Genomic DNA, 72,089 nt, shown 5'->3' on the forward strand with positions numbered 1-72,089 from the left:
CAGCAACCATATGGTGCCCCTCAGTGCAAATGCTTTCTGAGCCTTATGATGTTCTCTCCCCCTTCCACTCCCCTAGCAGCTCGGCCAGCTGCTATGAATGCCCTACAAAGCCAAGTCTGAAAGGGACTCAGACAGGCATATGAACCCCAGAAGCCGCGAGACCAGGTCCTGGTAAGACGGCACCGTTCACAGACACTAGAGCCTAAGTGGAAAGGACCTTATGTCGTCCTTCTGATCACCTCAACTGCTGTTAATGTGGACGGCATACTTCCTGGGTTCACGCCTCCCATCTAAAACCTGCCCCTGCTGATCTCAACCATGATGAGTGGAAAGTGGAGTGCACTGAGAATCCCCTCAAGATTCAGGTCCGGTGGGCACACTCCAGCCCTGATGCACTCACTGACTCTGGCAATGCTCCCCCTGGCACTTGCTGAGGGAGGACTCGATCAGGCCGTACACCCTGATGAACTGGTAAAAAGACTATATGGAAACCCCTGTGACTGAAAGGGGGGGGCATCAACTCAACAGTAGGCTTCTGTACACTCAATCAGTAGACTGTGGAACTAGAACTGCTTACCTCCGGGACGGGTATGGATATGTGGGGGAAATTTTGGCTTACTCTCTTTCACCCCAAAACTGGACTGGAATTTGTGCCCCAGCATTAGTACTTCCCAACATTGACATCATTCCAGGGACAGAGCCCATCCCTCTGCCTAGCATAGATCTCTTAGGCGGCACTCATAGGTCTCGGTGAGCCATGGTGTTCCTGCCCCTACTGGTAGGGCTTGGGAGTAGCAGGTGGATTGGTGACTGGGGGAGCAGGCCTAGCAATATCGATAGACAGGTATGACAGACTCTCGCAAAAGTTAATTTCAGATGTGCGGAACAGAATCAGACACCATCAAGAGGAGCTGGCCAAAATAAGAGAGGAGCTATTAGACGGTCCCTTATGGTCTTTAAGGGGTGGAATTCTCCCCTATCTAATACCCCTACTGGGGCCCCCTATCACACTGGCTTCTAGGATTAGAAGCCTTTCTACAATAAGTGGGGATTGAAAAGGGAAGTCAACCTTGGCAGATGTCCCGCCCCTAAGGAAGTCATCACTACCTCGGCCCCACCAATACCTCGTATTGCCTTGGCGGATGTCCCGCCTCTAAGGAAGTCATCACTACCCCTTCCCCCCCCCCCCTATAGTATATAAGGAGGGATGTAGAAAGCCAGGAGGTCTTTGCTTCTGTCCTATTCTGGGCACCCATTGACCCTGACCAGTCAGAATTAATAAAGGACTTACTGGAGCATTTGCTGGGGCCTCAGCCTCTTCATTTCTCTGCATCGGGAAGCTAGATTAGGACGTCTGAACCTTTCATCACCATCATCGCTGTTTTCTTGAGTCCAGAAATCAGATCCACGTTCAGGGTGCCAGGATGTTGCATTAAACTCTTAGGATGGACTTGGATGGTGGATGGAGGCCTTTGTTTTTAGGCCCTGGCCACGTGGCTTCATCCCCCGTTAACCGGCAGGTCTGGAGGTTCATCAGAGCAGAGGGTAGAAATCTCACTCTCAGGCAGGCTTCCAGAGAGATAACATCTTTATTCAGCCCTAGCCAACAGATGTGGCTGCTAACCATTTGTGCATGCCATTCTTAGCTTGCCCTGCGTCTTCACTTCTTTCAGCCATCTTCCCTCTGACCTCCATGCTGGCAAAGACCCAAAAGGACCTAATCCCCTGGGTCAAAGCACTTATCTAACCTTTCCAAGACCCCTCCCAGGAAATGGGCGGGGTCTTGCAGGTAAAGTTACAGGTCATATCCTCCAAAGACTCCTCCTATAAATGGGAGGGACTTGCACCCCTGTAAACCGGGGTGGAGTTACAGTCAGTATTAAAATTGTAAGGGTGTCACATATAAGGCTGCATGGTCGAGGACTTTGAGGATCTATGGGACTGGGCTGATGAGCTTCTAAGGGTACAGTAGCAGTTCTTGGGTGTGGCTATCAGGACTTCCTGAAGTACAGAGGTGTAGGGAAGGTGGCTCACCCTGTTCCAAATTGTCTCTGGCGATGTCAACTACAAAACTGACATAACTGAAGTTTTGGACAGCTGAGAATCTCTGCAGATTAGTGGGAAAGCAGTGAAGCTAGGCCATTGGCGTGGAAGCAGTTGTAAAGTGGATCTGTGTATTCAGCTGTCAGGGTTTCAGCAATGGGGGGACTTGCCCTGTCCCCATCCCAGTGTTTGGGGGCCATTGGGATTAGCTTCAAGGTTGATATTGAGTTTTTGCTGCTGGTTGTGCCTTTCTTCTGAGAGTTAGATCTTGTTTTGTTTTCTATATACCACAAATGAGAGAGACTATCTAGTATTTGTCCTCACTCTCTCTTATCTTATTTAACATTATACCCTCTAGTTCCATCCAAGTGATAATAACCTGCATGGTTTATCATAGCTGTATAATATTCCATTGTGTGTATACATCACAATTTCTTTATCCATTTATCTATAATTAGACATTTGGATTGTTTTCATATCCTGGTTTTTCTACGAAGCACTGCAATGAACACAGGTATGTGTATATCTTTTCAAGTTGTGGTTTTAATGTTTGGGGTAGACACTGAGGAATGGAATCTCTGGGTCACATTTTGTTTTTCTTGGAGAGAAACAGTTGAAATTCATACAATTGAAGTACACTACACATTTTTCACATAGTTTTCAAAACCCATCCATGTTATATGCTACTGGCTGCCTAGCAGGTATTGCCTATGAAGAGTAGGATTATTGAGCTCCCAGACTGCAGGCAGGAGCCTGAGAGAGGTGAACATCAAGATGCCTCCTAGAGATCTATTCTTTCTTGAGCTAGCTAGAGGCTAGCTCTAGCCGGCATGGGGTTTGGGGAAACCCCATGTGGAAGGCCTTCTCCCTAACTTGGGTGCGCTGGGAGCCTTGATAGGCCCCCAGCCGTCCCCTCTTCTGCCCCCTGCCTCCAGGCCGTCCTGGAGTGGCAGCCCAGGCAGCCAAATAAGGTGGGTGTCTGGGGGTCCCTCCTGGATGGGGTCCCAAGCTTTCCCCGCCCTTCCCCCAGCACTAGGCTGGGATGGGCACAGGGTGGAGCGTGGGCAGATCCTGGCTTTCCTGTCTCTATTCTTTCTTGAGCTAGAGGCTAGCTCTAGCCGGCATGGGGTTTGGGGAGACCCCATGTGGAAGGCCTTCTCCCTAACTTGGGTGAGCTGGGAGCCTTGATAGGCCCCCAGCCATCCCCTCTTCTGCCCCCTGCCTCCAGGCCTTCCTGGGTTGGCAGCCCAGGCGGCCAGAAATGGTGGGTCCTAACTTGGGGTGTGCTGAGATTTGCCCGGTTTAACTAAGTTTGTCACTGGCAATTTCTGACCAATCTACATGTTGAAAACTGCGCCTAGCCCCCAAGCGCACTGCATATATTAAGAGTATTCCCTATCCTTATGTTATGTTTTGCGTATCCAGAATGTCCATTTTGTATTCTGCCTTTACCCACACCCCTACCAAGCTCATTTTTACTCCTTAACTCTCTCACCCCCCCCCCCACATCACTAACCCACATTACTCTTTTTAACTTTAGTACTGCACAATCCTAATCACAGACCAAAGCCATGCATTGTGTGTAACAACCTCCAACTATTTCAAATGACATAAAATGGACACATATTTCTTTTGAATATTTTATGTGTTTTTTCTCTGACAGCTATAAGTCTTACTAAAGATTCTCTTATACAGTGACGATTCTAACCACTTTATATCTTCTCTTTATGAGCGTTCAATAAGGAATTTTGGTGAAAGAGTCCCCCAGTTTAATGCTTTTGAATGAACCATGTCATGGGGATTGTTGGTCTTGTTCTTATGGCCCCCATATGCGCCAATAACACAACATGGCATTGTTCCTTTTTTGCATAGGCACATTAAAATGGGAAAATGCTATACATACAAATAAGTTTCTATCTAATAGAGATTGGAACACACAAATCTTGTAGTGCAATGGGACCTTACACCCTGAACATTGATATAATGACCTGGCACAGGCCTCAGAAGAATGGGCATCCTCCATTCACCCCTGAACCAGGGAAGCCATCCACGAAACATCTAAGTTTGTCTATAATATCACCTGGAAGCAATCCTCTACCATGGAAGACCCTACCACAGCTCAGACATTGACATGCTGAAAAGAGACTTCCCTTAACACTGAGAAGACTTAACAACAACAATGACCTGCTTACAGGACAGGGCTCTCTGCATTGCCCTTTAATTGTGAAGTGAAACGAGAGGACGCTCCGCACCATTCTGACTGCAATGTAGGATATTCAGATTCAAGGATCTTTAATACAGAAACATGATACCAACAACAGAGATTGTGTGAAAAATAAAAGTGTGTTGGCACTACAGACAATGTCTTGGATTGGACGATCAAGCTTGCCTGGAGCCTAGAGTTGGTCTTATACCATGAAACTTCAGGGGTAGGGTCTCTGTATTTAGGCCAAGATTATTTCTTTCCATGCCCCTCATATTTTGGTGGGCCTATACAAACAACAATTGCCACTCCAACACCATTTTGACTCTAATCCTTAAAAAAACCCACTTAAACTTTTGAGGTTAACTTAAACTAATATGCATGTACATGGAAATGTAAAAAAAGAATACTATGTCTCTAATGTTTAAGGAGTTACATAAGTTTTATGGCTTTAGATTGCCTTGTGTGCTAAGAAATATTATAATGTTTTACAATCTGGGGACTAGAGGGAAAAAGTAATTGTACATGAATTCTGTTTTATTTATCTTAATGTTCTTTGGCTGAAAGTTCAAAGTTAAGTATCAGCAAGGGGACTTCTTCTGAGAATTATGTTATGGGTGATTGTCCTTCCACTGTAACTTTACCTTGTCCTCTTTCTCTGCATCTTTGTTCTCATAATTAAAAATAAAAATTAAAAAAAAAGATGCCTCCTAGAGATAAGTGCTTCACCAGCTGGAAAAACATGATTCCAGGTGAAATAATAATCATGAAGACATGTAGGTTCCCATGGCAACCAAGGGTTCTACAAAAAGGAAAGGTGGATTCTTGAGTGAATGGTCACTTTGTATTCTAGTTCTGGTAGTACTTATAAATCACTAGGAGTCAGGAATATCAGCCTATAGTGGCTACCCACTGACCAGCCCTTTTGCATCTTCACTCCATGTACACTTGTCCTTATAACCATCCCAAGTTCTTACTTATTTATTAAATGTTTACATCACTGAGTTTGTTATTCAATCTATCAACCTTCTAGCTCCCAAGAAAATCTTAATTAACAGTGCAAAAATCCAGAATTAGAATGAAGATATATAAAATCACAATAAAAGTATATGAAATTTTAGTTTTGCTTTATAGGGAATCATAAGAAACAGATTGATGGCCAATTAAGCAACTTGTCTAAAATAAAAACATATTCTAATTAAATTATAATCTTCTAAGGACCGTTGTTGAGAATAACATATAATATGTTCTTGCTTCCCAGCTTTGAAATGAGATTATAAAATTACCATTCTTTAGAAGATTAGCACAGTTTTTTGATTTGTATCCAAATAATCCAATTCAAGTGGTAAGGAAGTGAGAAAGTGAAAAGATTGAAAAATAAATAGAAAGTGTATATGTTGGGAAAGGAGGTATTGGCCACATAGTCTTTACTTGTGATCAATACTCTTTATGTGTGTTTCTCAGATTTTACAAAATAAAGGTACAAATTATGCTTTTTTTTAAATTATGCTTTTTTTAAATGAGCATGGGTCTCCTTTTATTCAATACTATATTTAAATTTTATTCAAGATTTAATTTAAAATTTACTCCTGGATCAGCATTCAGGGATTACTCCTGGTAGGTTAAAGGTACCATATTCAGTGTTGAGAATTGAACCCAGCTGCAGATAAGGTAAGCACCTACCTAGTGCCCTATACTACTCTCTGATCTTCTATATTTGAAATTTTGTTTTGTTTTTGCGTCACACCCAGTGGTGCTCAGGAGTTACTCCTGGCTCTCTGTTCAGAAATAACTCCTGGGAGGCACGGAGGACAATATGGGATATTGGGTTGCAAACCACTGTCTGTCCTGGATCGGCTGCCTGTAAGGCAAATGCCCTACCGCTGCGCTCTCTCTCCAGCCCACTATATTTAAAATTTTAAATTTTTCTCTTTAATAACTATTTTAATAATCATTAACACAGATTTTAATGGTCTAGAAATAATGGTAAAATATAAGGAAACATATCTTAGCACACATTTGATTTCCCAACATTAAAATATCAAATATGCTAATAATATCATTCCATAAATGTAACTTTATCAGTAATCTTAGAAGTCTCACAAGTCCTTAACATTAGTGTCACAATTCTCCAGTATTTATTGAATCTGTTATTACCAAACCTTGAAGGTGAAAGTTGATTTAAAATTTTTTAATTTTAAGGTATTAAATGCAAGTCAACAGTTATGCTCATCGCAAGGTAGTTCCAATGGCATAAATATGGGAAGTATTATTCTGAGCAAAATGAGGCAGAAGAAGAGAAATAGACACAGAAAGATTACACTCACTTGTGGGATATAAGAAAAATATAGTATGGTAATAATATCCGGAGTTCAGAGATGAGGTCCAGGAAGATCAGTCTATACTTGGAAGCTTGCTGCAAATACCTGGGGAGTGCAGTTAAGGAAGAGAAGAGACCTCTGTGACAGTGGTAGTTGGAAATGATCATCGAACAAGAACTGCGTACTGAAAAGAGATAAAGTGATATACAAGATATCCCTTCAGTAATGATGTTGCAAACCACAGTGTCTAAAAGGAAGAAAAAGATGAGAGAGGAGAGAGAGAGTGAGAGAGAGAGAGAGAAAGAGAGAGAAAAGAAAAATATACACAGAGGCAGGCAGTGGAGGGGTTGGGGGGCAGAAGGGAAACTGAGGACATTGTTCCCAGGAAATGTATACTAACAAAGGGTGTTGTACACTGTATAACTTAAACTCAGTCATGAACAAATTTGCAACTTTATCTCATGGTGATTCAGTTAAAGAGTTTATATTAATGGTTCCAATAGTTAACTAATGTGAGTAAACAAATATGTTACAGCTGCATTTCTCCATCGAGGCCATCTGCCTTAGCCCATACATGCCCCCATATATTTCAAGGTGACCACAAGAGAAAATTATGTAAATAGAGTTGGGTTCATGGCATGAGACTAGAGACCAACCAATAGGCAGGAAGGTCAGAAAAAGGTTGATGGACACTGTCTCAGAGTCAAGCAATTTGAATGGTCAGAGAGGCAAGGCATAATCAGGTCAATTATTGTCTGCAGCAGCTTTGTAAAGCCCCTTGAAAAAAGCAATAATGATCATTTAATTGCCACCTGCAGAAACAGCAAGTGCTTTCATTTCTTGAAATGAACAGAAAATCAATATTTCACATTTCAATATTGTGATATATTGTTTTCCATTGCTGACTAACAAAACACAAAATTTAGAAACTTAATTTTTTTCTTATGCCATTTTTAAGGTTCAAAAACTCAGATATGGTTTAGGTAGGTAGTTTTGACTCAGGATCTTTTAAGAAACTGCAATCAAGCTATTGGCTAGAACCCCATTAACTGGATCTGGAGAACAGACTTGCTAGTTCATTTATAAGATTGTTAGCCAGGGAAGCACAACATCCTGGGACCCTGACATAGAACCCCAGCCTGCCTGGCCAAAAAGTGTCTGAATTGAACCCCAGGCCATCTAACAAAATTATCAGTGGGTAAGGCACTTGCCTTGCACAGGGCCAAAACAAAGTAGTCTCCATTTGGTCCCCTGAGCACCACCAAGAGTAGTTCCTGAGTGTAGAGCTAAAAGTAACCCCTGAGCATTGCTGAGTGTGTAGGAAGGAAGGAAGGGAGGGAGGGAGAGAGAGAGAGAGAGAGAGAGGAAAGGAGGGAAGGAGGAAGGAAGGATTCCATAGGCTTCCTGCATATTCTCGTAATAAGGCAGTTTCCCACGGCAAAAATTGCAAGTGAAGAGAGGATTTCTACCTTATCCTGTTGATCTGTTTGACATGTACATCATAGGAAGAAAACCAGGATGTAAATACCTGGAGGGAGGCAGCATTGTGTCATTTTAGAGGCTGGTTACAATATGTAAGATAGAAGAGGAGAAATAGGGGGCCAGAGCAGGCAGGGTGTATTCCTTACATACAACCAGCATCCCATATGTCCCCCGGAGCCCACCAGGAGTAATTTCTGGATGCAGAGCCAGGAGTAACTCCAGAGCACTGCTGGGTATGGGCCAAAAGCGAGAGACAAACAGACAGACAGACAGACAGACAGACAGACAGAGAGAGAGAGAGAGAGAGAGACAGAGACAGAGACAGAGACAGAGAGACAGAGACAGAGACAGAGAGACAGAGAGACAGAGAGAGACAGAGACAGAGAGACAGAGAGAGACAGAGAGACAGAGAGACAGAGAGAGACAGAGAGAGAGACACAGAGAGAGAGACAGAGAGGGGAGAGAAAGAGAGAATCCTTAATATTAGCAATAGTATACACCAAATGGGTTTGTAAGAATTGTTTTTAAGTAAAGAATAGCTGGATCCAAATTATAAAATGGTTTTGTTACTAAAGTAAAAGGAACCAAGTAGGGGCCAGAGCAGTGGCATAAGTGATATGGGCTAGACTGGATTTTATTTATTTGTAATCTTAACCATTTCAGTCAAAGAATTGTGATAATAGAGGGGGAAATACAGCATATAATTTTTTACCTTCAACAGGCTAAAATCTCAACAAAGAAAAATATATAATTTTATACTTGTGCACAAAAAATCTTGAACAAAACCACAAGTCTTTATATATACAGTCCATTACTGCTACCCCAGGCCTCAGTTTATGCATATCAAATTAAAAATTGAATTTCCCTGACAACTTGACCCAAGACCAAGTTGTCTTATCACCTCACCTAACACTGGATGGAAACCAGAAGATGTACTGTCTTTTGAACAGCAAAAAATAAGAGCACCGTGTACAGAAAACTGACTTTGACAGCTGCGACTGGGCAGAACTATCCTTGGGACCGATAAGGAAAACCCTGCCCTAGACTGTAGACCAGAACTCTTATTAAATAAAAAAAAAAGGACTTCTTATTGCAGAGGCCCAACTTGGACAACAGAGACTGAGCAGAACCCTTAGATCCATAATATCCCATACTTCAGCTTGGGGACTGAATCAGGGAGCATCTGATACAAAAGACTGTACACAACAATGGTGGAACAAAACCTTTAGAACTGTAAAGACTCTAACCTAGACCCTGTCCTAGGACCTGTACAAATGCCAAGATCACTGGATACAGTGGCCTCATTGTCTCACCCACAACTGAGAGGAAAGTTTACTGGCACCACATGCAAAGCCCTTGGGATGAGGTAATGAACACCTATGGAGTTAGGGGTTGATTCCATGATGGTATGCTTCAAGGATGGAGAGGCCTTGAATCTCCTAGGCCACGGGAATTCCCATTCTCCACCAATGCTTACTGTGCCTATACAAAAAAAAAAAAAAAAAAAGAAAAGAAAAAAGTGGAGGGAATGCCAAACCCTACCACTGCAGCAACCCCTTCTTTTTCTTGTTTTGTTTTGATTTGTTAGTTTTTGACTTTATTTTCCTTCTTTCCTCCACTTTTTTCTTCCCTTTTCACTCCTTTATTTGGAGACTTTTTTTTTCTTTTCTCATTAGCCGGGTGCATTTTTTTCTTCTTTTTCTCTTTCTTTTTTTGGTAGTTGTGGCCAATTATTTTTCTCTCTTCCTCTTTTTTTCTTTTTTCTTTCTTTTTTCTTTTTTCTTCTTATCCCTTTTATCGCAAAAGACAACAGAATAGACAATCTACAACAAGCTATAAAGTGGAGACCAGATGCACTAGTATTCTGGGGGGAAAGGGAGGGAGATATGAGATGCATGCTGGAAACGGGGGTGGAGGGAGGACAGCACTGGGGTGGGAGTGCCCCTCATTCGTTGTCACTATGTACCATAAACAATGCTGTGAAAAATAAAAATTAAAAAAAATTGAATTTCCCACTCCTGTACACTTGTCTAACTAACCCCTTTGCCACAAAGCCTAACAATAAGGACAGTGTTCTTCATTCTGTTTTGACTTTGTTTTGGTTTGCAGATAAGATACAACCTTTATCAGGAGACCAGCCCACAAGGACCTCACTGTTCCAGAGCCCATCTATCTGCAACACACCCTTTTATTTCCTGTTCACTTCCTATAAAAATACCTTTAATTTTTTGAGGCCCTGTTTTATTGCAAAGTTATTCATAATATAGTTGCAGTCATATACTATTCAACACCAATTCCCCCAGCAATGTCAACTTCCTTCCACCAATATCTCATTTCCCTCCCAGCTTCCAGCCTGCCTCCTTGATAGGCACACTTATGTTTTTTTTTTAGTTCAGTTATTGTCATACAATGTTCCAACACCCATATCTTCATCAGTGTTCATTCCTGCCACCAATTTATTACAGTTATGGCAGACATCATTTTTCTTCTTTCTCTGTTTTTTCAAAAGGCACACTTTTTTTTTTAATAGGCACACTTTTAAGTAGAATTGTTGTAGTTTGGATTTCATGCTTCCAGGCATATAGATATGCCTCACTCTGCCTTTCTGTGCCGATGCAGATAAGATGGTTGCTTTGAGAACATAAGCTGTCATCTTCAAACCTGCTCATGTATTGTAAATAAAGCTCTTTTTTGACCCATGCAAATAAAAACGTTATGCTTCCTTCTTCTTCTCTAGAGTCAAAGTTATGTGTTGATTTTTACCACCAGTAGTTTTTAAAAAAAAAAAAACTTCAAAGTTGAAGGATAGAAGACTTCATTGCAAATAGTTCAACTCAATAACATAATAGTAACTGATATTGGTCTACTATTATTATAATAGATTAATTCCATATTATAAGGGCCAGAGCAATAGTGCGGCAAGTGAGGCATGTTCCTTGTATGTGGCCAACCCATATTCAATCTCCAGCACCCCATTTGGCTCCCCAAACACTGCCAGAAGTATTTACAAAGCATAAAGCAAGGAGTAACCACTGAGCACCTCCAAGTGTGGTCCAAAAAAGCAAAATAATAATAATAATAATTCAACAGTCTACACAGAGAATCTTACATTTTTAAATATTATAATAAAACATATGAGCACATTACTATCAAGTAGTAATATCAAGTAGATATGATAAAAGTAGAGAAAAAAAAGAGAAGCACAAATTAACTTTTTTTGAGGGGGGTTGTTAGATTGTTGTTTGTTGCTTGTTTTTTTTCATGGGTTTTCTTTTATTTGTGCTTTGTTTTGTTTTTATTTCAGGACCATGATTATTGTGTGATTAGTGTCTTTATTGCTGTGGTGCTTTTAGAGTTTTTTATTTGATTTATTTTTTTTGTATTGTTGTTATGTTTTTCTTCCTTTTCCCCTTTCTTCTCTCAAATTGATATTTATAGCCTCTAGAAGGAGTCCTCCCATTTTTGCTTGTTTGACTTTTGCCCATTTTATTTTATGTTTTTTCTTTTCTTCAAACAGAACCACATAATTTGAACCATCTTGTTCCGCCTCACAAACTGAGGGGAAAATAATGGAAGGTACCAAGACCAGACAGTCATATGAATATTAAATAGAAATAAAAAAAAAAAATGATCAGTCTTAAACACCAAATCCAAAGCCAACGACAACAGAATCAACACCCAATATACAACATGCTAGACATAGAGGGGACCACTTATACTAGCAATCTAGGGGGTAAAGGAGGGGGATATGGGATGCATGTTTGGGAACATTTTGGGTGGAGTGAGGACACCATTGGAGGTGGGAATGCCCCTGATTCAATGTCACTCTGTACCTAAGAAAACTACTGTGAAAGATTTGTAATCCACTTTGGTTAAAATAAAAATGAAAAAAAAAAAAAGTAGAGATAAATAGGTACTAGGATTATAGCTCATATAGAAGAGCACATGCCCAGCATGTCTTTAGTTTAATCCCTGGCACTGCATTTCCTCCACCAAGCATTGCTGAGAATAGCTCCCAAATGTATCCACACACTCCCACTGTGTGGATACACTGTTGGGTGTATGTGGTCCCTATAAAAAGTAAACTGATAACATTTTTAAAAGTAGCTCTACAATTGGTAGACTTCAAGCTAAAGAATGATTAGACATAGTAAAATGGAAAAGGAGAGTGGCATCTTCTTATTTTCAGCTATCTTTAAATAGGGATTATAATAATTTTGTTCATTAGTGAAAAAAATACTTTTTTTTTGTTTTTGGGCCACACCCATTTGACGCTCAGGGGTTACTCCTGGCTATGTGCTCAGAAATCGCCCCTGGCTTGGGGGGACCATATGGGACGCCGGGTGATCAAACTGCGGTCCGTCCTATGCTAGCGCTTGCAAGGTAGACATCTTACCTCTAGCGCCACCTTCCTGGCCCCGAAAAAAACCTTTTAGAGCCAGAGAAATAGTACAGTGGTTGGTGCTTGCCAGCACTACATACAGTTCCCCAAGCCCTCCCTGAGTGCAGATGCCAAGAATCAAACCCCAATTACGCATGTCACATATACATGTAGGATACATGCCCTCTTGGCTCTGCACTCAGGGATCACTCCTGGCAGGGTTTGGGGGACCATATCTATGATCAGTCTGGCACCATCTTCTAAGGAAGCTTTTTTTTAATTCTGCTTTAAAGACTATCACCTATACTAGGTCCACAAATAAAGTTCAACTTTATATCTGTAACAGGATATCTTACAATGAACAGATTAGCCTCTCTAATTCTTTATGAATTATTGTATTTTTACAACTAAATATGTGGGGTTTCTGTTTAGGTTCAATTTTATAGGGAAAAGGTGTCGTAGATCATAGCAGTAGGTCTAATTCCTTTCATGTATTTATTTATTTTTGTTTTGTTTTGTTTTTGTTTGGGGCCACACCCAACAGGCATTACTCCTAGCTATGCACTCAGAAATAGCTCCTGGCAGGCTCAGGGGACCATATGGGATGCCAGGAATCGAGCCACTGTCTGTGCTATCTTTCCAGCCCCCACATATTTATGTTTGAGGAACTCCTACAGACTGACTTGATCTTAACCACAGACAGAAATGTATTCTGTATGATTTACATTTGTATGTATGAAATATAGGAGAGAAATAGCAGTGTGAAGAATAAATCTTGCCTATATATAAAATGTAAAAGAATCCTCAAATATTGTGGGTAATTACAAAGAGTAAGTTATTAATATCAGGTTCTTTCCTAGTTATAAGTTTTTTTATGGACTAAGAATAGAGATACAACAACACCAGTCACTTAAAAGGGAGAAAGAGCTTACCTCCAACCAAAGGAATGAAAATGAATGCATGTGAATATTCCTTGATCTTAGGACTTCAAAACTATGGTCATACAGTGGATCTTTAGACAATGACTTTAGTAACACTATTGAGAGATATAATAGCTGACCCTTATGATCCTTAATCAGAGTCAGAGTGATAGCACAGTGGTAGGGCATTTGCCTTGCATGAGGCCAACCTAGGATGGACTTGGGTTTGATCCCCGACATCCCATATGGTCCCCCGAGCCTGCCAAGAGCAATTTCTGAGCACAGAGCCAGGAGTATTTCCTGACCACTCTGAGTGTGGCCCAAAAACAAACAAACAAACAAACAAAAAGCCAACAAATTGACCCTTAGTAGTCTAAGTTTTCTTAATTCCATTTGCTTTATGTTGTAACAATATGAAGTCAATTTGTTTGGGCCATCAAGAGAGCATGCTAGGGTGGTGAGTAATAAATTGGGTGCATGAGTGGAGGAAGGATTGGTATTTTAATATTTTATGCCTAATGGTTATGAACAATTTGGTAAATCATGGTGCTATAAAAATGTAAATCTTGGAGCCAGAGAGATAGCATGGAGGTAAGGCATTTGCCTTTCATGCAGAAGGTCGGTGGTTCTAGTCCCGGCATCCCATATGATCCCCTGAGCCTGCCAGGAGCGATTTCTGTGCATAGAGCCAGGAGTGACCCCTGAGCATCGCTGGGTATGACCCCCCCCCCCAAAAAAAAAAACCAAAAAAAAAAAAAATCAAAAAAATTTAATCTTGGGGCCTGAGCCCCAAGCACAGTGGTAGGGCGTTTGCCTTGCATGTGACTGACCCAGTAAGGACCTCGATTCAATCCCTGGCATCCCATATGGTCCCCCAAGCCAGGAGCGATTTCTGAGTGCAGAGCCAGGAGTAACCCCTGTGCATTACCAGGTGTGGCTCAAAAACAAAAAAAAATTTTTAATCTTATCATATAAGTGCCTTTTCTTTTTTTATATAAAAGAGTTATTTTCATAATTATTCATATATATCTGGGAATTATTCCTGATGCCGAAACAAGACTTCTTGAGGTGGAACTACCTAAGAGTGAGTAATATAATGGATGATCTTCAGCGCATATGGGCATGCTGAGAGAAAAATAAGTAGGAAATGAGATGCAATTGAAAGTGGAAATGAAGGCAACCCAAAAAAGGCATTCTTCAATTATACATATTAATAGGAGTGGGGGAGGATAGCATGCATCCTCCTAAACTGGACATGTGCTCCAGACCTTTGTACAATCTTCCCTAAACAGGTAATACTTTAAACCCATTTCTCCACTTCCTTTGCTTATTTACTTTGTTTATCTTAATCTGTCACAGTTTAGACTTCAATCTTTCCTTATTCACCTGTTAGATATTGCAAGGACCAAAGAAAATAATAAAAAAAAATTATGTTAGGGCATTTGGTTTGCACATTCAATTCACAGCATCCCATATGGCACACTGAGCCCACCAGGAGTGATTCCTGACCACTACTGGGTGTGGCAAGAAAACAAAACAAAAAAGGATGTTGTCATTTGTCAATCTGTCAGACCTTACATAGACATTCTCCATTAAAGGGGAACTCAGTAGGCCAACCAGATGTATCCCTGGATTTTCCTGGAGTGGAGAACTGATAATGCCAGAAATGTTTGTCCAGCAGGCCCATTACAGATGTTTTTGCCCCTACATAGATTACTGGCAATATTTCTGAGATTCATGTCATGGTACTGACATTACATTCCCTTCATTTATTTGGTTATTTCTCCCTTGTAAAATGACAGGCAAAAATATGGCCTCAATCAATTTTTGCCCAGAGGAATCCCAGCACCAAAATCTAGCAAAGACAAGCTTCCTCTATCCTTGTCAATCGTATTTACATCTAAAAGCCAGTCAGCCAAGTTAGCTCTGAGTCCCTGTTCAGGGGTCTCAAACTCAATTTACCTGGGGGCTGCAGGAGGCAAAGTCGGGGTGATCCTTGATTGCAAAGTCATTAACAAGCCTTGAACATTGGGGGGTGTGACCCAAACAACTAAAACAAAACAAAACAAAAAAGATTCCTCTAGGGCAGGGCCACAAAATGTTGTACGGAGGGCCGTTTGCGGCCCGCGGGCTGCGAGTTTGAGACCCCTGCTGTAGATACTAGCCAGCTGCAAAATTTACATTTCTTTAACTTAGCTCTTTGCTAACATAGCAGAAAAGCAGCTTCAATTTTCTCCCTCTAAACCTGCAGACCTGTAAAACTGGTTTAGCTACAAAATATTCTATCTAGCAACCCCCTTCTTTTTGAGAAACTAACTTCCTACTCAGGGCTTCTTATATAGACCCTTTTCAACTGAGCCGAGCTAGTCATAATTGTTATGTAAATATCAACAGGCCTATTGTTATTTCTGTTTTTCTCTACATTCCCACCTTTTGTCAACATGAAAATTCCTTTTATGCCAAAGATTGTGGTTTTGCCCTATATGTACGTCCAACATGAGGATTAAATTTTGTCACACGCTTGCCAGAACGTGTTGTCCCCATACTTTGTGGTCATCATTTGTTTTATATTTATTCTGGATGACCAGTTCGTGTTCACCCACTTCCCTGTCGTAGGGTATTGCCCCACTAGAGTTGTAGGGACACAAACTGTTCCCAGCATCAATCTTCTTTACATCTTAGAAGGTAAACAAAACTGCCTTCACAACAAAAGGCTAAAAAGTAGCTAGAAGAGAAATAACCTAATTTTTTTTTTTTTTTTTTTTTTTTTTTTGGTTTTTGGGCCACACCCGGCGGTGCTCAAGGGTTACTCCTGGCTGTCTGCTCAGAAATAGCTCCTGGCAGGCACGGGGGACCATATGGGACACCGGGATTCGAACCGACCACCTTTGGTCCAGGATTGGCTGCTTGCAAGGCAAACGCCGCTGTGCTATATCTCCGGGCCGAGAAATAACCTAATTTACTTTTTATATACATGAAAATACTAGAGAAAGTACACTAAATAGTATACCAATACTTCACAAAAAGAAACCTGTGAATGCCTCAGCAATTAGTTTGTTTTTGAGGGAGGGTAAAGGGACACAGAAGGTGGGGGAGATTCCCAGTAATTCAGTCAATGAGGTGGTGCATTCAATAGTGCTGCTCAGGCCCTATCGTGCAGGGGATCACCCAGGCCACCCCTCAGAGGCCTCTGGAGCTGCACTCACACTAAGCTCAGGATACTGAATTGAGTCAGTCAAGTGCAAAGCTGATTCTTGTGCTCTATTCTAGTGCTCAAGCATCCTGTCCAAACTGAACCAAAAAAATGAGCATTTTCCACCACACTTTAGAAAATTCTGTACTTTTTCCTTGGGGAAGATATACAAGAAGAATATAGATCACAGGAAGCTGCTACTTTGGAATTCTAGCTAACTCCATTCTCTCAGTGAATATCCTCTAGTTTCTCTAAGGGCAGGATATGTTTCTGCAGTTCTGCTGTCATAAATTAAAAAACAAAACAAAACCTTCCCATTGTAACCCTGACCCTTTAAAAGTAATATTGCCTAACTTAGCATAGTGAAGCTGCTGAAAATCTTTTGTTACTTAACTCATGGAATCTTTTCCCATAATACTTATTTATATTCCTTGGGATATATTGACTTAAATTATAAATTCTTATAAGTGCTCAAGATATGAGTAACCAAGTCCAAAAGTCAAAGACTGGTGGTCATTGATGAATCATTTTGTGAATGGTGGACCAAAGGTGTCAGTTTGAAGTTTAAGTAATTAATAGCCTTGATGATAGCCTTGGAAATATGTCCTTAACTTTTTATTGGTTTTCTGTTTTGTTTTGTTCGGGCTTCACTCAATAGTGCTCAGGACTTACTCTTAACTCTGGACTCAGAGATCATTCCTGGTGTTACTCAGGGGGTCATATGGAGTACCAGAAATCAAACTGAAGTTGGCTGCATGCAAGGCAATTTTCTTAACATGTTAAGATGATACTAAAGCTAAATTTGAATGACAAAATAGTTTTCTTTTCGCTATGATTAGTGCTAAGAGAAATTCAGTTACTTGGCAGAAATGAACATTTTTAACAAGTTTATAAAGATTATTGCATCCATATATTTCAGTGTGTCTTTGAGGGGAGCCATAATTAATATGGGTGATGAAGGTTTGTAACCTTGTTTATTCTCTGGATAAAAGAATAGTGAGACATTAAACAAATCATAAGGTATAAGAATTAGAGTCTAGTATTTCTTGGGAGGGTGAAGATTTAGAACAACATTCTAATAAGGAAAAGAAATAATTATTAACTCAGAAAATGTTGTTCACATGGGTCATTCTCCAAAATAGACCACATGCTAGCCCACAAAACAAACCTAAATAAAATAAAGATTATACACATTGTACATACTACCTTCTCATATCATCATATACTAAAATTAGAAGTGAATAATAAGCAGACACAGAGGAAAAATTTTAACACCTGGAAACTAAACAGCTCACTACTGAACAATCAGGGAGTCAGATGAAATCAAAGAGGAAATCAAAAGATTCCTCAAAACAAATGAGAACAAAGACACTAATTATCAGATCAGAATCTGTAGGATACTGCAAATGAAAGCATCTATCAGGAAGGAAGAAGGGGCCTACATAAATAACTTAATGTCACAGCTTACAAAACTGGAAAACAGTCAATAAAATTAACCAAAAATAGGAAGTCAGAAGGAAATAATAAAGCTTAGAGCAGAAATCAATGAATGGGAAATCCAAAAACAATTCGAAAGATCAATGAAAGCAAGAGTTGATTCTTTGAAAAAAAAATAAACAAGATTGATAAACCACTAGCAAAACTTACTAAGGGAGAGAAACTTTTTTTTTGGGGGGGGGCACACCCAGCATTACTCAGGGATTACTTCCTGGATATCTGCTCAGAAATAGCTCCTAGCAGACACTGGGGACCATATGGGACGCCGGGATTCGAACCAACAACCTTAGGTCCTGGATCGGCTGCTTGCTAGGCAAACTCCACTATGCTATTTCTCCGGCCCCGAGAGAGAGAAACTTAATAAACTAAATCAGAAATGAAAATGGGCAGATTACTACAGATACTACAGATTTTTAAAGTGTAATCAGAGACTACTTTGAGAAACTTTATGCCACAAAACATGAGAACCAGAAATAAATAGACAGATTCTTGGACTCTTATAACCTCCCAAGGTTGAACCAAGATGATCTAACATATCTGACAGACCCATCACTATTGAGGAAATTAAAATGTTAATCAAAAGTCTTTCTAAAAACAAAACCCAAAGGAGGTACTAGTGGTTCACTGATAGAATTCTCCCCTCCCCAAAACAAAAGCAGACAGATTCACTAATGAATTCTTTCAAACCTTCCAAGAGAACCTACTGCCTATATTTTTCAGGCTCTTCCAGGGAATTGAAGAAACAGAAACACTCCCAAAGCTAACATCACCCTGATACCTAAAGCTGACAGAGATGCCATCAAAAAAGAAAACTACGGAGAGATAGTATGAAGGTAGGACATTTGCCTTGCATGTGGAAGGACGGTGGTTCGAATCCCAGCATCCCATATGGTCCCCTGAGCTTGCCAGGAGCGATTTCTGAGTGTAGAGCCAGGAGTAACGCCTGTGCACTGCTGGGTATGACCCAAAAACAAAAACACACACAAAAAAGAAAAGAAAACTACAGGCTATATCCTTGATGAACACAGAATCCTAGATCCTCAACAAAATCCTAGCAAATAGAATCCAAAAACCTCATCAAGAAAGTCATACACCATGATTTATTTATTTTGGAGATGCAAAGATGGTTCAACATATGCAAGCCAATCAATATAATACACCACATCAACAAAAGGAAAATTAAAAACCATATGATTGTATCAACAGATGCAGAGAAAGCATAAGATAAGGTCCAATGCTCATTTATGATAAAAAAAAAATCTCAAGAATGGAAGGAACTTTTCTCAAAATAGTCAAAACCAGTTATCGCAAGTCCATGGCAAATATTATATTCAATATAGAAAAGCTAAAAGCCTTTCCCCTTAGATCTGGCACAAGGCAAGGCTGCCCTCTCTCACTACTCCTGTTCATTATAGTACTGGAAGCACTTGCCATAGAAATTAGGCAATGGGCCCGGAGAGATAGCACAGCGGCATTTGCCTTGCAAACAGCCGATCCAGGACCAAAGGTGGTTGGTTCAAATCCCGGTGTCCCATATGGTCCCCCGTGCCTGCCAGGAGCTATTTCTGAGCAGACAGCCAGGAGTAACCCCTGAGCACTGCCGGGTGTGGCCCAAAAACCAAAAAAAAAAAAAAAAAAGAAAGAAAGAAATTAGGCAATAAAAAGATATCAAGGGCAAAGTTAGGAAAGAAAGAAGTCAAGCTCTCACTGTTTGCAGATAGCATGTTACTGTACTTACAAAATCCTAAATACTTTGCCAAAAAACTCCTAGAAACAATAGATATAGCAAAGTGGCAGGCTAAAAAATTAATGCACAATATTCAATGACCTTATACACAAATAATGATAGAGAAGAAATAGATATTTAAAAATATACCATTCGCAGTAGCACCGCAGAAATTCAAATACTTTGAAGTTAACTAAAGAAGTGAAGGGCCTATACAAAGAAAAATATAAGCATTGCTTGAAGAAATAAAAGAGGACACATAAAATGAAGAAATATACCCTGCTAATGGATTGAGAGGATTAGCATCATTAAAGTGGCTCTACTTCCCAAATCATTGTACAGATTTGGGGGGGGGGGTCACATCCAGCAGCACTCAGAGATTACTCCTGGCTCTATGCTCAGAAATCATTCCTGGCAGGCTCGGGGACCATATGGGATGACAGGATTCAAACCACCATCCTTCTGCATGCAAGGCAAACACCCTACCTCCAAGCTATTTCTCCCATCGTGCAGATTTAATACAATCCCTCTAAGAATACCCATAATGTTCCTCAAAGAATTGGATCAAACACTCCTGAAATTTATTTGGAACAATAAATTCTCAAGAATAGCTAAAGCAATCCTGAGGAAAAAGAAGACGGGAAGCATCATTTTTCCCAACTTTAAATTGTACTACAAAGCAATAATCATTAAAACAGGATGGTACTGGAATAAAGACAGACCTGTAGATCAATGGAATAAACTTTAGTACTCAGAGAATAACCCCCAGACATACAATTAATTGATTTGGGGAGGCAAGAAATGCAAAATGGAGCAAAGAACACCTCTTCAATAAGTAGTGTTGAGACAAATGGTCAGCTACATGCAAAAATGCAAAATTCAGGCTGGAGAGATAGCATGGAGGTAAGGCGTTTGCCTTGCATGCAAAAGGACAGTGGTTCAAATCCCGGCATCCCATATGGTTCCCTGTGCCTGCCAGGAACAATTTATGAACATAGAGCCAGAAGTAACCCCTGAGCGCAGCTGGATGTGACCTAAAAAAAAAAAAATAGTGAAATTAGACCTCTAGATAACACCATGCACAAAGGTCAAATAAAAATGAATTAAAGACCTTGATATCAGACCTGAAACTTTAAGTTATATAAAAGAAAAAGTAGTCAAAACACTCCATGAGGGGCCAGAATGGTGGCACAAGTGGTAAGGTGTCTGCCTTGCCTGCACTAGCCTAGGATGGACTGTGGTTAGATTCCCCCAGCGTCCCATATGGTCCCCCAAGCCAGGAGTGATTTCTGAGCGCATAGCCAGGAATAATCCCTGAGCATCACTGGGTGTGGCCCAAACATCAAACCAAACCAAACCAAAACAAAACAAAACAAAAAACACCACACACTCCATGACATTGAGACTAAAGGCATCTTCAAGGAGGAAACAACACTGTTCAAACAAGGGAAAGCAGAGATAAACAAATGGGATTACATCAAACTGAGAAGCTTCTGCATTTCAAAGGAAACAGTGACTGAGACAAAAAGATCACCTACAGAATGGTAGAAACTATTTATACAACACTCATCAGATAAGTGGCTAATCTAAGATATACAAGGTATTAACACAACCTAACAAGAAAAAAGCAATAGGGCCCAGAGAGATAGCACAGCGGTGCTTGTTTGCAAGCAGTCGATCCAGGACCAAAGGTGGTTGGTTCAAATCCCGGTGTCCCATATGGTCTCCCGTGCCTGCCAGAAGAAAGAAAAAAAGAAAAAAGCAATAGCCCCATCAAAAAATGGGGAGAAGAAATGAAATGACATTTCCACAAAGAAGAAATACAGACAGCCAAAAGGCATATCAAAAAATACTCCAAATAACTAATCATGAGGGAGATGCAAATCAAAACAACAGTGAGATATCATTTCACACCACAGAGACTGGCACACTTCACAAAGAACAATAGCAACCACTGCTGGCATGGATGTTGGGAGAAAGGAACTCTCATTCACTGTTGGTGGTAATGCGTCCAGTCCAATCTTTTGGGAAACAATATGGATATTCCTTAAAAGCGAAACAAAAGGGGCCAGTGAGGTGGCGCTAGAGGTAAGGTGACTGCCTTGCAAGCACTAGCCAAGGAAGGACCGCGGTTCGATCCCCTGGCGTCCCATATGGTCCCCCCAAGCCAGGGGCAATTTCTCAGCACTTAGCCAGGAGTAACCCCTGAGCGTCGAACGGGTGTGGCCCAAAAAACCAAAAAACAAACAAACAAACAAACAAAAAAACCCCAAAAACTGGATATTGAGCTCCCATATGATTCAGCAAATCCACTCCAAGGGAAATACCATAGGACCACAAAAACACAAAACAATAATGCCCCCTGCACTCCTATGTTCATAGCAGTGCTATTTACAATAGCAAGAATCTGTAAACAACCCAGATGCCCTACAACAGATAAGTGGCTAAAGAAACTGTGGTACATCTGTACACTAGAATACTATGCAGCTATTTAAAAAATTGAAGTCATATAATTTGTCTATACATAGATAGCTATGGAGACTATTATGTTGAGTTAAATAAGTTAGAGGTAGAGAGATAAACATAGAATAGTCTCATTTATATGTGGGATTTAGGAAAAATAAAAGGCAATATAATCATAATACCCAGAGACAATATAGATGAGGGTCTAAAGAAACATCCCATGATGTGAAGCTTATCACAAAGAGTGGTAAGTACAGTTAGAGAAATAACTACACTAACAACGACAATGACAATGATATATTGAGATAAATACATTGCCTGTCTCAAAGACAGGCAGAGGATAAGGGAGGAGGGAAATGGGGGACAATAGTGATGGGAAAGTTGCACCTGTGAAGGGGAATGTGCATTTTATGACTGAAACCCAATTATGAACAAGTTTGTCATCATGGTGTTTAAATAAAGAAATCATGTGCTCGCTTTGGCAGCACATATACTAAAATTGGAACGATACAGAGAAGATTATCATGGCCCCTGTGCAAGGATGACATGCAAATTCGTGAAGCATTCCATATTTTTTAACTTCCTGTTTTTATCCAAAAGGCCAATAAAAATGTTGCGTGGAATATAAAAAAAATCATATGAGAAAATGTGTATATTTCTATGCTTCTTATTAAAGAGGATGATTCTTGCTATAATTGGAAAGTTGGATATGATACAAGATGAAATTAGCATTTCTGTGATATTTAACTTCAATTGGCAGCAGCACTCTAAATATAATGGGCCTCAGAAGTGAATGTTTGTATTAAATAACAGATTGTCTCATGCCCTAAATTTATTGAAAAATATCAAGATCAATTTTTACCTTTTTTTAAATCCAGTATAAGAAAAGAATGATCTTTGTGCATTGAATGGGGGGGGAGAGATGATTTTCTAGGTTTGCATTTTCAGTATGTTCTGGCTGGGTGTAAGCATTCTGGGGATGCTCAACAAATGATGATAAAGAAACTCAAAAAGGATTAACATCAAGTCAGATTATTCATATGGTTCAATTCAAGATTTTTATTTTTTATTTTTATTTTATTTTTTTATTTTTTTTTTGGTTTTTGGTTTTTGGGTCACACCCAGGAGCACTCGGGTTATTCCTAGCTCTACGCACAGAAATTGCTCCTGGCAGGCCCAGAGGACCATATGGGATGCCGGAATTCGAACCACCGTCCTTCTCCATGCAAGGCAAACACCCTACCTCCATGCTATCTCTCCGGCCTCTCAATTCAAGATTCTTTTTTTTTTTTGGTTTTTGGGTCTCACCCGGCAGTGCTCAGGAGTTACTCCTGGCTCCATGCTCAGAAGTCGCTCCTGGCGAGCACGGGGGACCATATGGGACGCCGGGATTCGAACCGATGACCTTTTGCATGAGAGGCAAACGCCTTACCTCCATGCTATCTCTCCGGCCCACAATTCAAGATTCTTAAGGCCTGTTTCCAGCAAAGCCAGATCTCACATTCAAACTGTGTGTGGGTGTCTTAAACATAGTGATTTTTCTTTAAAGAAATGTACTCAAGCAGTTCAGTTATGTAGTGAGTTGCAAGCCCTTTAGCATAGTAAATTTATAGTAAATGCAATGATACTACAAGGTACCAGGGCTGAGTTCATTGGCAATGAAATCAAGATGCAAGGAGGAAAAAGACTTGCCTGAAACTATTTCCAGTACATAGACTGGCAGAAGTCACTGATGTAACCCTTAAAGAGATTGATTAAAGCACCTATAAATATTTAAGATTATGTAAAGGGAGATGGCACCTCATGAAACCACAAAAACAAAGTTCACTTCTTTCGCAAGATTCTCTGGGTGTGAATTTGCAGGAGACAATTGTAAAATATTATGGGTTTGGTGACAGGATCAAAATAATTGGGTAATACCCTGATGCACCAATGTTGTTCTAAATGAAATATCTTTCCTATATTAAGTCCTTGAAGTCCATTGGGGTTAAGTGTTTATTTTTTACTAAATGTATTAACCATGTACACATTGAAATCACCTCTTAGATTCTTATTACTATCTAGACACAACCAAAAGATTTCAAAGTCCATATAGTTTTTGAAATTTTTTTGTTTTAATCAGCTTTGTAGGAGCTGGAGAGATAGCACAGCAGTAGGGTGTTTGCCTTGCACGCAGCCAATCCAGGACTGACAGTGGTTCGAATCCTGGCATCCCATATGGTCCCCCATGCCTGCCAGGAGCACAGAGCCAGGAGTAATCCCTGAGCCTTGCCTGTGTGACCCATAAACCAAACAAAAAAATCAGTTTTGTAGGTGATCTGGGGTGCTTAGATTTTATAAAAGCAAAAGGGAAAAAAATAAATCAACTAGCCCAAACTTGGAGTTGGTTTCAGCTGCAGTGCTGGCAATCACTTCAGACAGGAGCCTCTCCTTCCTACTATTAACCTAGGAAATGGAGTGGCACAACTGAGTGTCCTTCTTGCTGGTCCTAAATATGTCAGAATAATTTATATTCTCTCTGTTTAATGGGAACCAACTACTTCTTTCTACTTAAACGAAAGCTGGATTCTTTCAAGCAAAACAAATAGGTGGGTAAGGAAATTTTATATATCCATACACAAATGTATATATTCTTATTATAAAGTAATTCATACAAACAAATAATCAAAATTTTCACTTGTGTTTATTATCTAAAAACTGAAAATACCTCAAAAAAAGATTAAGAAGAAAATAAATAGTTCATAGTTCTTCTATCCAAAAAAGAAGTTCTATTAATATTTGACTGTATTTCTTCCCAACATTTGTTTCTCTTTAATGCTTGACTATCTTTGTTCAGAAGAAAAATGCTGTCATTTGATGCTTTCTGCACTGGTGGACAAGAAATGATTGAAAGACATAATAATAGAGAAACAATCCTTGCAGCCAGTGAAACTGTGGGAAGCGGCACCAGCCTCTGGAATTCAATATTCAAAGAAAGCAAATTGTTGTCAAAATCAGCAGAGGAGAGTGGAATGAACACAGAGGACTCTGTCCTAGAGCTTATACCAGGCCCTACTCAGAGCTTTATTTTCTTCATTTTTAAAACTGGGGCCTGTATGTAGCTCAGCAGTTCTACAAACATAAGGCATTAGTCTGTGCTAATACTAGGGATGAGAGGCAGGAATTCGAAATCAGGAAGACTCTATTCTAGAAATGATTTGTCACAATTTTGTGCTATTTCTGATAATTTTTTAAATGCAAGTTTACAGTTGGTTGAATAGACAAGATGCTATTAAAAGTTCTTTAGAGATTGGTGATGGGTATTTCCCTGATTCAATGTTGATATGTACCTAAAATACTAGTGTGAAAGATATGTAAGCCATTATGATCAAAATAAAAATTAAAGGGCCCGGAGAGATAGCACAGCAGTGTTTGCTTGCAAGCAGCCGATCCAGGACCAAAGGTGGTTGGTTCAAATCCCGTGCCTGCTAGGAGCTATTTCTGAGCAGACAACCAGGAGTAACCCCTGAGCACCGCTGGGTGTGGCCCAAAAACCAAAAAAAAAAATCAATAAATAAAATAAATAAATAAAAAATAAAATAAAATAAAAATTAAAAAATAAAAATTTAAAAAAAATTTAAAAAAAGAAGGAAAGAAACTGAGTGGAAGAGGAAAAACACAAATATGAAAGGATGAGGGCAAGGGGCCAAGTGGTCTCAGGTGCATTGCTAGTGTTAAAAAAGAATAGAACTGGGGCTGGAGAGGTAGCAAGGAGATAGAGAGTTTGCCTTTCATGCAAAAGGTCATTGGTTCGATTCCTGGCATCCCATATGGTCCCCCAAGCCTGCCAGAAGCGATTTCTGAACCTGGAGCCAGGAGTAACCCCTGAGCACTGCCAGGTGTGACCCAAAAAAACCAACCAAACAAACAAACAAACAAATAAATAAATAGAACTAAACATCCAAGCCAAAGGCAACAGCAATGGAATCAAGACACCCAAAATGTAACAATCTAAATTTAAAACGGACCTGTTATACTGGCAGGTTGGGGGTGGTGGTGGTGGTGGTGGTGGTATGAGATGCACTTGGGGTATATTGGTGGAGGGAGGTAGACACTAGTGGGGGAATTGGTCCTGATTCATTGTATGTCTGAGGAATTTTGTAAATCACAACGGTTTCAATAAAATAAAATAAAAAAGTTCTGAAGATTCTGAAATTTTGTAAATGTATCACCAAAAATAAGTGCATCTTCAAGATACTGCCTTGTACACTAGTAATGACGATTCTCATCTGACAGCAAGCAGTAAACTGTTGAAGAATTAGGAGAAGCCTAATTGTCTTCTTTCAGAAACAGTTGGAACCAGAGCCAAATGTCTGTCAATTCAATTGTAACCTTATATTACTCAAAAATCAGTCATTCAAAAAATTGAGCTGTATTTAGGCCCCCTGGGCTGACCACTTAGTCTAGGGGACTGAGATCCCCCCAACGCCAGACTGATCTTCACAGCCGGGCCTGGTAAATCGGGCTCTGGGGGGATGGTGGGGGGTAGAATCTCCTCCTCTATGCATACACAAACTACAGAGGCAGGGGCTGCACCCAGAAGACTCCACATGCCAGGACTTCTGTGTGTCTTCAGCTGTGACGATTCTAACCACTTTTTATCTTGTCTTCTCTTTGTGAGCTGTTCAATAAGAAATTTTGATGAAAGAGTCCCTCAGTTTATTTAATACTTATGATTGAGCCATGTCATGGGGATCGTTGGACTTGTTCTTATGGCCCCTATAGGTGCCGATAACACCATGTGGCATTGTTCCTTGTTTGCATAGGCACATTAAAGTGGGAAAATGCTATACATACAAATAAGTTTCTATCTAATAGAGATTGGAACACACAAATCTTGTAGTGCAATGGGACCTTACACCCTGAACATTGATATAATGACCTGGCACAGGCCTCAGAAGAATAGGCATCCTCCATTCACCCCTGAACTAGGGAAGCTATCTACGAAACATCCAAGATTTTTTTATAACAACATCTGGAAGCAATCCTCTACCAGGGAAGACCCTACCACTGCTCTGACATTGACATGCTGAAAAGAGACTTCCCTTAACACTAAGAAGACTTGACAACAACAACGACCTGCTTACAGGAAAGGGCTCTCTGCATTGCCCTTTAATTGTGAGGTGAAACGAGACGATGCTCCACACCATCCTGACTGCAATGTAGGATATGCAGATTCCAGGATATTTAATACAAAAACATGATACCAACAACAGAGACTGTGTGAAAAATAAAAGTGTATTGGCACTACAGACAAGGACTTGGATTGGACAAACTAGTTTGCCTGGAGCCTAGAGTTGCTCTTATGCCAGGAAACTTCAGGGATAGGGTCTCCTTGTATTTAGGCCAAGGCTTTTCCTTCCCATGTCCCTCATATTTTAGTGGGCCTATGCAAACAATAATTGCCACTCTAACACCGTTTTTACTGTGCTCCTTTGACTCTAATCCTTAAGAAAAACAACCCACTTAAACTTTTGAGGTTAACTTAAACTAATATGCATGTGCATGGAAATGTAAAAAAGTACTTTGCCTTCAATGTTTAAGGAGTCACATAAGTTTTATGGCTTTAGATTGCTTTGTGTGCTGCTAAGAAACATTATGTATTACAATCTGGGGACTTGAGGGACAAAGTAATTGTACATGGGTTCTGTTTTATTTTTCTTAATGCTCTTTGGCTGAAAGTTCAAAGTTAAGATATCAGCAATGGGACTACTGAGAATTCTGTTTATGGGTGATTGTCTTTCCACTGTAACTTTACCTTGTCCTCTTTCTTTGCATCTTTGTTCTCATAATTAAAAATAAAAATTTAAACTTAAAAAAAATTGAGCTGTATAAAAGCTAACCTTACTCCAAACCTTCCTCTTGAACCAACCAGTTTCACCTTAATCTAAGAATTCTTTAGCTGATATTTCTCTTTTGAGAAATAAGAGAGTGAAGATTTGAATCATTTACACCTACTGTGTTTCTCCCAAGGATCTTTTTATTAATTTTTGTGATAATTGTACTTTTTTTTTGGTTTTTGGGCCACACCCAGCGGTGCTCAGGGGTTACTCCTGGCTGTCTGCTCAGAAATAGCTCCTGGCAGGCACAGGGGACCATATGGGACACCGGGATTCGAACCAACCTCCTTTGGTCCTGGATCAGCTGCTTGCAAGGCAAACGCCGCTGTGCTATCTCTCCGGGTCCGATAATTATACTTTTAATAAAAGGTTTTTTTATCCCTTGGGAAAGAATTTTGTATACTGTGATTAGGTGATGAGAGGTAAGAGGTAATACAAAAAGGCTCTCAGTCGTAGATTCATTTATACCAGATACGAGAGCTTTGATGCAAGTCTTTCAGACTTTGGAGCAGTATACATATGTAGAAGCCATTCCCCAGACTTTACAAATAAGAACTTCTCCCCCCAAAACTTGGAGCTGCATTTGAACAGAGTGTTAGCTTTTGAAAAATTTATGGAAAGACACCCCAAATCCTAAAGAAATGTATGCTCAAGACAGTGTACTTCAAGGGGGGAGAAACTCTGTATCTCCTAGGCCAAGGGAATTCCCTCTTATGTCCCCATTATTTACTGTGCCTATTCAGGGAAAAAAAGCACAAAATAAGCTTTTTTATTCATTTATCTATTTATTTATTTACTTTTTTCTTGACTTCTTGGTCTTGATTTAGATATTGAAGATGGTGAGTTGGTGTCTCCATTTTTTTTCTTCTTTTTCCTTTTTGTGCTCTGTCATGTTTATATTTCAGGACCGTGGCTGTTATGTGGCGCTTGTTTTTGTTGCTGTAGTGCTCACTGGATATCTTATTTGATAATTCCTTTTGTATTGTTGTGGTGTTTCAATTCCTTGTTTTCTTTCCTCTCTCAAACTGAGGTTGAGAGCCTCAAGGACTCTGCCCATTTTTTGGCTTTTTTGATTTTTACCCCATTTTATTGCTCTTCTTGTCTTCAAACAAAGCCACATAACTTGAACTATCTAGTTCCCCCTCTCAAATAGAAGGGGAAGTAAGGGAGAGTACCAGGACCAAACAGATGTATACTAGCAGCCTGAGGGGTAAGAGTGAGGGAAATGGGATGCAGGATGGGAATGGGGGTGGAGGGAGGGCAAATTTGGTGATGGGAATTCCCCTGATTCTATGTTAATATGTACCTAAAATATTACTGTGAAAGATATGTAAGTCAATATGGTCAAAATAAAAATTTATAATAAAAAAATGTATGCTCAAAGAGCCATTTCAAGTGGGAGACATTTTTTTCTTTTTCTTTTCCTTTTTGTTTTGAACGGGGGGATGTTTAGGAGTTGTACTAACTCTGCACATGGGGCTGTTATTAACTGTGCTCAGGATTGGTTTCTGGCAGTGATCAGGGAATCATATACTATGCCAGAGATCAATCCAGGTAGGCTACATTCAAGGCAAGCACCTTAATCCCTGGACTCCTTTTTAGGATCCTTGCTTACATCTTTTTATTTTTGGTCTTCTAGTAAGGCTGAAAGAATTTAGAGAGTTGCCTTAATTTTAAGTGACTAAAGAATTGGACTAATAATTTATATACTGGCAAACATTCTAGATTAATGCTAATAGAATTTATTATGATGAAATGTTCTATAATAATGTCATCCCCATGTGATTGTTAGGCACTTGAAGTATGACACTTGAAAAGTACTTTTTAAATTTTATTATTTATTTATTGACTCCCAAGAGGCTCTTAGGTAACCTAGGGTCACTCCTGGTTATCCTGGACCAACCAGGCTGGTAGTTCACTGCTTGGGTCCAAGGATTAGGTGCTATTCTGTTCCTGTAATGCTGGGAACACTGTAGCCATCACTCCGTGTTAGGGGCCTCTAGGGTCTCACCAGAGAACTTTAGTTTTCTTTAACTTGTTTAAAAGGCTACAATTTGGCTTGTGGCTGTGGCGTTAGCACAGTTCTAACTGACTATTTGCAGAAGCTGGTGAATACCAGATACACTCTTCTAACCCAGAGAAGGAAACTTCCTGTGGAGGAAATTTCAGGCCAACTGTAATTACAATAGTTGCCAAGTCAAAGGCAGTTGCTCTTGACAAACCAGAAAGTCTGCAGAATTGCCATGGAAACTCTATTGAAAAAAAACAGGGCTAACCAGTATATTGTTATTTTTCTAAACTCACAAACTTTAGCCTATCCCTCAAAGTAATCCAAATAATATCAACTTAATACTCTTTATGTTTCCTACTTTTTGTTTGTTTTTGTTGGTATATTTTCATGTTTCTATATTAACCCTTAATATAAAATATCTTGAGATGATCTTCTCAATAAATCCTTAAAAATCACTAATTTTTTCCTCCAACTAATGGAATTAGGAGACTATGACTATTGTCTGCTGTTCTTAAGCACAATTTATGAGCTCTTCCAAGCAATAGCTTGAATATGTGCTATGAGGAATAAGAATTATACATTGTATACATTGTCTTTGCTGAATTTTTTTAAATGTTTGTTTTTATCTTAGGGCTCTTTGTAAAAAGCACCCCTCTTTGAGCCAGGAAGGTGTAGGTCAGGTAGAACCCATGTTTTGCAGGTTATACGACCCAGGGCAATCCATTGCACACATGACCACACATACACACACACACACACACACACACACACACACACACACACACATACACACACACTCATTCATTCTTCTGAGAATTATTCTTGCTACTCCTGTGACATAAAAATAGTTGAGGGAATGACTCTCACTTGGGCTGAGAACTTAGAGCACTCAGGATCTGGGGACAACCCTCAGTACTTTGTTGTACTTGGTTCCATAAATATTTACTGAATAACTATGAAGTCCAGCCCGGATACTTGGTGTTCCACCAGCAGATAAGAACCTCAAACACAGCTACACCTAGGAGAGTGGTTTCACCTCCACCCAAACTTAAAAAGTGTAGAGACCTAGTATCTCTATATATTTCTAACTCGATACAATTAACTCATCTCCCTTTTCTTTCTACCCCATTACAGAATTCCTCTTTCCTTTTGCATCTTCCAAATATCTTTGCCTGTTGTCAACCTCCAAAGTTGACTACAAGGTTCTGGGAAAGAAGTGGGAAGTCCTAGGGTGGAATTCTACAAGCAGAATCCATGGATGTAAAGGAAGAGCCTATTCTTAAACTTCTGGGCCTGATTTGGGGATTTAGGGACCCCAGAGTGAAGGCAAAGTATAACCCCAGGCCAGTGAGATAGAGTGTACAAGGAATAAGGAGCTTGCCTTGCATTCAGCCAACTCCAGTTCAATGCTGATACCACATGATGGTCCCCTGAGCATCACTAGGAGTGACCCCTGAGCACAGAGCCATCTCTGCTTCTAGGAATAAGTTTTTGAACACACTCAAATGCATTCATAGATGGATGCTTATAGTCTTGTCACGTCATTTTCTCTTTTCAGAGCCTACCCTCTCCCTGCCAACATTTCTTCTGGCCTCTCTCCATCCCTAGTTTCAACACTCTTAAGATAGCTTTATGTCATTGCCCTGACCCAGTGGCCTATTGATTGGCTTTTTCATGCCCCTTCTTGCCTCACTTTAATCTGTTTTTCTGTTCTCTAGAATAATCTCTCCCAAATGTACTGTTTCCTAATGTGTAAGGGTAGTGACCTAGATCATGAAGGAGGCCAATTAGGCCACACATAAAGAGGCTTTTCTTTTTATTTATTTATTTATTTATTTATTTATTTATTTATTTATTTATTTATTTATTTATTTATTTATTTTAAGAGGCTTTTCTTAACTGAGTTAGCTTCCTTCCTCTTGTGGGCCACCCAGGTTGGTCTTCCCACCAGCCTTGTCTTCCCACCCTGAACTCTCTGCTCCTCCCTCAGTTTGTAGCCACAGCTGCAACACTTTGAGAAATCATCTTCAAGAGTGCTTTCTCAAAAACAACTTCCCTAGTACAGTGGTCGGCAACCTGCGGCTCATGAGCCACATCCGGCTCTTTACACTTTTAATTTGGCTCTTCTGTGTGCCGGACAGCCCCTCCAGGAGTCAGGACTCTGCTCCTAGCCTCTGTCAGTGCACGCCCCATGTGCAGCCCTGGTGGCCGGCTCCAAGACTGTAATATGATACCCAGCATCATCCCCAAACAAAGGTGTTCCCCCAAAGTCATCCTTTCTTAAACTTCTTCCTTTGATATGTAAAAGCCCACTTGTACTTTTGTTTCTCTCTCTTGACCTGAAGACACCTGGTATTGGGAATTGGTTTTAATAAAGAAAGAGGTGTTCTAGCTTTTTGGGTTCGAGTCAGAGAGTACAAGGTAAAAGGCCATGGACTCCATGATCATCCATTCCTGGCTAGTTTGGTTTATTATTTCTTTCCTGCTACCCTGCTTCTTCAGACCAGGTTGGGTGGGGTTTAGAAATACAGTGCCTGTAGTGATCTTAAAATACATATTTTATTTTGCACAAGAGTGGGCATCTTCCATGAAGGGATTTTCAACCCAGAGTTTTCTTTTCCGTGGATTCTCATGTTCAGAGTACTCATGATTAAATTGTGAGCTAATGCCCTTAAATGCTGTTTTTTTATATTGATTATGACTTTCTGCATAATATAAGTGCCAATAAGAAATTTTTTGCAAGAGTGGAAACATTTCAATAGCTCCTTCTCAGACACAGCTATCCCAGAATCAGATTATTTTTTGAACACATCCATCTTATGTCTCACTGTAAAAACTACTTGTTAAACTCCCCTGCAGAGAAATATTAAGTTTATAGAGAAAATGAACAATGTCTGCCAAATACACAAGCTTAGCTACCCATTCCTTGTCCAACTGGGGCTGTACAAAGTCAGAGTTCTGCTCTCACAGGAACTGCACTACTTCTTCCCTGAACTTCACTTCTTCATGGAGAAGATACTAGTAGTGGGCATCCATACTCTCACCCAGGGTGGTGAATAGCCTGGATTTGATCACAATTATGAATTTCACAAATTATCTTTACTGTGTCATCTGTCACAGAGTTTAGTTCAGCAGGAAGTTTTTTTTGAATTCAGTCTATCATACAATGAGTGGATACAATGTACAGGTGTGCAACTTCTGTTTTTTGTGACTATACAAAAACACTGAGCCATGCACAGTGCATCATCTGTACATACATCAACACATCAGATTATTATTCTGAGTGAAATGAGTCAGAAGGAGAGGAGTAGACACAGAATAATCATTTGTGGCATACAAGAATAATAAATGGCAATATGGTAATAATATCTAGAGAAAATAGGGATGAGGGACAGGAGGACTAGTCCATGATAGGAAGCTTGCCATAAAAAGTGGTGAGATCAGTTAGAATACAGAAAGGTACATTATGACATTGATAGTTGGAACTTATCACTCTGGACAAGAACTGGATGCTGAAAATGGATAAGTGACATGCATGGTACCCTTTAATTAACAATATTGCAAACCATGGTGTCATAAAGGAAATTTTGCAAACCTCAGTGTCATAAAGGAAAAGAGAGATAGGGAGAAAAAAGCAAAATGCCTTCCCCTGACATAGGCAGAGGAGGGTGAAGGGGAAGGAAACAAGGGACATTGGTGGTGGGGAAAGTGCACTGGTGAAGGGTGGTGTACATTCTATGATTGAAACTCAAGTATGAATAATTTTGTAACAAATATGTTTAAATAAAAATTATTTTTAAAATGTTTCAGGCACTCTATCATAATTCCTTTATGATATGATGTCATATGACTTTAACAAAGTACCATTTTTGTTTTTGTGTATATTTTAGTTTGGTTTCTTGCAGCACACACTGGAGTGTCAATAGATTTTTTTTTCCTTTCAGTGAAATCACTACTTTTCTCTGGAATACTGTTCTTGCTTTTAAAGATTGTTAAAAGGTTTTTCTCTTTTACCTGTTTCATCTCCATATTGTAGGGTTTCAAATTTTTAGCACATTTTGGTTATCAAGAGGAAACATTTTGAAATGTTTTGCTTCCTTATTATCAGAAATTAAAACATTTTTCTTAGAGAAGGGTGTTCACTATCCAGAATTAACAAACGATCAGTGGATTCAAAAACTGTATTTTATGGTGGATGTTACTTTACATCTAAATCAGTTTAATCATAAACTACAGGGGAAAGGAAACACAATTTTTTCGATGTTAGAAGAAGTTATTTTGTTTGAAAACAAATGATCTGTTTTTGCTCAAGATTGTGACAGAGAAACTTTGATTCACTTTCCAAGCCTGTTGAAACATTGCCAAGAAAATAATTCTGATATTGACATTACCTATTTTAAAACAGCATTTTTAAATATGAGGAAAGCTTTTCTCAAGAGGTTTCAGGATTTCAGAAATAGCAAAGCGACACTGGCCTTTGTTAAAAAACCTCTGGATGCCACTGTAACGAAATTAAATTTTTCTCCCTTTAATATTGACATTGGCAACTTTGAAATGCAAATGCTGGATTTAAAAAACAAAGAACTGTGGAGCTCTAAATTTGAATGTCTTTGTGCTAATTTAGAAAGTTTGGAGAAACACAAATGTGAACTTAGTTCACAGCACAAATGGTCTGCTTTGAAAGACCTGGAGAAGGAAGATATGTTGATTTTTAACACCCGGAATAGTATTCCTGACTCATATAATCAACTAAAAAACTAGCGTTTGCTGTTCTTTTCTTGTTTGGGTCTACATATTTATGCGAACAATCATTTTCAAGCATGAATCTTATCAAGAGTAAATTGAGAAATCGTCTCATCGATCAGAACCTGGAATCATACCTAAAATTAAAAATAAAATACAAACCTGACTTACTCAAACTATCCAAGGAAATGCAAGGCCAATGTTCATATTAGTGTTTGTGACTTTGTCAGTCATTGTCCGGATGTAATTTTCTCTACATTGTAAGGCAAATTTTACGGAATTTAACGTTATCGATAAATAATATCGTTCTAAAGTTTTTGTTTTATTAGTTGTGTTATTTGTATCCTCCCGACCTATGTGGATACTTGCATACAGAATATTCTCAATAAAAACTTATTGAAACTAAAAATAGTATACCATCCTATGTATTTTCGGTTTTAAAAATGTGGCTTTCGGGGCCAGAGAGGTGGCGCTAGAGCTAAGGTGTCTGCTTTGCAAGCGCTTGCGTAGGACGGACCATGGTTCGATGTCCCATATGGTCCCCTGAGCCTGCCAGGAGCAATTTCTGAGCATAGAAGTAACCCCTGAGCGCTGCAGGGTGTGACCCAAAAACAAAAACAAAACAAAACAAAAAAAAATAAATTTTAATTTGGCCGAGATTTGGCTCAGTTGAATAAAAAGGTTGCCGACCACTGCCCTAGTATAACAGGCTAAAGGAATGCCTTCTGTCAGAGTTTCCCCTACTTTCTCATACTTAATTTCCCCACTATAATTGTTCTCACAGTTATGTGAAAGATTAAAAGACGGCGGGGCCGGAGAGATAACATGGAGGTAATGCGTTTGCCTTTCATGCAGAAGGACGGTGGTTCAAATCCTGGCATCCCATATGGTCCCCTGTGCCTGCCAGGGGCGATTTCTGAGCATGGAGCCAAGAGTAACCCCCGAGTGCTGCCGGGTGTGACCCCCCCCCCAAAAAAAAAAACAATAAAAAAAAAAGATTGAAAGACTGTCTATTTAGTCAGAATCTAAGCCTTGTTGACTCAGAAACGATGACTGTTGCAGTTTCCCCCCATGATCCTCGGAAGCTGTCACAGTGCCCAAGCCTAAATCCAGATGACTAACTGGCCACAGTCTTATCACAGAGGTACATATGACTGTCCCTGACTCACTGATTCTATACTAGAAAGAACCTGTACTGTTCTTACATGATAGTCTATAATTTTACTCTTTTCCCTGTGGCCTCATGTGATTATTTCTGTCCCCTGTGTTCACATTTGCTTTCCCCCAAAGACAAGAGAACTCTCAAGTAGGAACTGTACTGACCATTGAAGTCACACCATTGCTTTCAGAGCATACCCTGCCCTTTCTCTGTCCTATAGACACAAATCAACGTGGTCTCTGGTAGTAAATCCTAATGTCTGATCTTCAGCCTGCTGGATTACAATCTCCCCACTTCCCACCACACATTACTATTTCTCTGAAAACTTAGCTATTCTTTGTCATAACTTCTCTCCTCCTGTCAGAGCATGTTGATTTATTCCTGTTTGGTGGGTGTATTCTGGCTTCTGTTACAGTCATTTTGATACCCATCTACTGCTAGGCTCTGAATGCAGCTACACTTTAAGGTATAATCTGAATCATTTTTGTATAGAAGCATCTAACACATATCAAGTATTATTAAGTGAAATTTATTTTTCCAATGGTTGAATAGCAGTGACTGGGATAAAGTCTTTAAATCTCATATCTCATCAGTTTCGGTCATCAATTATATTATATGTTCTCCTTTACTCCTCCACCAGGAAGTACAGAGAAAAAAGACATATTGTACCATTTCCTTTCCTATAAAAGATTCCCCAAATCACTGAGGTAGAAGAAAGGAGAGACTTATTAAAAATATAGAAGAAGCCAATAAATAAAGACACTGTGTAAAGCAGATGTGTAAAGCCCCACACTCTTCCTCAAGTAAGATAAGTTAAAATACTAGAATTTCTAGTGAAAGGACAACTCCTGAAGCTGATAGCTAAAACAAGTAATAAAAAGGAAATTAAGAGGCTGGAGCAGTGGCGCAGCGGTAGAGAGTTTGCTTTGCATGTGGCTAACCATTAGATCCCCCACCGTCCCATATGGTTTCCCAAGCCAGGAGTGATTTCTGAGTGCAGAGCCAGGAGTAACCCCTGAGCATCACCGGGTGTAGCCCACCCCCCCAAAAAAGGAAATGAAGTAGCTCATGTGTTGGTAAGTTTAATATCGCCTTGACGGGAGCCAGAGCAATAGCAAAGCAGCAAGGTGTTTGCCTTGCACCTGGCCAATCCTGGATAGACCCAAGTTTGATCCCTGGCAATCCATATGGTCCCCTGAGCCTGCCAGGAGTGAATTCTGAGCACAGAGCCAGAGCCAGGAGTAACCCCTGAGTGCTGCTGGTGTGGTCCAGAAACAAAAAAAAGAAAAATATATTGCCTCGCCTTGATGGTGATTCATCGCACAATACTGTGCATTGTACATAAAAAGTAATCTTCTAGATGTGCTAACATCTAAAATATGATATATTTCCTCAAACCAAAGAGACAGACATAGAAATTTTAATTCTGATCCCACTTCTACCCCCATCTAGCAGGGTGAACTTGGGCAAGTTAGTCAGTTGTATAGATTGGCTTTATCCTACAGATGTAAAATTAGAAAGAACCTGCCCTTCATTTCAACCAGTTTTCTTGGGAGCATTTATAGTCTGAAGGAAGGATGTAAGCAGGTTATGACTCAGATGAGAAACTAGATTTTGTGCGGCTTGGTGATATATCTCATTGGGTGTATGTGCATTTGGCATATGTGAGACCTTTAATTAGAGCTCCACAGAGAGGGAGTCGGGGAGAGAGAAAGGAACTAGTTTTTTAAATCATATAAGATCATGAAATGGAGCCAGAGCAATAGCACAGCGGTAGGACATTTGCTTTGCACGCAGCTGACCTCTAGGATGGACCTGGGTTTGATCCCTGTTGTCCTATATGGTTCCCCCACCCCCACCCCCATGAGCCAGGAGTGATTTTTGAATGCAGAGCCAGGAGTAACCCCTGAGCATCACCAAATGTGGCCCCCCCAAAAAATAAAAAATAAATCATGAAATGATATCTAGGGTAATATATCTCTCCTAGATAAAACCTCTTGGAGCTAATTGCTAATTAATTTCCTTTCAGGCCTCTCTTTTTACCTTTCTCATGAGAAATAGAAAATATCCTCCTTTATTTTTAGAGAAAAATTGCAAATTCCTGGTAGGATTTTCAATTTATAGTCATACAACATTCTACTTCCTTAATTTTTATAGTTGTATTTCTTTTCACTAAAAATCTTAGTTCCTTCTTTTAGAATACTTTACTGTCTCAGATATTTTTTTTACTGACACTTCAGTTTTTAAAGATAATTTAAGACTTCTAAAATTATCTTTAAATTTTTTTTTATTTTGGGTCACAACCGTCAGCACTCAGGGGTTACTCCTGGCTCTATGCTCAGAAATCTCGATCCTGGCAGGCTCGGGGACCATATGGGATGTCGGGATTTGAACCACTGACCTTCTGCATGTAAGGCAAACACCTTACCTCTATGCTATCTCTGCGGCCCCATCTTTAAATTATTTAGAGATATTAAAGATGTTTCTTTTTGAAGGCTTCTTTCTTTTGTACTGAATAAAAAAGGTATACCCCATGCAGTGGTCCTCAAACTATGACCTGCGGGTTGCATATTGTATTTATTCCCATGTTGTTTCTTCACTTTAAAATAAAATATATGCAGTGTGCATAGGAATTTGTTCATAGTTTTTGTTTTTACTATAGTCTGGCCCTCCAATGGTCTGAGGGACAGTGAACTGGCCCCCTGTTTAAAAAGTTTGAGGACCACTGTCACAGAGGTTAAATGTCATAGTCAAATTGTGATTTTGTGATTTTTTTAACATTATTTCATTTCAATCTCACCAAATATTATTTGGTTATGCCAAATTATGCCAAATAATGATCCATCAATTGGAACCAATCTTTTCCTCCCTATGCCATCACCTTTAGCTGTTGGACTGTGGAGAGGTAGGGAAGGAATTATCACAAGGCAGCATCCCCCAGTTCATATGAAATTTCCCCCACATTTTAAATGATTTGCTACATAATGATATATAACTATATAGCTTCTGATGAGCTGTTGTCTCCCTCTCCTGTTACTGTTCACAAGGCTGCAGGTCCCACTTGGTGAGTCTGGAGAAACTCCTGCCCCCAGCCTAAACCAATTCAACCAGAGGCTTTTTCAGACTGGATTTTCAAATTTAAATCAAGGAGATACAATCAAATGATTACCAAAAGATACTAACACTGACCATTTCCTACTCAGTGTCCTTGCAGAGAGCTGTCACTGTCCACGATTTCTGCTTCCTAGGGAAATTCTATTTGCAGTGGGAGTCAATAAACTTGATTCCCACAGAGGCTGAGCTCTGTCAAAAGGAGTTTTATAGCAGTCAGCTTCCTGCCTGGGCTCCAAGGCTCGGCTGATCTCTTGTGTGAATTTTTTTTTTAATTCAATCGTTTTCTCACTTATTGCCAAATTTGTTTTCTTTATTACTTTCTCTCAAAAGAATCTGCATTTTATGGAATCACTGAGATAGTAGAAGCATGCATACAGTTGATTCAGGCTTGGCCCCTAGCACTGTATGTGGTTCCCAAAGCCTCAATAGAGCCAGGAGTAAGGTCTAAGCATAGCTGGGTGTGGCCAAGGCTCATTTTTTTAAACAGCATTCCTTGATCTAGTGTGTGGTGGGAGAGGCAAAGACTAAATCTGAAAAGGGAAATTGAGATGAGAATAGATGGGGTCTAAACTGGCATGCTGGGGCAGGAGTGGCCTGAGGATAGGGCCTAAACTGGCATGCTGGGGCAGGATAAGTCCCTGAGCACCACCAAGAGTGATTCCTGAGTGCAAAGCCAGGAATATATATCATAAATATGATCAGGAATATTATCATGAATAAACATTTTTGCAAAATAAAGCAAAGTCACATAAAGGACTTTGTACTTTCCTTTATAGGCTCAAGAGACTGCAGGTCCAATTGGAAAATTTTCAAGCAGTTAAAAGATATGTTAGATTTTTTTTTAGACTTTTTTTATAGATAATTCTGGGTTTTTTTTTGTGGTGGGCCATACCCAGCAGCGCCCAGAAGTTACTTCTAACTTTGCACTCAGAAACTGCTCCTGGCAGGCTCAGAGGACCATATGCAATGCTGAGGATCAAACCCAGGTCTATCCGGGTCCTGTCACAAGGACAAACGTACTGCTGCTGTACCATATATTCTCCAGCCCATATAGGTAATTCTGGAAGCAATGTGAAATTTCTGTTAAAAAGTGGAGGATTGCAGACAAGTAATACAATTGGTAGGGAACTTGCCTTGCATATAGCAGACCCTAGTTTGATCCCTGAGACCACATAAGATCCTCTAACCACTACCAGGAGTGATCCTAAGAGCAGAGCCAGGATCTAACAGTGCTAATCACTGTTGGGGATGACCCAGCTTCCCACCCCACTCAATAAAAAGAATCATTTGAAATGGAGAAAAGTTGGAAACACATCAGCAAGTATTTATTCTACAAATGTAGTAACTTTCAGGCTTTTCTAGCTGTCTGATGCAATTTGATGAGAGATTCAGAAGTTTACACTAAAATTATTTGGGAAGGAAAGGTTTAGAAACATTTCAGAGGTAGACTTGGCTCTGCCTTCCAGTTAGACACAGAGAATGAGAAAAGGAAAATATAGAATGAATGTGAATAGATGGAAATAGAAAAAAAAAGGAGAGGAGAGAAACAGATAAAAGAAGAACATATATTGGAGGCCAGAAAGATAGCATGAAGGTAAGGTGTTTGCCTTGCATGCAGAAGGACTGTGGTTTGAATTCTGACATCCAGTATGGTTCCCCAAGCCTGCCAGGAGCGATTTCTGAGTGTAGAACTAGAAGTAACCCCTGAGCACTGCCGGGTATGACCCCCACACACACACACAAAAAAAGAAGAACATATTTGAGAAGGTACTAATCTTACAGAGTATCAACACTGAGCTTTATGACACATTTTTGTAGGTATGTCTGAGCATATCTGCATGTAACACTAATTCTTTGTCATTTCTAAGACCATTATAATATGAATATAGCTAGGTAGGTTGTTTGTATTTCACTAGAATTTCTCCACATTGTGGGATATCCAGAAAATCATTCATCCCTGGAAACTTGGGACTCCTACTTTGTCTCTGATAAAGAAGGCTGTGTTTTGTCATACTGATATACTTAGATAAGATATACAACATACGGGCTCGGAGAGATGGCACAGCGGTGCTTGACTTGGAAGCAGTCGATCCAGAACCTAAGGTGGTTGGTTCAAATCCTGGTGTCCCATATGGTCCCCCGTGCCTGCCAGGAGCTATTTCTGAGCAGACAGCCAGGAGTAACCCCTGAGCACTGCCGGTGTGACCCCCCCCCCCAAAATAAACCAAAAAAAAAAAGATATACAACATACAAAATTTTATGAAGATAATTAAAAAGAATTATTCATAATTATATCCAAACAATTTTCTATATATCATAGAATACATAGAACCTAAGCAACTTGGGGTAGGAGCATGACTGAAAGGGTACACAGGAATCACAGCTTTTTTTAAAATTTTTATTTTATTTAAACACCTTGATTACATACATGATTGTGTTTGGGTTTCAGTCATGTAAAGAACACCACCCATCACCAGTGCAACATTCCCATCACCAATGTCCCAAATCTCCCTCCTCCCTACCCGACCCCCGCCTGTACTCTAGACAGGCTTTCCATTTCCCTCATACATTCTCATTATTAGGACAGTTCAGAATGTAGTTATTTCTGTAACTAAACTCATCACTCTTTGTGGTGAGCTTCCTGAGGTGAGCTGGAACTTCCAGCTCTTTTTTCTTTTGTGTCTGAAAAGTATTATTGCAAGAATGTCTTTTATTTTTCTTAAAACCCATAGATGAGTGAGACCATTCTGTGTTTTTCTCTCTCTCTCTCTCTCTGACTTATTTCACTCAGCATAATAGATTCCATGTACATCCATGTATAGAAAAATTTCATGACTTCATCTCTCCTGACAGCTGCATAATATTCCATTGTGTATATGTAACACAGTTTCTTTAGCCATTTATCTGTTGAAGGGTATCTTGGTTGTTTCCAGAGTCTTGCTATGGTAAATAGAGTTGCAATGAATATAGGTGTAAGGAAGGGGTTTTTGTATTGTATTTTTGTGTTCCTAGGGTATATTCTGAGGAGTGGTATAGCTGGGTCGTATGGGAGCTCGATTTCCAGTTTTCGGAGGAATCTCCATATTGCTTTCCATAAAGGTTGAACTAGGCGGCATTCCCACCAGCAGTGGATAAGAGTTCCTTTCTCTACACATCCCCGCCAACACTGTTTGTTCTCATTCTTTGTGAAGTGTGCCAATCTCTGTGGTGGGAGGCGGTACCTCATAGTTGTTTTGATTTGCATCTCCCTGATGATTAGTGATGTGGAACATTTTTTCATGTGTCTTTTGGCCATTTGTATTTCTTCTTTGTCAAAGTGTCCATTTCTTCTCCCCATTTTTTGATGGGATTAGATTTTTATTTTCTTGTAAAGTTCTGTCAGTGCCTTGTATATTTTGGAGATTAGCCCCTTATCTGATGGGTATTGGGTGAATAGTTTCTCCCACTCAGTCAGTGGTTCTTGTATCCTAGGTGCTATTTCCTTTGAGGTGCAGAAGCTTCTCAGCTTAATATATTCCCATCTGTTAATCTCTACTTTTACTTGCTTGGAGAGTGCCGTTTCCTCCTTGAATATGCCTGTAGTCTCAATGTCCTGGAGTGTTTTGCCTATGTGTTTTTCTATATATCTTATGGTTTCGGGTCTGATATCAAGGTCTTTAATTCATTTGGATTTTACCTTCGTACATGATGTTAGCTGGGGGTCTAAGTTCAATTTTTTGCAAGTGGCTATCCAGTTGTGCCAACACCACTTGTTGAAGAGGCTTTCTTTGCTCCATTTAGGATTTCTTGCTCCTTTATCAAAAATTAGGTGATTGTATGTCTGGGGAACATTCTCTGAGTATTCAAGCCTATTCCACTGATCTGAGGGCCTGTCTTTATTCCAATACCATGCTGTTTTGATAACTATTGCTTTGTAGTAAAGTTTAAAGTTGGGGAAAGTAATTCCTCCCATATTCTTTTTCCCAATGATTGCTTTAGCTATTCTAGGGTGTTTATTGTTCCAAATGAATTTCAAGAGTGCCTGATCCACTTCTTTGAAGAATGTCACAGGTATCTTTAGAGGGATCGCATTAAATATGTACAATGCCTTAGGGAGTATTGCCATTTTGATGATGTTAATCCTGTCAATCCATGAGCCGGGTATGTGTTTTCATTTCCTCATGTCCTCTCTTATTTATTGTAGCAGAGTTTATAGTTTTCTTTGTATAGGTCCTTCACATTTTAGTCAAGTTGATTCCAAGATATTTGAGTTTGTGTGGCACTATTGTGAATGTGGTTATTTTCTAAATGCCCATTTCTTCCCTATTATTATTGGTGCATAGAAAGGCCATTGATTTTTGTGTGTTAATTTTGTAGCCTGCCACCTTGCCATATGAGTCTATTGTTTCTAGAAGCTTTTTGGTAGAGTCTTTAGGGTTTTCTAAGTAGAGTATCATGTCATCTGCAAACAGCGAGTGCTTGACTTCTTCCTTTCCTATCTGGAGTCCCTTAATATCTTTTTCTTGCCTAATCACTATAGCGAGTACTTCCAGTGCTATGTTGAATAGGAGTGGTGAGAGAGGACAGCCTTGTCTTGTGCCAGAATTTAGAGGGAAGGCTTTTAGTTTTTCTCCATTGAGGATAATATTTGCCACTGGCTTGTGGTAGATGGCCTTCACTATATTGAGAAAGGTTCCTTCCATTCCCATCTTGCTGAAAGTTTTGATCAAGAATGGGTGTTGGACCTTATCAAATGCTTTCTCTGCATCTATTGATATGATCATGTGATTTTTATTGTTCTTGTTGTTGATGTTGTGTATTATGTTGATAGATTTACGGATGTTAAACCATCCTTGCATTCCTGGGATGAAACCTACTTGATTGTAGTGGATGATCTTCTTAATGAGGCATTGAATCCTATTTGCCAGGATTTTGTTGGGGATCTACTCATCAGCGATATTGGTTCGTAATTTTCTTTTTTCGTAGCATCTCTGTCTGGTTTAGGTATCAAGGTGATGTTGGATTCATAAAAGCTATTTGGAAGTGTTTCCGTTTTTTTGATTTCATGAAAGAGTCTTGCCAGGATTGGTAGTAGTTCCTCTTGGAAAGTTTGAAAGAATTCATTAGTGAATCCATCTGGGCCTGGGCTTTTGTTTTTGGGCAGACTTTTGATTACCGTTTTAATTTCATCAATAGTGATGGGGTTGTTTAGATATGCTATATCCTCTTCATTCAACGGTAGAAGGTTATAAGAGTCCCAGAATTTATCCATTTTTTCCAGGTTCTCATTGTTAGTGGCATAGAGTTTCTCAAAGTAGTTTCTGATTACCCTTTGAATCTCTGCCATATCATTAGTGATCTCTTCTTTTTCATTCCTAATACGAGTTATCAAGTTTCTCTCTCTCTTTCTTTGTTAGTTTTGCCAGTGATCTATCAATCTTCTTTATTTTTTCAAAGAACCAACTTCTGCTTCTGTTGATCTTTCGGGTTGTTTTTTGGGTTTCCACTTCATTGATTTCTGCTCTCAGCTTTGTTATTTCCTTCTGTCTCCCTATTTTTGGATCCTTTTGTTGAGCACTTTCTAGTTCTATGTGCTGCATCATTAAGCAACTCAGGTAAGCCCCTTCTTGCTTCCTGATGTGTGCTTGCAAAGCTATAAATTTTCCTCTCAGTACTGCTTTTGCTGTGTCCCATAAGTTCCGATAGTTTGTCTTTATTATCATTTGTTTCCAGGAAAGTTTTGATTTTCTCTTTGATTTTATCTCAGACCCACTCGTTATTCAGTATGAAGTTGTTTAATGGCAGCAGTGTATGGTCCACCAGCACCACCAAAAGGGACCCCTCCCCCAAAATTAAGCATACTGAGTTTGGACCAAAAACTAAAAGAAGGAGCCAGTGAGATGCTACAGCAGGTAGGGCACTTGTCATGCATGCAGCTGATCTGGGTTTGATTCCCGGCACCCCATATGGCCTCTGCAGAAAATATGATCATTCAATCCTTTTCTCTCTCAAAAGGTTGAGTGTTTTTCTTGTTTTTAACTCAGCTATTTTTTTTCAATGAACTTCAAAACTCCTAGAAATTTTATTTCTAAGACTATGCCAATGGGGTCTTGATTGGCATTGAACTTAGGAAATCATTAGAAATCATTAGAAAATCTTTCTACATCAAGGGGGCGGAGCAGTGGCGCAAGCAGTAAGGCGTCTGCCTTGTCCACACTAGCCTAGGACGCACTGATTCCCATATAGTCCCCTGAGCCAGGAGCGATTTCTTAGCGTATAGCGAGGAGTAACCCCTGAGCATCACTGGGTGTAGCCCAAACCCCCTCCCCAAGAAAAAGAAAGAAAGAAAAAATAAAATCTTCCTATACCAAGTCTTCTTATTCAATAACATGGCATAGCTCACTCTTTATCTGAGTCTTCTTTGTTTTTGAGCAACATCTGACATCTGACACAACATCTCTTGTGAAGCAAGAGATCCCCAGCCTCCTGCATACAAAGCAGTCACACTACCATCTGAGACTGCTCTTAACTCCTCTTTCATATTCCTGAGTAGATGTCATCAGGGAAGAAAGAAATTGCTCCCCCACTGCTCTGCGTATATCTTAAGCTGGTCAAATTATCAAGTTAACTACCTTAATAATCTATATAAGCATGAGGATTCCAATGCCAATGATCAAAAGGGGGTAAATATCTCAAACTGAAGAATTAGATAGGAATCTGGGACTTCAAAGAGAATGGAAGGGCTAACCTGACTGGGAAACTCAAACAGTTCTTCATGCAACTGAAGCACAGATGTGTGCCCCATGAGTGAGTGTATGCACTGCCACAGGGTTACATCTTCCCAGGGAAAAGATTGATTTTGGATAATTAAACTAGTTCTTGGTAAGATACACACATGCATGCATGCACACAGACACACACATTCATCTTTTCAGTTAGTTACGAGAGTGGTAAGTCTGCTGGGTCTCTTTTGACTTCAGTTCAAAATAATCCACGTGCCAAAGTGGCTTGTCTTGGTAAACTCTATTCTGAAAATCTTGTGGTGCTTTTTCTGAATATCTTTGTTCCATCTTTTTTTTCCCACGAAAATTTTGCATACATCATAAATTGAAGGTTTTTTTTTTTTTTTTTTTTTTGGTTTTTGGGCCACACCCGGTGACGCTCAGGGGTTACTCCTGGCTATGCGCTCAGAAGTCGCTCCTGGCTTGGGGGACCATATGGGACGCCGGGGGATCGAACCGCGGTCCGTCTCCTAGGCTAGCGCAGGTAAGGCAGGCACCTTACCTCGAGCGCCACCGCCCGGCCCCAAATTGAAGTTTTTAAGGTACTTCTTTTCCTTTGAAGACTCTAGAGTTTCAAGACCCTTCCTTTCAGTCCAAACAAAATTATAACATTTCATGATCTTACCATGCAAACGGCTTGTCGAATGAATGAAAACAAGTGAACTTGTCGAGTTACATTCATCCTAGCTTTATCCAGATCCCTTTGCTAAATTCAATTTTGTACATTTTTGATTATAGTTTGAGTTTGAAAGTTTAGGCAACATCTTTCAACACCAGGCTGATGATAGCTCAATGAGCTGCTTTAAAAACACCTGCTTTGGGGTCGGAGAGATAGCATGGAGGTAAGGTGTTTGCCTTTCATGCAGAAGGACGGTGGTTCGATTCCTGAGCATCCCATGGTTCCCTGTGCCTGCTAGGGGAGATTTCTGAGCCTAGAACCAGGAGTAATCCCTGAGCGCTGCCGGGTGTGACCCAAAAACGAAAAACAAAACAAAACAAAAAAAAAAAAAAAAAAAAAACCTGCTTTACATTAGGAAATCCAAAGTCTGATCTCATCACCTCATGGTCTCCCAAGTGACTTCTGTGACCTCCTATTCCCCAACCCCAAAGAAGACTAGAAATGTTTTTCAGGGGGGAAAAAAATCAACAGACCAAGGTAAATTTGGAACCAGTGGCCAGTGCTTTAGTACTACAGTACCCCCTAGTGGGCATAAACAGCATGTGTGGTTTTTGTTTTTTGTTTGTTTGTTTGTTTTGTTTTGTTTTTAATGCCAGAACTTTACCAGTCTCTACCATGGGATTTTGGAATCTAGAGCATCTTTTTTTTCTGTTTTCTTCTTTTTTGTTTTTGTTTTTGTTTTTGGGCCATACCCAGCGGTGCTCAGGGGTTACTCATGGCCATCTGCTCAGAAATCACTCCTGGCAGGCACGGGGGACCATATGGGACACCGAGATTCGAACCAACCATCTTAGATCCTGGATCGGCTGCTTGCAAGGCAAACGCAACTGTGCTATCTCTCTGGACCCTTCGGTTTTCTTTTTTACCAGTGAATCCATCGAGCACTGAGTCTACACAGTACATTAACAGACACAGTGCAACCTGCCACTAGCAAGTGTGATTCCCGTTCAGCTCAAGCACTATAGACTGAAGAGCATCCTTAATCAGTTAAGTCAACATCTCTGACTTCCATATAAGGAAACTTTGTTCTATAGGAGGAACAAAGAGGAGATACTATTGGCGGAGTTCACTTAGCCAACTCAGGCAAAAATATTAACTTATTGTTCTTTCTTTCGCATCTTTTTTCTTCCTTCTTTCTCAACTTTCTTCTTTCTCAATCTCTTTCTCAACATAATATATTATGATGCAAATATATATGTGTGTATATATATGAGTATGTATATATATATATATATATATTGCTTCTAAGTGTAGGTTTTCAACTCCACTTCTTTCATCTTTTTTCAGGGAATGGGTTGTTAGGAAGGCCAAATATGGGGCCAGAGCAGCGGCACAAGTGGTAAGGCGTCTGTCTGCCTTGCCCGTGCTAGCCTAGGATGAACTGTGGTTCGATCCCCCAGCATCCATATGGTCCCCAAAGCCAGGAGCGATTTCTAAGCCCATAGCCAGGAGTAACCTCTGAGCACCACTGGGTGTGGCCCCAAAACAAAATAAAACAAAAGAATGCCAAATAAAACTGCTGACCCAGGACAGAAGCGGGTTTGATCCCCAGCATCTCATATAGTCCCTTGAACCAGGAGCAATTTCTGAGCATAGAGCCAGTAGTAACCTCTGAGCACTGCTGGGTGTGGCCCAAAAAACCCAAAAAATTAAAAAATAAAAGAATTCCAAATAAGGGGCTGGAGCAATAGCACAGAGGTAGGGCATTGGCCTTAACACAGCTCATCCAGGATAGACCTCTATTAGATCCTCATCGTCCCATATAGCCATGGTCCCTAGGCCATGAGTGATTTTTGACCACATAGCCAGAAGTAACCCCTGAACATCATTGGTTGTGGCCCCAAAACAAAAACAAAAAACCAAATAATTATGCTGGAGAAGGATTTCAGTCACCTACAAATTAATATACAATGTATTGATTTGTTCCCCTTCCCCCAACTTCCTGCCTATCTCACCTGGATAGTAAAGGATAGGTCTGTGGTTGGTAATTAAAGTGGCCTGGAGGAAGGGTGAAGGAAAGACTCAGTAGGAAGACAGAGCAGGTGAAGAGAGAGATCAGAGACAGCATGGATGCAGAAGAGCAAGAAAGAGGCTGGTTCGTTTAGAAGCCATGTGAAATATGCACATGGCATTTAGGGCCTTAATAAAACAGAAGTCTCCTAAAACGTCAACTGACTGCCTGTGGGTCTTTTCTTCACCATCACCCTGAGACTTACAGACCCACCAGGCCATAGGAGCTGCAGGTGCTGGGTCGGCCGAGAAAGGCCTCACCATCCATCCACTCCATATAGGACTATATAATTAATAATTAATACAACATATTGGCGCCCATACAGGGACTTGAATTCTGAACCATAGAAACCTCAGTGATGGTGAGATTCCTGGTCTTGTGGCTAATCTTGGCTCTTTTCAGCTGGAGTGAGACTGAAGAGCCCAGAATGTTGGACCACATGGCACCTGATCTAAAAATGGCAGAGACCTCTTCTGGCAGCAGAGTGGGCAGTTTTGAAAATGGGGTAGTTGACAGCTTGGAGCAAAGGTCCAGGCAGCCAACTTTTCTTCTACAAAAAATGCCTTTTGAGGGACATTTGGGACATTGGTGGTGGGAATGTTGCACTGGTGAAGGGGGTGCTCTTTATATGACTGAAATCATACAACTACAATCATATTTGTAATCACGGTGTTTAAATAAAGATAACTTAAAAAAAGAAAAAAAAGAAAAATGCCCTTTCCAAAAACCTTGGCTCCCAAATTGCAGAAGCTTATAGAGGCCACTAATTGGAAAAAGATGAGAAAAAAGACTTTATTGATGGCATACTGACATCTGGATGACGATATTCAGCCCCCAACATGATTGTGGCTTTGACTAAAACAGACTTTCAGGCTCAAGCTACCTTAATTACTTAAACTTCCAGATGCACTACCACGGTGGCAAAGAGTTATGCTTTCAAGCGCCTTCTTGCTCTAATAGGAGCTGTCCTGAGGGGTGGAGAGATGGCAGCAGTGGCAGCGAGAGGCAACTGGAATGCTTGCAGGCCCAATGTTCTGTGGAGCCAAAGCAACATGGCAAGCCCGTGCACCCGAGGGAGTTACCCACAGTATATCTGCATCTGGACAAACCTGGTGATGGTGATGGGAAAAAAAGGAAGAAAAAGGAGAGAAAACAGAAGCCAGCAAAGCCCAACTGAAAAGCTGATTTTTAAAAAAAAAAACCTCCTGCATTTAAACTGTTTCAGGTTATTTCTTAATCCTAGTTGCATCATTGTCTTGCTGGTTAAAGTGTGTTTTATCATTTTCCTAATTAATATTTCCTAATTGCATAATGTTTTATGATGTATCTTAATGTAGTAGCCTGTTTTCAAACTGTATTTTTTGCAGAAATGTTCTTGTAATTTTGTTTAGAGAAGTTTAATAAAAAGAACTTGGATGTTCCAATATAAAAGGGCTTAGTTAAATAGAATTCAGAATTTTAAACTACAGAGGGACAGAATGGTGGAACAAGCGGTAGGGCATTTGCCCTGTACATGCTAATCTAGGACATCCTAATCTCGGTTCGATCCCCTGGCATCCCATATGGTCCCCCAAGCAAGGAGCAATTTCTGAGCGCATAGCCAGGAGTAACCCTTGAGCATCACCAGGTTTGCCCCCACCCCCAAATAATGAATTTTAAACTACAGGTGTATTTGAAGAAAAGTTCTGTTTATGGAAAAGGCTGATATTTTAATTATACACTTTAAAATTTGTTGCTTGGGGAATATTAGGTTTTCTGCCTTTGGTCAAAGGCAGAGGTCAGGAAAACAAAAGCTTTGTAACCTTGTCTCATTTTTTTCCTTTTTTTTGGGGGGGGGAACTTTTTTAAAAAATAAATCTTCATTTAAGCACCATGATTACAAGCATGTTTCTAGTTGGGTTTCAGTCATAAACAGAATACCCCCCTTCACCAATGCAACATTCCCAACACCAATGTATGACAGGCATTCTATTTCTCTCATTCTTTAACATTGTCATGCTAGTTGTTAGTGTAATTATTTCCCTAGCAGCATTCATCACTCTTAGAGGTGAGCTTAAAATTGTGAGCCAGTCCTTCTGGCCCTTCCAGCCCTTTACTCTATTGTCTCTAGGTCTTATTACAATAATGTCTTTTATTTTTCTTAAAACCCATACATGAGTGACTATTCTGTGTCTATCTCTCTTTCTCTGACTTGTTTCACTCAACATAATAGATTCCATGTACATCCATGTATAGGAGAATTTCATGACTTCATCTCTCCTGATGGCTGTATAATATACCATTGTGTATATGTATCACAGTTCCTTTAGCCATTCATCTGCTGAAGGGCATCTTGCTTGTTTCCAGAGTATGGCTATTGTAAATAGTGCTGCAATGAATATAGGTGTGAGGAAGGGATTTTTGAATTGTATTTTTGTGTTCCTAGGGTATATTCCTAGGAGTGGCATAGCTGGATCATATGGAAGCTCAATTTCCAGTTTTTTGAATAATCTCCATATTGTTTTTCATAAAGGCTGGACTAGATGGCATTCCTACCAGCAGTGAATCAGAGTTCCTTTCTCTCCACATGCCCGCCAGCACTGCTTGTTCTTGTTCTTTTTGATGTGTGCCAATCTCTGTGGTGTGAGATGGTATCTCATTGTAGTTTTGATTTGCATCTCCCTGATGATTAGTGATGTGGAACATTTTTTAATGTGTCTTTTGGCCATTTGTATTTCTTTTTTATCAAAGTGTTTGTCCATGTGTTTATCTCTGCTTCCACTTGTTTCGAGAATGCTATTTCCTCCTTGAATATGCCTTTAGTTTCAATGTCATATAGTGTTTTACCTATGTGTTGTTCTATATACCTTATGTTTCAGGCCTGATATCAAGGTCTTTAATTCACTTGGAGTTGATCTTTGTGCCTGGTGTTAGATGGGGGTCTGAGTTTGCCTTTTTACAAGTGGCTAACCAGTTGTGCCGACACCACTTGCTGGAGGCTGTTCTTGCTCCATTTTGGATTTCTTGCCTCTTTATCAAAGATTAGTTGATTGTATGTCTGGGGAACATTCTCTGAACACTCGAGTCTATTCCACTGAGATGTTACCCTTCCCCAACTTCCTGCCTATCTCACCTGGAGTGTGAGACCCCCTCCCCATATGGGAGAGGTCTGTGGTTGGTAATTAGAGTGGCCTGAAGAAAGGGTGAAGGAAAGACTCAATAGGAAGACAGAGCAAGTGAAGAGAGAGATTAGAGACAGCATGGATGCAGAACAGCAAGAAAGAGGCTGATTAGCTTAGAAGCCATGTGAAATATGTACATACCGGTTAGGGCCTTAATAAAGTGGATGTCTCCTAAAACTTCAGCTGACTGCCTGTGAGTCATTTCTTCACCATCATCCTGAGACCTATAGACCCACCAGGTCGTAGGGGCTGGGCCAAGAAAGGCCTCACCATCCATCCATGTATCAATAGGACTCAATAATTAATTTTTGGGTTTTTTTTGGGGGGGGGCACACCTGGTGACGCTCAGGGGTTACTCCTGGCTATGCGCTCAGAAATCACTCCTGGCTTGGGGGACCATATGGGACGCCGGGGATTGAATCGCCCGTCCATCCTAGCTTAGCACTTGCAAGGCAGATGCCTTACCTTTAGCACACCGCTCTGGCCCCCTCAATAATTAATATTTGATACAACATTAATTCATACTTAAGATTTGACTGGGAATTAGGGGCCGGCGAGGTGGTGCTAGAGGTAAGGTGTCTGCCTTGCAAGCACTAGCCAAGGAAAGATTGCCACCGTGGTTCGATCCCCAAGCCAGGGGCAATTTCTGAGCGCTTAGCCAGGAGTAACCCCTGAGCATCAAACAGGTGTGGCCCGAAAAAAAAAACCAACAAAACAAACAAACAAAAAGATTTGACTGGGAATTTTATTTGTTTTTGAAACTATCTTTTACTGGGTTTAGAGCAGGGGTCTCAAACTCAATTTACCTGGAGGCCGCAGGAAGCAAAGTTGGGGTGAGGCAGGGCCACATAAGGGTTTTCACTTACCGAATATTCGCAATAAAAAATCGCATTAGTAAGGAAAAAAATCTCAAAAAATCGCATTAAACATTTGCATACCCTGAACGGAACTGCTCGGAGTATGCGAATGTTTAATGCGATTTTTTTCTTACTAATGCGATTTTTATTGCGATTATTCGGTAAGCGAATAATCGTGAATACTGCTATACTTGAAGGCCAGCTGCGGGCCACAAAATGTTGTACGGAGGGCCGCAAATGGCCCGCGGGCTGCAAGTTTGAGACCCCTGGCTTAGAGCATTTCATAAAGAGAGAAAGCTTACTTTCAAGTAACCTACATTCATCTTTACCTTTATTCTTTTTTTCAGATTCCTGTTTATTTTCATTCCCAAAATAAATACAAGTAGGGCTGAAGAGAGAGCTCAAAGGGCCAAAATACAGCCTTATGCATACAGGAAGCATAGTTCAATCCCTGCCATCCCTTGTACTCCCAAGTACACAGGAAATAACTCATGAGCTATATACTTGGAATATCATCTGAACACCTCCAGGTGTGGCCCCCTCAAAAAAAAAAAAAAAAACAACAGATAATGCAGCCAATCACTACCATGACATGAAAGGTGTCCACCACCTAATCCTAAACATTATCATGTGTGTACTTCTTTGAAAAATTCTTTTTTGGTGTGGAATCTCCCAAGTAGTGCTCAGGAGATCTGGAGATTCTCCCCTAATAGGAATGACAGTTCAATGACAAAAGCTTGAAAAGTCAGTACTGGAATTGCCTGGGTCACCCCTTAAATGCTCAGAGTCCTCGTCTTCTTACCTGTAAATGCTCTGGAAATCACATGCTGCTGAGTTGTAACCACAGTTGGCTGCCTATGAATTTCACTGGTCCCTAAACAGATCTTTATTGAGAACCTATGTGCTAGGCATTTAATTGAATTTTGTTAAGAGCATAGATGTGCTTCCATGGCTTCTGTTCTCGTAAAGCGTACAGAGTCCTACATAAAGTGTATAATCCTCTAAATCCAAGGGAAACAGATTTTCCCATTTCACTTCAACAAGTCATAATTTTAGGGCATAGAAACTAGAGAATATACAAATATGTCATAATATTAACCTCCCTCACTATCAGGAAAATAAATAATAGGTAGTTGGGGCCAAACAGAACTGGATTTGAATTCATTCACACTATTTACAAGCTATTAAAATATAAATTGACTTTTCTGAGCCCATTGCTCCCATAAAATGAAATTAATATGTAGCCTATAAGAGAGATGATGTTTTATCATTATCTTTATTTATACTCAGGCATTACCTCTTGAATCATAGCATGAATTATATATTACTTTTCCTGAAGTACAGAAAAATTATTAAAAGAGAAGTGTAAATATTCCTTACTTAGTTTCACCAAAATGTTATTTTGTAGAATTAAGTCAGAAAAATTATTCATGCAAAGGCAATAAAAACAAGGAGCAGGAAAACCGTTTTTTAGTAGGAATTAGTGTTGGCACATTGAATATCTGAAACTCAATCACTTATAACTCATGGTAACTCTATTTATATATCTTCAGGAAAGCCAGAGAAATAGTACAGTGGATAGGGCACTTGCCTTTCATGCCCCAGACCCAGGTTCGATACACAGCATCCTATGTAGTCCCTGAATCTGCCGGGAGTGATTCCTGAGTACAAAGCCAGGAGTAACCCCTGAGCACAGTTGGATATGGCCTCAAAGCAAGAAACCAAAGACAAAGCACACACACAAATGTATATATATACAATATTTATATATTGGCTTTTACATTTTTATAAGGTAAAATCTTTTAACAATGGTGCTATATTTTTTTTTTTTTTTTTTTTTTTTTTTTGGGTCACACGTGGCAGTGCTCAGGAGTTACTCCTGGCTCTATGCTCAGAAATAGCTCCTGGCAGGCACGGGGGACCATATGGGACACTGGGATTCGAACCAAACACCTTTGGTCCTGGAGCGGCTGCTTGCAAGGCAAACGCCGCTGTGCTATCTCTCCAGGCCCAACAATGGTGCTATATTAAAAGAGCTTTTGGCAGGACAGATAGTACAGTGGATAGGGTGCTTCTTTTGCACATGACAGACCTGAGTTCATTGCACATGACTGATCTGAGTTCATTCACTGACACCGAATATGGTACCATAGGCCCTGCCAGGAGTGATCCCTGAACTCAGAGCAAGGAGTAAGTCCTGAACATTGCCAGTATTTATAACTGTATCACCACCTATTTCATGGTTTGACAGAGGCCAGGTCATGTTATATTTACCTCTGTCTGTGCCCCATTCAGCAGCTGAGTGGAAAGACTGTTCTGCACTGTACTGTTTGATATATAAGCTGAGAATCTGGCCCAAGTTATAAAGAAACATTTTTTTTTTTTTTTTGGTTTTTGGATCATATCCAGTGGTGCTCAGGGGTTACTCCTGGCTCTGCACTCAGAATTCACTCCTGGCAGGCTCGGGGACTATATGAGATGCCAGGATTTGAACCAGGGTCCATCCTTTGTTTTCCGAGTGCAAGGCAAACATCTTACCATTGTGCTATCTCTCTGGCTCCAACAAACTTTTTTTTTTTAATTTGAAAATAAGAATTATTAAATAAATATTCTTCTTATGGTATTGCTATTTGGGGAGGGTTGTAGAAGTTTTTTAATTTCTCAATCTGTTTTTTTTCTTTTCCTTTGTTTTTCTTTTTTGTTTGTTTGTTTTTTATGTTGTTTATTTTATGATCACACCCAGCAATGCTGAAGGGTTACTCCTGACTCTATATTCCAGAATTCTCCTGGAAGTATTCAGGAGACAATGTGGGATGCTGGGATAGAACCCAGGTCAGCCACGTGCAAGGCAAATGCCCAATTGCTCCAGCCCTAAATTTCTCAATCTCTGATCAAATCTAAATAAAACTTCAAAAATATGTAGACACAAATAGATGAATAGAACAGAATTAGGGGAGGACTGCTGTATTGGCGATGGTGGGCATCATACAGACTAGCTTCTTGCCCTCTTGTAATATTTCTGAAATATTACACACAGTACAAGTTCTATAAAAGGCCCAAGATTTCAAGGTCAAATAAGTTTGGGGAAAGGGGGAAGTTTGGTCATAATTTTCTTCTCTGAAAGTAAGCTAAAGAGTATCAGAAGTCCTATGTATAACAAAGAAAATTCTTTGAAATGATTCCTATCTGGTATCTCTCAAATTTATTTGAACAACATTTTATTTCTCCTATAAAGATCCTAAAGAATTAACAGGTTCTATGGAACACACTAAAGTTAAGAAATTGCCCTGCTGGGATCAGAGCGATAGCATAGCAGTAGGTCATTCGCCTTGCAAAAGGCCAATTTGGGACAGACCTGGGTTCAATTCCCGGCATCCCATATGGTACCCAGAGCCTGCCAGGGGAATTTCTGAGCAAAGAGCCAGGAGTAACCTCTAAACACTGTCAGGTGTGGCTCAAACCTACTCCCCCCCCCCACTCCCCCGCAATGGAATTAGTTGGGGCCAGAGAATACTTAGGGCTTTTGCCTTGCATGTGGCCAACCTGGAGAGACCCAGGTTTGATCCCTGGTATTCCACAGCATCCCATATGATCCCCTGAAACTGCCAGGAGCGATTTCTGAGCAAAAAGCCAGGAGTAACTCCTGAGCTCTGCTGGTGTGACCCAAAAACCAAAAAAGAAAGAAAAAGAAACCACCACCCTGCTGTTCTTGAGGTATTCAAAGGACCTCATAAACACACACACACACACACACACACACACACACACACACACACACACACACATACACACACACACATTTCACATATCTATATCACACCACCCTTTTATGTCCAAACTCTGCAATATTGAAAATGTGAGGAAGTTTATTAAGGGATCACACCGGGAGGTGGTCAGCAGTTACTCCTGGTTCTATGCTCAGCACTGATCCCTGGGGACCTAATATGGTCAAATCAGGCTGTAGCAGCCACACATAAGGCAAGTAAATACCTTTATAAGAAGAGATTAATTTGAATGTGGGTAAACAGTGTCCTGTTTTGTACAGCCACAGTAGGAAGGGCACATAAAATCACAACCACTACATTTCACTACGGCTTTTTATCACTTTCTATATTATCAACACACAGGAGCCATTTCCCCTTAACTCCATCTTGGGACTCCTGTTTATTCTTGTGTTGCTAATTTTCCTCTCTAGATGGCAGCACAGATGAAAAAATATTGGGAAACCATGGAGCAATCGGATTTCAAAAGCAGAGAACAGCCGGCTCCGTTCATCTCCACCCCACCCCACCCTGCCCCCGAAAAAGGCAGCTTAAATCAGTCATATAGAGATGGAGAATTAGCATCAAACTGTTTAATGAGGAAACTGACCACGACACACCAGTTATGTCTTGCAGATGTTATCAATGTTCCAAATTCATATACACCCAATATCAAAGCATAGTCACGTGTGTCATTAAATCAGGCATCTGTTACTATCAAGCACAAAGCCAACTTGTTTCTATACATTTTGATCAATTTTTCAACATTTCTTTCATGAAACTTTCAAACTCAACATCTCTTTGAGTCCTTGTGTTCTTCATGTATGCACAGGTACAGTAGTTCTCCAGTGAGGAACTCTCACTGCATCTTGTCTGCCTCCCACTCCTTTAAAGGTTTCTTTCAAACTTTTCCTCTGTGTCTTCAGGAATCCACTTCATTATTAAGAACCCAGGTTATTTAACTTTCTAACCCCAAGAAACTGGGCTTCCCCATCAAACACATGGTCCTCAGCACTCTTTACTAAGTGGAGACTGTCAGGTCAATCCTTTCCATCACAAACATCTCACATTTTTGCATTTTCTATGAAATCAAAAATGGGGAGTTGTTGGCGTAACTGGTTATTACACTGTTCAGGATAATTCTTCTTTGCATGTGCTTGTCCCACCTGGCCAGGAAGATCCTCTGTATTGGCCCCCTACCCCTACCTGTTAACCCATGGAGATGGTCCTATTTTTCTTAATAAAGACCTCCGGTCAGAGAATCTTCTTCCGGTTTTGGTCCCACAGCTAGCCTGTCTGCCTGCTTGCATATAGTTTATGGTGGAGGTTTCTGAACCTGTTTTATCTCCTTAACCTTCTGTAGATTATTTCCTGTGTCTGTGTTGCTTCTAGACCTACATTTCCCAATCCCTTGGGAATGGGGCATGAGGCTTCCACTACAAACTACCATGTCTGTTTTTCTCAGTTCTCTGCTCTCGCATCTCAGGCCACATGACCTTTTATCATGCTCACGGTTCCATCTGTCCTCTGCTGACTATCTGGCCATGCCATTTATTGACTGAAGACACACCATATCCCTTTCCATTTCAAATTTTGCTACTTTCTGCTAAAACTTGATATGTCTATGAGGGATACTTGATGCCATATCCAAGTTTCTCCATTGTTTTAATCACTCAATCCCACCACTCCCACACACTGTATTATCGAGCACCCACAGTGCTTGGGGGCAAAGAGGTGTTTAGAGTACATGCTTTGCATGCAAAATGCCCAGACTTGTCCCTGATCCCTGTGATTCCCTAAACAGTGTCAACAGTAAACCCTGAACACTGAACTAGGAGTAGTCTTTGAACACCACCTGGTATAGCCAAAAAAAATAAAGGGAAAAGAAAGGCAAAGGAAAGCAAATACTTCTGAACTCCACCTTTCTATTTCTCTAGTTCTTCATATTTGGTTTTTCCCAAACTTATTAGTTCCTGTAGTTTGTTTTCTTCTTTCTTCTTATCTTGCATTGTTAGTTCTCTCTGATTTCTTTTCAACTTAGGAAGAAGTCCATGCTTCATAACATTAGCTCTGTCTCCTGCTCAGCTTCGTTCTATTATTTCAATTTTATGTAGTAGGCAAAACTTGCAACATATACCTTAAAAATAGTTGTTTGCCTTGGCCAATCTTTTACCTGGATTTCTAGACACTATTAGAGACTAATAGACACATAAGTCTCTTAGATTGAGGCTGCCTGAACTTTGTTCTTGGTTTTGGGACCACACCAGTGATACTTAGATTTATCTTCTGGCTCTACACTCAGAAATTACTGCTAGAGGTTCACAGGGGACCATATTTGGCACTGGGATATCAAACCTGGGTGGGTCAGGGGATCAAACCTGGGTGGGTCACATGCAAGTCAAGTGCCTTACCCACTGTACCTATCACTCCAGCCTCAAGGGGTTGCCTGAACTTTGTGCGCAGTAACCTCAGGTGGACTTCAGCCAGGAGTCCTACCACATACTTCTGAGCTGATTGCTTTTTCCTTTCACTCTTCACAGGGGCTATTTCAAGAATTCTCCTCTCCAAATTCCCAGGCTTCCTCCCTCTGCCCCTTTTCTTTCCTCTAAAATGGATGTGATTTCCCATTTACCAATAGGAGAAAATAGAAGTTCATGATTAACATCTCGCATTCCCAGGCTAACCTATAAACTTTATATTGTTGCTCATCTTTTTAACTTTGAAATTTCTTTCTCCAAGAGAAATGGTCTCTATGTAGCTAAATAAGTTAAGGGATACTTTAACTTCACTATTTGATCTTGTACAGATCTTGTACATGTTCTCCTAGATTCTTTCTTTCTTGGGCATCTTTAACTATATCTAAGTGCTCCCTGATATTCCTCTATAAATCAGATCTTTTTTCAGCGGGTATTTTTTTTTAACCAGCTTGAGTTATGGGCATCTTAAACATAACTCATTTCCTCTTCAAAACTGTACACATTCCTAACTCTAATTGATGGGCTTGCAAACACCACTATGGATTTCTTTGACTCAGTCAGGAATTTTGTACATCATCCCCAACCATTTTTTTTTAATCTTCTCTCAGACTAATCACTTCACCATAAACGATTGGTTGTTTATTTATTTTCTTTTCCTATCTTCTTCCTCTCTGCCATCATCAAACTTATTTGGCACCCTAGTTCCATTCTTCTTCTCAAGTCATGCTCCATTCAGTAATTCTGTGATTGGAGTGTCACAAATAAAAGCGTGTCCAAGCACTTAGGGAAACAAAACCTGCAACAGTTTTCTGGAAGTCAGCTTAGTTTGTGGATCTGAGCTTCCAGCTCTCTTCTTAGCAGACAATTTCATTTCGATTTTATCAAGAGAATTCAGTGATTTTTTTTTCTGTCAACCAAGATTTTGATAGTGTTTCCGTTCAGAATTCAACTTCTGAGTTGACTATCCAAGGGAAGCAAAGAAGAGGAGGATGATAATGCATTATTGGCTGTGTGCTGTGATGGGGTAGAAGTTCTTCCTTTAGTCTCATTCAGGGTTGTCTTAGTTCGGGCATAAGCTGCAAAAGCCACCATAGTCTATACTCTCAGTCCAGACAAGATCCATTGTACCCTCTGAGATTTGGAAGTTTGCTCATTCTGATATTAAAGGAGCAACAAATTGACAGTTTCCCTGCAGCTTAATGTCTCAGAAAGGTACCCGCTCCCTACCAACCGCCCAAGCAATCCAAGATTCTCTGTCCTTTTTCCCTTAGGTTTTGGGACCACACCCAGCAGAGTTCAGGGGTCAGGAATCACACCTGGTGGTTCTTAGTGGACTATATGGGATGCCAAAAATTGAACTATGGATCGGCTGCATGCCAGACACCTTACCCACTGTGCTATCTCTCCATCCCCAACTCTCTCCTTTTTGTCCATTCCTTTCAGTGTCAGTTTTATCACGTCCCATTCAGTGTCTGGTTATTTCTTCTCAGAGCACAGTGACACATTTATGTAAATTATATCACCTTATTAAACTACTCACAGAATTAGAATGCAGGGCCCTTGTAGGGGCCAGAGCAGTGGTGCGAAACGGTAAGGCGTCTGCATTGCCAGCAATAGCCTAGGACAGACTGTGGTTTGATCCCTCTGGAATCCCATATGGTCCCGCAATCCAGGAGCGATTTTAGAGTGCATAGCCAGGAGTAATCCCTGAGCGTCACGGGTGTAGACAAAAAAAAAAAAAAAAAAAAAGAAGAATGCAGGGCCCTGTTACAGAGAGCCTGAGACTCTCTCAGTGGCGGGATCTCAACACAAAGGCCACTGTATTTTTTTCCACTCCACTGACTAAAATATCTAGTACTGATGGTCATAGCGGTGATAGTGACAGCGGTGTGTGTATGTTGATGGGAAGACAAGGTCAGGTCAGCAAACTGATGGCCAGAGAGACGAATGGAGAAAGTGCATTTCTTTAATACTTCATATATTACCATGCCACATGTTCTCTAAAAATCATAAACCTTATCAGGTCATTCAAGTACTCGAGCCTATCTGTAGCTTTCCTTTGCCTCTAGGAGAAAGTCTAAACTTTTAAACTTGCCTAGCAAGTTATCATAAGTTCTGCCCCCAGTTCACCTCTCCTACCTCACCTCTCATAAGTTCCCACTCTACTTTCAATTCCTTGAATTCTCCATGTTCTCTGCTGCCTCTGGACTTACTGGCATTCCTAGAAATTTGTTTTACCACTTCCTTATAACTAGCTGTCCCCAAAGAGAATTTATTGGATGTGTCATTTCAGTGTGCCTTATAATATGCTCCTATCAAACCTCTTATCATATTTTCATATGCTTTTGTTGTCTGCTTTTCCTCTAGGCTATAGATGCTTTTAAAGCAAGATTTTAACTAACTTAGTCACTGTTCACCTTCGGCACCTACCATGTACCTGATGAGAGGCACTCAATATATATGTGTTAAATGAGAAATGAATGAATGAATGAAGAATAAAGTGAATGTGCAAGTCAAATACTTGCTGATTTTCTGTGTATTATCTTCCATCTTAAAGAAGAATAAGTCATTTAAATTCTAATCAGTTCCCTAGAGTTGAACAATGTAGATTTGTTTCATAGAAGGGACTGGAGTCAGTCAGGGTCATTGTTAAAGGGCTAGAGGCCCATGTGGGAAGTCCAAGTTCAAACCTAGGCACCACAGGGTCCTCTGACAGCACCACCAGGGGTGACTTGAGAGGCCTGAGTCTAAAGTAGTCTTGGAACACTGTAGGGTATGATCCAGAAACAAACAACAAACAATTGAAAAGACAGAAAAGAGGACTAAATAGCACGTATCTTTATTTTCCCTTTATTATCTCTCTGGCTTCCAAACCTGGTCTCTCCTGGACTCTCTCTCTCCTGGTCTCTCTCTCTCTCTCTTTTTCTGGTCTCTCTCTTTCTGGTCTCTCTCTCTCTCTATCTATCTATCTATCTATCTATCTATCTATCTATCTATCTATCTATCTATCTATCTCTGGTCTCTTTCTCTCTCCCTCTCCTGGTCTCTCTCTCACCTGGTCTCTTTCTCTCTCTCCTGGTCTCTCTCTCTCTTTTTCCTTTCCTTTCTTTCAGCTCTCCCATCCAACCCAGTTTCTGTTCCTTTCCCTAAGACAGGCCTCTATGAGCCCATGGAGGTTAAATGAGAGATGAGAATAGTATCAGTGAATATCACTTAGGAGACAACAGACTGAGATCAGGTAGAGATGATGAAGGCCTAAATTCAGAAAATGACAAGATAAAGAAAAGGGAGTTGAGCTTAGGAGTATCAGCAGAATTCAGTTGCTGATTGGATGAGAGTAGAAGGAAAGAGGAATTTAGTGTATCACAAGTTTCAGAAGAAAGGGAAGAAAGAAAATGAGGAAAATGGAGGCTAAAGAAAAGATAGAATGAAGATGGTGAGTGAAAGCATAGGGACTGAGATGTGCCACAGGACAGAATTATTACCAAGAAAAGTAGTCAAAGGGGATTAAGCAAAGAAGGCCAAGTAGAAGGATTATCGACGTTTGAAGTCTTACTGAGGTTAAAAACCAAAATTGTCATTGTCAGTAATCCATATAATTTTGTGATTTTCTTTAATAATTTGGGTTATTGGCAGTAAGAGCTGAGAAAATGGGTCATAGATTGATCTAAGTCCTGGGATTTGCTAATGAGAAGATGAAGATGAAAGACTACAGATCTAGGGAAGACTGAGCAAGAGAGATAATGTAGAATATGACAAGATTTTGAAAGATTTCCTATTTCATAAATACTGCATACCAATGCTAGTTATTATGTTTTGTTATTTTTTAAATCTTCAGCTTCTTATTTCCTTTTCATGTGGTGACTTGGGTTCAACCCCTACACCACAAGTTTTCCCTCAAGTACCACCAGGAGGGACCTTTGAGCCAGGAGTAAATCCTGAACTGTTGAGTGTGATTTAAAACAAATAAAAAGAATTTGGAATTGGACCAAAAAAATGGGTAGGGAATTAGCCTTGTACATGCCCATGGCCCTGGCTTGATTCCCAGCACCCCATATGATCTCTGAGCACTACCAGAGTCTGCTCCTTAGCACGGAGCCAAGAGTAATTAAAAAATAACACCTGACCATTCCAGAGAGTTCCCTCAAACATTCACCCCCTCCCCAAAAATACAATCTTGAAAATGGTGGACGGTGATTGGTAAGAATAATAGTGTTAGTCAATAGAGAGACAAAATAAGTAAAAAAAAAAAAAAAAAGGAAGTATCAGGCAATTGTATGCTTTAAAATAATGAAGAGTAGTAGAAGAGAAACCTCTCTTTATAACATATAGGAGACACTGAACAGAGAAGCACTATGTTTGTCACTGGTGGAGTACATGGAGTACACACAAGACTCCAGTACTCAGAGGAAAGCAAACTTTAGAAAGGGAAGCATGCCCTCTGCTTTAAAAAGACAAGGAAAGAGGAGAGGAAATGTCTTTGATAATACTTCTTTTTATTTGTGGTCTGGTTGTGTTCTTGTTTGGGAGCCTTACCTGGTAGTGCCATGGTGCCACTCTCAGCATAGTGCTTGGGGCTCATTGCTGGCGGTGCTCAGGGAATCATCCAGTACCAGGGATTTAACCTGGAACTCCAGCTTCAGCCCTTTGAGATATCCCTAGCCTTTAAAGTATCCACCCCGGGCCCGGAGAGATAGCACGACAGTGTTTGCCTAGCAAGCAACCGATCCAGGACCAAAGGTGGTTGGTTCGAATCCCGGTGTCCCATATGGTCCCCTGTGCCTGCCAGGAGCTATTTCTGAGCAGACAGCCAGGAGTAACCCCTGAGCAACGCCGGGTGTGGCCCAAAAACCGAAAAAAAATAAATAAAAAAAAATAAAGTATCCACCCCTTCCTTTCTTTAGTTGCCCTTGTTATTGTAACACAGTGGTTGGCACACAATCTGGTTGTGGAACAAGGTCTTACATATATGTTTACCAAGGATTAGACATTTTGTTGGGGTGCTGGGGATCCCAGACATCAGAGCCACAGTGACTGCATTTAGCATGTGTGCAAGACACAGGGAGATGTGTGTAACCTCACTCTTAGAAGACGACACTCTTTTTTTGTGTGTGTGTTTGTATTTGTTTTGGGTCACACCGGCAGCGCTCAGGGATTACTCCTGGCTCTATGCTCAGAAATCGCTCCCGGCAGACTCGGGGGGCCATATGCGATGCTGGGCATGCAAGGCAAATGACTTACCTTCATGCTATCTCTCCAGCCCCAGAAGACAACAATTTTAACACCGAGACAGAAGACAGAGCAGAAGGACCTAGAAACTGGGGATGGCCAAAGTTATTTTTCAAATGTTCAAAATGATGAATAATAAATTTTAGAATCCCCCCAGATTCTTGAACGTTTTATACAGAGAAAGAGGAGGCTTAGATTATAGAATATTATTTAAGTTGAGAAAATGAAATGCGGAATTTTGAATGGGATTTGAAGGAATGAGTAAGATTTGGAAAAGGGCCAAGAATCATGTTCTGGGGCCGGAACAATAGCACAGTGGTAAGGCGTTTGCCTTGCACTCGGCCAACACAGGATGGACCCTGTTTCGAATCCTGACATCCCATATGGTCCCCCGAGCCTGCCAGGAGTGATTTCTGAGCACGAGCCAGGAGTAACCCCTGAACTCTGCCGGGTGACCCAAAAACCAAAAAAAAAAAAAATCAGTATTCTATCAGGACATACATCTTGATTGAAAAATCAGAGAAGGGGCTGGAGAGATAGCGGCATTTGCCACCTAAGGTGGTTGATTCGAATCCCTGTGTCCCATATGGTCCCCCGGGCCTGCAGGAGCTATTTCTGAGCAGACAGCCAAGAGTAACCCCTGAGCACTGCCGGGTGTGGCCCAAAAACCAAAAATTAAAAAAAAGAAAAGAAAAGAAAAATCAGAGAATCGCATGTTAGCACTAAGAGCTTCACTAGGACAAGTTTATGTTGGCATGGCTCAGATGTCAAAATTTTTGCCATCAATATTTTCTAGTAGGAGCAGAAATACAAAGTACTTGGTGGATTGCATTCAGGGTGAGGATTAGGAAAACAGGAACAGGTGAAGGTCCAAGAGGATGAGGACACCTATCAGGATAACTACTGAAACCTCGAAAGCAAGGTAAGGAAGCAGATTGGGGAAAAATATAGGGAGAGTCCTTAGCCTTAAAAAGGTAGGTGAAGAAGCAAGGCTCACAGAGAAGACTGAGTTTAGTGGCCCTAATAAAAATAAAACCTGAATCTCCCATTTTCTTCTTAAAATAAAATGATGAGTGCCCCTTTAAATCATTAACTAAAATGGCATTCAAATCTGGGCAGACTTTCCCAGGTTTGGCAGTCTTACTGTGCCAAGAATTGATAAACTTCTGTGAACCCTTCAGGGCAAGTGAGGCGTGATCCATCTTCCCTGTCTGGACAAGCTTGGTCTGGCTTCCTTCTCCTGCTGAAGCAGGCCTAAGGTATGTGCCAGGAATTTACTTCTTATACTAATCACCACATTCCAGAAAATGTTGATATCACTTTTAGGCTCTAGAGGGGCTTGCTCTGGTCCTCCCTGCTTGTGGCCCCTGCCAGGGAAGAACAATGCAAAGGGAATATGTCCTTCCAGTGACCCACATTACCTTCTGAACCACACTTGGGTACCTTGGACCACCTTGAAATTCCTTGAACAGGGACCAGAGTGATAGCCAGCAGTTAAGGTGTTTGCCTTGCAGGTAGATGACCCCCAGCATCAATCCCCAGCATCCCATGTGGTCCTCTGAGCACTGCCAGGAGAGATTCCTGAGTGCAGAGGCAAAAGATACCCCTAAACACCACTGGGCGTGACCCCCCCCCAAAAAGAAATTTCTTGCCCAAATTTCCAAAGCCCTGTTTCAAGCACATCTATACTGTCTTTACTTTCATCAACCCAAATGCTCACCATGCCTCTGTTTGTTCACTTCTGAGCCTGAAGATAGCCATAAGGAGAATGGAGGGATGCATATGGATGGACATGGACATGTGGGCAACAGGTCAGAACGGGCGTCCAGTCTAAGATCTTAGGGACCATTCCAGATCAGGGCCAAGGATAGGAAAAGAAAAGGATCAGCTTCAGGCTGGGGTCTAACTTGCACGGACATCCATGTCCCAGGCAGAACTCTTAAGAGTCCATGAATTACACTTTCAAACTTGACATTTAGGCCATTAGGATGTTATCAAGTTAGGAAAATAGAACCTATTTTACTTAATTGTTGAAGGTATATTTTATTCTAAAAATAAGTTTTACTATTTATTTCATTGTTGAATACTTGAACTTACTTGGGTGTTTCCACACCCCCCATTCTTCGTGTTACCTTACCTACAAGAAAGACCCTCCCATTTCTGGGAGGGGTCTTGGGGAGGTTACAAAAGGTTTGGCCTAAGGGGCAAAAGGGGATTTGCCTTGGATGGAGAATGGAGAAGGTAGCAGGAGGAGAGATGGCTGAAAGACAAGTTAGGATGCAGGGCTGAATAAGGATCCAGTGTAAATGGTTATGATAGGTCACACATGTTGGCCAGGGCTAAATAAAGCTGATCTCTCTGGAAGCCTGACTGCATGTCAGTTTTCTACCTGCCGCTCTCCTGAACCCAGATACCCACCAGCTGGAGGGGATTGGAGCCATGTGGCCTGGGACAGCAGAGAAAGGCCTTCATCTCCATCCATCACCATCCAAGTCCATCCAAAAGGGCCTTTTTATTATTTAATTCTACACTTGGGTAGATGAATACAGACCTCCATTATTTCTTTGCCGATGGGCTCACAAAGATAGGCAACTGTACTGGCTCTTGCCAATGACTCATATAAATGTTCTGATGAGGAGTAGCTCTTCAAACTCTTTTTTCTTTTTTCTTTTTTTTTTTTTTTTTTTTGGTTTTTGGGTCACACCCGGTGATGCTCAGGGGTTATTCCTGGCTATGCACTCAGAAATCTCTCCTAGCTTGGGGACCAGATAGGATACCAGGGTATCAAACAGCAGTCCCTTCCTAGGTCAGCAGCATGCAAGGCAAATGCCTTACCACTGTGCCACTGCTCTGCCCCCACTCATTTTTTTTAACATAATAGATTCAAATTGTACTCCATGGTGACAAAAAAATCCTGAGATATCAATAGATGTCAGTTAATTATGTGTGTTTCCCTGTTTTATGAATGCCATATTTAACCTTCATTCTCTAATGAGACAAGAGAATGTTTTTAGACTGCTGTGACAGTTTGGGTAAATAACTAAGCTATAGGTGTGCACCGCCTTCTCATTGGCATACAGCTTTAGTACCTCCCTTTGATCTCGAGGATGTTATTTATCACACCTTTTTTTACTTGGTCCAGATGCTTATAGATTCCATCTGACTAATGCTAGAGCTAAGACCTGACCTGCAAATCCACAGCATTGTATTTTATTTACTCATTAGCCTATCTTCATGAAAGGAATAGAATCAGATAACATATTGAGTCATTAAGCCAGAGAAAAGAGGGCAGATGGCCTCTGGGTCATCTGCCCTGGCCCACTGATTCTGGTTCACATGCCAGTGCACCTTGACAAGTTCTCTAGGACCCTTGAATCTGTAAATGGGAAATGATGTCCTGGAGAATCTACTACGCTGGGACCTTCCAATAATCATTTACAATCCACCAACAAACACCAAGCCTACTTAGTAGATATCAAGTTAAGACCCAGGAATTGTACATCGTTGGGCAAAACCTAATCTCTAAGAAACACTCTGGAAAACATTTGGCAATGTTTGAAGTCATTTTTGGCTGTCACTACTGGGAAAGTCAGGGATTCTGCTAAACATCCTGCAATGCGTAAGGTTGTTGTGCGTGCAATGAATTAATTGCCCAGTGCAAACTTTAAAGCATGCCAAGTACTTGAGAAACCCTGGACTGGAGAAACTATTATTTTGTTTTGTTTTGTTTTGTTTAGGGGCCACACCAGTGGTGCTCAGGGGGTTACTCCTTACTCTGCGCTTGGGGTCACTCCTGGTAGTGCTCAGGTAACTGTATGTGTATCATTACAACTGTATCTAACATTCAAGGTACATGTCCTGCCTGTTAGACTGTTTCTCTGATCCTTACTGAACTACCTGTAATCCTCTTCAGTACTAAACTCCAAATAAGGAGCTTTAATTTTATCTTTATTTTTTAATCTCTTTTTTATCTTTATTTTATCTCTTTTTTTCACCCATTTTTTATTGAAGAACTATGCTTTACAACACTGTCAAAGAGAGTTTCATGCATCTATCACCTCAAATACACACCCATCTCCTGGGTGGTGCTGAATTCCTTCCGCTGTTGCCCCAAGGACCTCTCCCATTCCCTTCACCCCACCCTCACAGGTAAGTTCAGGCAAAGTTTTTTTTTTTTATAAGAACAAAACCAGGGGCCGGAGAGATAGCATGGAGGTAAGGCAGTTGCCTTGCATGCAGAAGGACAGTGGTTTGAATCCCGGCATCCCATATGGTCCCCCCCAAGCCTGCCAGGAGCGATTTCTGAGCGTAGAGCCAGGAGTAACCCCTGAGCGCTACTGGGTGTGACCCAAAAAATTAATTTTTCTCTTTTACTCAAAGCTCTTTTTAGGTCTGGGTGAAGCTCCAGAACAGTTTTTTATATGTTTGCTTCATATATAAGCTGTTTAGACAGCTACTTCCTGTAAGTGTTTCTATGATGATGTCAGCAGAGAAAGAGGAAATATAGAAAACCAGGCATTGGATCTGAAATGTTTCCACTTCAATATGATAAATGAATTTCTTTTTTTTTTCTTAAGCAGCTTTACCAAATAGCATGTAATTTATCATTCTAAGCAAAAATTTAGGATACCAAGGATAGAGCCCAGAAATAGAGCCTTGCATGCATGAGGCCCTGGATTCATTCTCTGGGAATTCTGCTGGATGGAGTTCAACACTGGTGGTAGGAATAGTCCTTTATTTTCTATTTGAAGCATTTGCCTATTTCCAACATTTCAAGTGGAACCATCCAATATCTGCTCACTTGAGCCTGACTTCTTTCACTTAACATCATGTTTCTAAGATTCATCCATGTTCCCATGTGTCTCTACTTTTTTCTTATTGTCAAATAATAGCCCATTATTTGGCACATTTTATTTATCCATTAATCTATTGATAATCATTTGGATTTTTTTCTTTTAACACAATGAAAGATTCTGCTATAAATATTTGTCTTCAATGTTTTAGGGATAGACTTATCTTTCCACTTCTTTCCTTTTTATTTTTCTTGAGTTACACACCTAAGAGAAGAATAGCTGGATCATATGGTGACTATTTGAGAGGCTGCCAGATTCTGTTTTCCAGAATTATTGCAACATTGACTGCACAATTTTAAATTCCTCCTAGAAATTGTATTTGGGTTACAGCTTCTCGACTTCCTCTACAATCCTCATTCTGTCTTTTAAATTCTAGCCATCCTAGTGAGTGTGAAATGGCATTCCACTGTGATTGCCCAAATTACCTTTTATGGATTTAGATAAAATTTAAACATTGGTTTATAATACTATTTGAATTCCAAGAGTAAAACTTCACATCTCCATATGTATGAGTGTCTTACAGCACCCGCCACCAAAGTTCAATTGCCATCACACTATCAAGTTGACTTTTTAATTCATTCCTCCCAATTTCCTTCCCCTCCACATTAGGGAACCACTATATTATTTAACAGAGTCTAATACTTCTCTTGTTTTTGTTAGTATTTTTGCTTTGGTTATTTATATTCATAGTCTGATTTAAACCATTCAGTAATTATCTTTTATATTCTGACTTACTTCATATGGTATAAATACCTCAAGTTCTCGCCACATTGTCACAAAAGGTAAAGTTATGCCCTTTTTAAAATTATTTGGTGGGAGGACTACACTCCATGATACTCAGACCTGACTCCTGGTTTTTCACTCAGAACTCATTTTTCACTTCTGAAACTGATCTCGTACATATAATATGCCCAGAATCGAACCCAGTTTGGCTACATGCAAGACAAGCACACTACCCATTGTGCCATCTCTGGCCAACTTTTGCCTTTTTGATGGCAGAGTAATAATTCATTGAAGGTATGTACCACATCTTCTTTGTCCAGTGATCTACAGATGGGCATTTAAGTTGCTGCCACATTGCAGCTATTATGCATAAAGTTGCTATGAACATAAAGGTATGTATAAATTTTCAACTGAATGTATTCATATTCTTTAGACAAATACTTAGGAGTAGAATTGCTAGATCATATAATATATCTACTTTCAGTTTTTAAAGGAACCTTCATACAGGCTGTACCAATTTCTATTTTTTTACCAACAGTATACTGAGTATTTTTCTCTACATGTTTGTCAGTATTATTGCTTTCATTTTTTTGATAAAAGCCATTCTCACTGGTGTGAAGTGAACTCTCATTTGAGCTTTTAACTTTACTTCCCTATAATATAGAGGTTGAGCATTTTTATGTGCCTACTGTTAGTTTTGTTTCTAAATTTTGTCAATTCTTTATATGTTCTGAATCTCTCTCTCTCTCTCTCTCTCTCTCTCTCTCTCTCTCTCTCTCTCTCTCTCTCTCTTTCTCTCCCTCTCCCTCCCTCCCAACCCCACATACAAATATTCAACCCAGGACTTCCCAAATAAGGCATGCACTCTACCACTGAACCACCTCCTGAGCCCTGATATAAGCCTCATATCAGATTTGGTTATAATTGGGGGAGCTGTATAGTGGATAACGTGCTTGCCATTCATGCAACCAACCCGGGTTCTATTCTTGGTATTACCATATAGTCCCCAAGAACTGGACTGATTCCTGAATGCAGAGCCAGGAATAGCCCTGAGCACTGCCAGGTCTGGTCTCAAAACAAGAAGCCAAAACCAGATTTGTATAGAATTACATAGTATAAAAATTTGTATGTGATTTACATATATTACTAATATTTTCTCTCATTCAAAGGATTCTTTTTTGTTTGTTTTCTTTTGGGGCCACACCCAGCAGTGTTCAGGGGTTATTCCTGGCTCTGTGCTCAGAAATTGCTCCTGGCAGGCTTGGGGGACCATATGGAATACCAGTGATTGAGCCTGGGTTCGTTCTGGGTCAGCCGCGTGCAAGGTAAACACCCTACCACTGTGCTACCTCTCCAGCCCCCTTCCAAAGGCTTTTTGAAACACAAAAACTTTTTAAGATTTTGATAAAGTTCAATTTTTTTGTTTGTTTTTGTTTTGGTTTTTGGTTTTTGGGTCCCACCTGGCAGGGTTATTCCTGGCTCTACATTCAGAAATTGCTCCTGGCAGGCTCAGGGGACCATATGGGATGCCCGGATTCGAACCACTGTCCTTCTGCATGCAAGGCAAATGCCTTACCTCCATGATATCTCTCTGGCCCCAATAAAGTTCAATTTTTATGTTTTTGTTTATTATTTGTGCTTCTGGCATCATCTTTGAATATTCATGATTATAAAGTCACAAAGATTCAAGCTTATTTTCTCCTAAAGACACATCATTCTTGCTTTTATACTTTTGCTTCAGTTTGTCTAATTTTTATACTTTGTGTGAGGTAAAGGTCTAACATTTTGTGGGGACACAACCAGTGATGCTCAGGGGCTACTCCTGGCATTGCATAGGCATTTCTCCTGTCAATGCTGGGGGATCTTATGGAATGCTGGAGATTAAACCTGAGTTGGCTGTGTGTAAGGTAAGAGCCCTATATGCTGTACTATGGCTCTGGCCCCTAAAAGACCAACTTTTGCATGTTATGTCCAGTTCTATCTTCTTCTGCATATCTTATCCAGTAGTTGCAAACTATTTGTTGAAAAGACTATCTTTTTCCCCATTCCCCCATTAACTTAGCTTAGAACCTTTAACAAAAGTCAGTCTTATGGGGCCGGTGAGGTGGCGCTAGAGGTAAGGTGTGTCTGCCTTGCAAACGCTAGCCAAGGAAGGACCCCGGTTTGATCCCCCGGCGTCTCATATGGTCCCCCCAAGCCAGGGGCAATTTCTGAGCGCTTAGCCAGAAGTAACCCCTGAGCATTAAATGGGTGTGGCCCCACCCAGAAAAAAAAAATAAAAACAAAAGTCAGTCTTAGACTAGAAAGAGAATTAAGCAGGTAATGCTTTTGCTTTGCTTTGGCCAACCCAGGCTCTATCTCTGGCATTCCCTGTGGTTCCCTGAGCAGACAGGAATGATACCTCCCAACCAAATGCTAACCAGATCTGACCCTGCTAGTTTC

General features: G+C 40.3%; 1 non-coding gene across 1 annotated transcript; it reads left to right on the forward strand.

The window, feature by feature from the left end:
• Positions 1-22,698: 22,698 nt before the first annotated feature.
• LOC126010521 (U6 spliceosomal RNA) lies at positions 22,699-22,805 on the forward strand. The gene has a single exon (XR_007496546.1). It is a non-coding gene; the product is annotated as a U6 spliceosomal RNA (small nuclear RNA).
• The last annotated feature ends 49,284 nt before the right edge of the window (positions 22,806-72,089 follow it).

Source organism: Suncus etruscus, chromosome 5 (genome assembly GCF_024139225.1).
Source record: "Suncus etruscus isolate mSunEtr1 chromosome 5, mSunEtr1.pri.cur, whole genome shotgun sequence".
NCBI lineage: Eukaryota > Metazoa > Chordata > Mammalia > Eulipotyphla > Soricidae > Suncus > Suncus etruscus.